Source organism: Erinaceus europaeus, chromosome 3 (genome assembly GCF_950295315.1).
Source record: "Erinaceus europaeus chromosome 3, mEriEur2.1, whole genome shotgun sequence".
In the NCBI taxonomy this organism is placed as follows: domain Eukaryota; kingdom Metazoa; phylum Chordata; class Mammalia; order Eulipotyphla; family Erinaceidae; genus Erinaceus; species Erinaceus europaeus.
Genome location: NC_080164.1, coordinates 167,435,853 through 167,507,941, shown reverse-complemented (window position 1 = coordinate 167,507,941; position 72,089 = coordinate 167,435,853). Strand labels below are relative to the sequence as shown.

Here is a 72,089-nt window from a genome sequence, read left to right as displayed (position 1 = left end):
GTGGTGCTGGAGGTTGAACCTGTGACTACAGAACCTTAGGCATGAAAGCCTTTGGCTTCACTGTTATGCTGTCTCCTCAGCTCTGTTTGCATTTAAGAACAGCCACAGTGATCAAAGCCTGTAGAATGTGCTAGGTATTGCCCCTATCACTTTACTTGTAGCTTCACAAGTGACTCTTAAATCAGCTAGACAAAGTACATACAACTGCTAATCTTCTCGTGCAGGTGAGAAAACAAAAGCCCAGAGAGGGAATTTATCTTCATTGTGGTCACAACTAATGAGACACACAGCTGACATTCAATCCCAAAGTGCCTGGACCCAATGTATACCACCGACCTACCCAATCTTTGGTGCTTCTCTGGACTTATGAACATTCCTTCATGATGTGGTGAAATTGTAAGAGAAGATTTTGTTTTTCTCTACTGTTTTTTTTCCACACCAGATACATCATTGTTTTTAAAGTCCTTTAAGGATTTCTAAGTCCACTGATGGGTTCCCTGTTTACTAAGACTTTAGTCTTAACTCTACCAGTCTCCTGACTCCCCTGCCTCCTGAGATCCTCCCAGCTAGGACTCCTCCCTGCTTCTTCCACTCAGTCCCTCACAGGTCGGGCTGCTGTCTTTTAGTCTTCCGGTGAAAATCGGAAGCCAAGCCAAGTGAAATGTCACCTTGTTGTTGGCCATTTGATGAGTCAGCAGCCCTCTGGGCAGGTGGAAATTCCTGCTGATGAGTGGGGAACTGCAGAGTGGAAAAGATAAATAAATAAATTTTTAAAAAAGACACTCCACTGGTTTCTTGGGTCCCAAGGTCTCTTACCTTTGGGTCTACACTTTCCCTTGCTCAAGAGTACAGGATCATCTGAGAATCTTGGTTTATAGAGAGTTCCAGAATCAGGTGCCAAGTCACAAGCTTCTCCAAGGGCAGAGGAAGGATCCACATTTTGGATTTCTAAGCCAGGTTTGCACTGAGTGGACAGACTCAGAACTTTTTCCTGAATTCAGCTGCTAGCAGTGTCCAGATACCTTCTGCCTACCCACATTGCAATCTCCTTATCTTAGGTGAGAGCTATGGAGACCAAGTCCTGGAATGAATCCTCAGGAGCTAACAGTGATTTCCAAAGACCATAGTTGCTCTTTCTTTGGGGGTGGGGTGGGTCATTTTATTGGGGGGGGGTAATTGCTTACAGTACAGTTGTAGACATAGGTACAGTTTCTCATCTAAAGAAAACAACATCCATCCAAGGAGATGTATGTATCATAGCAGCTCAATTTGTAATAGCCCAAACTTGGAAGAAAACTAGGTGTCCAATGACAGACGAGTGGCTAAGAAAGTTGTGGTAGATACATAAATACACAGTGGAGTACTACTCAGCTGTTAAGAATGATAAAGTCATCTCCTTTGCCTCATCTTGGATGGAACTTGAAAGAATCATGTTAGGTGAGAAAAGCCAAAAAAAAAAAAAAAAAGATGGTTGAGTATCAAAATTCGTAGTCTCTTAATCCTCCAGTGGAGGAGCTGCTTGCCTGGCTAATAATCAGCTCCTTTCCACCTACTATCAACAGCAAGGCCAACACCATCAACACCATTACCAGCACCAACAACACCATCACTACCACCAACACCATCAATATCAACACCAACATCAACCACAACACACCACCAACAACAACAACAACCCTGTAAATATCATCACCACTATCATCATGATCACCTGCAGGGCTGGTGAAATAGCTCACTTGGAGAGTAAGCTGATTTGCACAACCCAGTCTCAAGCCCAGCCCCCACTGCAGTAAAGAAAGTTTAAGTTCTGTCACCTCTTTCATTTTTTTTTCTCTCTCTCTGCCTCTCTGTATCTAAAAATGAATATATTATCATCAGTACCACCAACAACAATAACAGCTATCAAGCCCATCACCACCAACACTAACACTGCCGTCAACATCACCACCAACAGCAGCAACACTATCAAGACCACACTGCCAACATCAACAATAATTTCTTTGACAACATCCTAGAAATCAACACCATGACAACCACCAACCACACCACCACCAATAACAAGTCATCATTACCACAGCCACTACCACCACTACCTTCCCCACAACCTATCAACACCACCACCACTTTAAAAAATTATATTATTAATAGCAGATTCTTTTCTTAAATTTTATTTATTAATGAGAGGGATAGGAGAAGAGAGAGAAAGAACCAGACATCACTCTGGTACATGTGCTGCCAGGGATTGAACTCAGGACCTCATGCTTGAGAGTCCGATGCTTTATCTACTGCAACACCTCCCGGGCCACTAATAGCAGATTCTAAGATTGTAAGATTACACACTGTTGGTATGCTTCTAAAAACCCCTTCTGTTTCATTAGTTTAATCCCCCCTGCTTAACACTATTCTATTTACATAACCACTTCATTCTATTTACATAACCGCTGTTAACAAGTACCACGCTCCCTCCAGGGCATTGGTGGTTCAGTGGTAGAATTCTCACCTGCTCCGCCCCTTGTCACACCCTGATTTTCACCAGTCACGTTTCTCTCCACCCTCTCTGCGTCGCATCCTGTTCCCACCCTACTGGGCTAGTATATTTATAAGGACAAGATTGTAGTTTTTAGTTTTAGCTTAGCTTGGTATAGATTGCGCTGCATCCTGCATGAATAAAGAGATACTGCATACAGCTCAACCATGAGTCCCGGGTCGTCTGTTACCTGCCCGTGAAGCCAGCCCAGCGAAAACAACAACACACCATACCCACCACCACAGTTCTATATCCCCACCCTCCGAAAAATAACCACCAGAGTTCTCACACTGTGGTGAGTTCTTAACAGTGTGGTGGCTTCTGTTTTTATTATTTTTTAACTATTTTATTTGTTATTCACAGCCTGTTACAATATTATAAGATCACAGTGTATAGTTTCACCACACCCACCATCAAAGTCCCATATCCCCACCCTCTCAACTCCCAAAGATAACCACTATAGTTCACACAAGTCTTACAGTTTGCTTGCTTCTTTTTCGTTTGGACTTTTTTTGGCAAGTTTCTATGACTCAGACCTCTAGATTCCACATAGGAGTGAAACCATCTGTAGTTGTCTTTCATCGCTTTACTTATTTCACTAAGCATAATCACCTCTAGTTCCATTCATTTTGTTCCAAATGACACAATAACATCTTTTTTTAAAATTTCTTTATTGGGGAATTAATGTTTTACATTCAGCAGTAAATATAAGAGTTTGTATATGCATAACATTTCTCAGTTTTCCATATAACAAAATAACCCCCACTAGGACCTCTGTCATCCTTCTTGGACCTGTATTCTCGCCCCCCCCTCCATCCCAGAGTCTTTTACTTTGGTGCAATACGCCAATTCCAATTGAGGTTCTACTTGTGTTATCTCTTCTGATCTTGAATAACATCTTTTTTTTATTATAAAGTACTATACCATGGTATATATAGCCTATAACTTCTTTTGTGAGTCAACTGATGGTGGGCACTTAGGCTGCTTCCACTGTTTGGGAATATTGCAAAGAAATAAAAAATATATTGTGAATAATGCAACTATGAACATAAGGGTACATATATCCCTTTCTAATTAGTGTTTGATCCCTGGATAAATGCCCAAGAGTGATATTGCTGGGTCATAAGGTGATTCCATTTTTATTTGTTTAAGGACTGTCCAGACAGTCATCCAAAGGGACTGCTCCAGTTTGCAGTCCCACCAGCAGTGAAGCAGAGTCCCCTTTTCTCCACAACCTCTCCAACACCTGTCATTTCCTGAGTTGTTGATGCAAGATGCTGTCTCAACACCACCACCACGATTAACACCTACACTAACCTTTCTGGAACCTGGGCATGGAGATGACTGAGTTCTTCACCTGCTCAGGAATAATGCAGAGCCTATGCTAAGCACCATGCCTCACACTGGACATCTATCACTTCCCCCGCCCACAGTACTCTGAGGTAGACACTATTGTTCTATGCCTGCTCTAAAGAGAATGAACTGGAGGCCAGAAGGCAGAAGCTCCTTGTGTGAGTCATGTTAGTGGGCCCAATGGGCAGCCTCTTTTCATTTAATTAGACTTTCTGGGGACTGACATCATTAGAAAAAATGAAGTTTAACCTTATGTTAACAAAAAATATTTCTTGTGGGCTTAACTACATTTTCCTGCAACAATGAGATTTTCATTTGTACCAGGTGCAGCAAAAAGGCTAGGGTGTTTGTTTGTTTCAGTTTGTTTGTTTGTTTGTTTTAACAAGACCAGAATCCTCTTATCAGTACATTTGGGAGAACAGACAATTGCCAGCAACTTAGCATCACCAACTCATGATGTCTTCTGTTTACGTAGGTCTAACTATATAACAAATATTATGCCAAGCACTTTGCAGTCCCTGTGTTTTCTCTGTCAGCCCCTGGAGGTGGGTTGCCATTCCTTTTTCCATCTTGTCATTGGCTGAGGACATGGAAGCTTATCTGATAACCTGCTCCTGATTTCACTTAAGAAAATGACAAGACCAGCTCTAAAGAGGGGAAGTCCACAAATCCACAACCTACCCCCCAAATCCAGCCAGACATCTATCTTTGTATGGCCCATGAGCTAAGAATAGTTATTACACTTGTAAATGACTTTTTTTTAACATCACAAGAAAAGGGGTATTTCACAGCTCAGGAATATGATATGAGATTCAAATCTCGGTGTCCATAAATAAAGTGTGACTGGAGCCCATCCATGCCTGTACATTTGCGTAGTGTCCGCAGTGGCTTTTGAGTAGCTGCCACGGGGGCCATATGGCCTTCAAAGCCCAAGATGTTTACTCCTTGATCCAGTGCAGGAAGATCTGTCCACCTCCACTCCAAAGCATAGATTTTTTTTTTCCCACCAAGATTATCTCTGGGGCTCAGTGCCAGCACTATGAATACACTGCTCACAATGGATATATATTAACCTCTTTTCCCTCTTTTATTTTATATGCTAAGACAGAGAGAAATTGAGTGGGGAAGGGAAGATAGAGAGCAAGAAAGAGAAATACCTGTAGACCTGCTTCACCACACATGTGATTGGCCCCCTGCAGGTGAGGAGCCTAGGTCCTTGTGTGTGCTCAGACCAGTGTGCCACCCCCAACACCATCCTCCCCCCAAAGCACAGATTGTTTAACTCTGTCCTGACTTCCCAAGAGCTCAGTCTTGAGCCTAAGATTTTCTAGGCCCTGCCCCTCGGAATGAAGTCAGACCTGTCTTTTAAGTCACCAAACCTCTCTGGGACTTAACCATAAAATAAGGCTCATTATCACGCCCAGAGACTGTCTGAAGATGCAAACAAGAGAAAGAATGTGAGAGCATTTTGTCATCCTGAAAGCCTGCTATAGGATGGGGGAGGATTGGGGTATTATTTGATTCAAAGTGAGGTGGCTGGAACTCGAGAAATAAATCACTGGGGGTGGGAGGTGGCAGAGGAGCTCCACCTTGTTTTTGCAAGATTCGTCAATAAAACATACCTCATCTGCTAGAAATAAGTCTAATCCAAACCCCATGACCCTCGACCTGCCAACTGCTTTTTGTTTTGTTTTGTTTTTTGGTTCTGAAGGCTGGAGGACTGGGGAGAGATGGCATAAAGGTTATGCAAAAACAACAACAACCTGTCATTCTGAGGCCCCAGGTTCAATCCCAGGCACTATCATAAGCCAGAGCTGACCAGTGCTCTAGTCTTTCTCCCTGTGTCTTTCTATATATCATTCTCATAAAAATAAAAGATAAAACAGTAAAAATAAAATAAAGACTGGAACGACCAGGCTGTGGTGCACCCAGTTGAGTGCACATGTTACAATGCACAAGGACCCGGATTCAAGCACCTGATCCCCACCTGCAGGAGGGAAGCTTCCAGAGCGGTAAAGCAGTGCTGCAGGTGTTTCTCCTTGTCTCTTCTCTCTGTATCTTCCTCTCTTACGGTTTCTCTCTGCCTCTAGCAAGTAAATAACTAACACTTAAGAAAAAAAGACTGTAATCACCACTAATGTATTCTAAATTGGGGCCCAGCACTTCCAGATCTGGAAGGTGTTCTTGGGTTTGGCATCTTCTCAAGAGTCTTCTTCCTCCCAGAGCAACTTAGATACAGACTGGGAAGACTTCCCTGCCCTGTTCTCTCTGCTCTGTGATGGGCACAGTTATGCAGAGATTCAGTTCTTTCTGTTAGCGAGCATAAATCAAACCACCATCCACTGTAAGGAAGCAAAGATGTTTATTGACGAATTGCAATCCGGGCCAAGATGGTGACTGGTGTTAGTCTACCAAGCTCGGCCCCGAACAGGGCTCAAACCATACAATTTATAGGAATTCAGACTACACTCAGGGAGGGGGAGCACATCACCTTATCAATCTACATCCAATAACAGGCTATAGCAAACACAAGATCCAATCATTTCAAACTTAGCAAAAGCATGATCCATTCAAAGCAAAGCGCGGGCTAGTTTCAAATATAGTAAGATCACACAACCAATAGAATTCAACCAGGCAGGGTCGCCACATCCCCCTGCCATCTGCTATGACCACCCATCCGGTGGGCTGCATACCACAAAGTCAGTTCAAAGGTCCTGATAAGGCTTATCCCCATGTAGGGTCCTTTGAACTATGGGTGGCCTTCACTGATCAGATCCTGTTTATTCAAGGGGGAAGGGGCAAGGAATTTTACACCTCATACTACAAGCAACTCATACTAAAAGCACTTAACAAACAACTGCATAAAAAGGGAATTTCAAGGCTACTGCCTTTTACATTCCCCACTTGTCTTAGCCGAGAATCAAATCTTTGATTCATCTTCATCTTTTTTTTCTTTTGGGTCAGTGGGATCAGCAACTGTCCTCTTCAAATGAATGTGATGAATCTAGTGGCACTTTCTGGCAACCTTTGCAGCAGTTGGTGTACTCAGGATCACAATATAAGGTCTTTCTCACTGGGTGTGCCTTGTGGAGCAGGCAGCAGGTGACAGGGTCCTTCCCAAAGGCTTGTAGCACAGCATTCTAATTGTCCTGCAATATAGGCTGGATATCTGTAAGAACTTGGTAACAGTTGTGGGATAGATCAGAGACAAGAGCATCACAGATCATGACAGCAGCAGTCTGCCAAAAACCATTTCAAAGGGAGACAGTTTGTTTACAATGGGAAACAGTGTACTCTCAGAAGGGCCTGAGCCAGGAGCGATACCCATTCCCTGCCAGTTTCAAGGGTTAATTTAGTTAAAGTCTCCTTTAAGGTCTAATTTATCTCTCTACCTGCCCAGGGATATGGGACTCGTTAGCATAATGAAATTTCCAATTTATTCCCATTTCTCTGGCCACTAACCGAGACATATCAGCAAGTACTTATACCCAAAAGTCTCTGATTTTACTTCTGTAAAATCTATTTAGTCTCTAGTCCTAATCTCTTGCCCATCTTATTTCTCCTTACTGTATCCAGGGTCCTTTGGAAGCAGGGAGCCTAGTAGAATCAATGTCAAGGCTGGCTCTGCTTGTTGTGTAGCTGCACAAGTGGCTTCATCTGCCCTCTAGTTTCTTTTCTGATGTCCGGAACAATGGGTCACGGCTGCTTCTTGCAGGGTCCATGCGGCCTCCAGTAGGTTCTTTTGCTGGATCATCTTCCCGGTGGGAGTCAGGAATCTTCTCTCCCCACATGCTCCATGCACACGCCATGTAGCAAAGGCATACCTCTTGGCAGTCATGCATTTGTAGGGAGCCTCAGGATCCGTCTCCAACATCAGGGTGGCAGGGTTCAGGCCAGTGGCAGCACTGAATTTCACTCATGGCTGGTCTAGGAACAGAACTTGGTAGCAGGTTAGGTGGGCATTGGACTTGCCCCAGTGATGGCTTGTCTGCTTTCCTTACCAGCTGTGCCACAGGTGCTACTGTCCTCAGGCATTTTGTCCATCCAGCAGCTACAGGGTCCAATATTTGACAAATAGGCAACGGGTCTGTGCCATGGCCCAAGGTTTTGGGTCAGCACTTCCCGGCTTATGCCTTTAAGTTCATCCACCAGCAGTCTAAATGGCTTGTTGATAAAACAGCCTTTCTTCCAGTGTCCTTTTTCTTTGCAGCAACATCACTGATCTTTCTCTTCCCTTAGCCCCAATTTTCTGACTTTCCTTTTCCCTCTGGGCACTGCCCCAACTTTCTCTTTCTTCCTTCCTTCCTTCATTCCTTCCTTCCTTCCTTCCTTTCTAAAGTCTAATGTCAAAACATTTACCAACTTCTTAAAAACCCTCTGAGCAATCTCTCAGCTTTTCTTTAAAATCTTTCTGTCTTCTGTAACTTTTTTCTAACACCTGGGGCAGATTTGAGCAACAAAACGCCAAATTTAGTGTCATTCTATTTACCTTAGAGAAATTTGTGGGCCATTTTACTGCCTCTTGGAGACCCCCTAAGAGAACCTGGCAGTATGATTGAAGGGGTATCACTGCTGTACTTGTACATTTGTAACCAGTAAGACATACACAAAACCAGATTAAGAGCTTACCAAAACTGACAATCTAATGACCAGAATTTGCCTATACATCTCTATGTAATTTTAGAAGGTCTTTTTAACAAACAGATATACCAGTATAGTATATAAAGTCAATATCTAATGTGTTGACATAATAAAATGATCACCATTTTTTAGCATTATTTTAAACTGCTTGGACAATTTAAGCACAATATCAAAACAGTTTTTGTTAAGATCTTTACTCATCACAAAGCTATCATGAATAAGTGTAGATATAAAACTCTTAATAGATTTTACCCCTTAGAACTCTAATATGGCAACTTAAAAGGCTAAAATAAACCTCATAACTTAAATATTCAAAATAATAATTTTGTTAAATCAGGATTTGCCAAAACAAATCTTCTATCAGACCAAAAATACCATTTGTTAAGAATAAATCTCTGACAGTGTCTTAAAACAAACCAGATAATTTCTAAAAGCAGAAAGATATAAAGAGGAAAACCAGAGCAAAAGCTTCAGGCTAGAAAATAATTAATATAACCACTGTGTTATTTTTCACTCACCTAAGCCAGTTCTACTTCTCTAGTTGAGAAGGTATTTTAAAACGTTTACATGTCAATAACCTTCCTGCCATTTTTCACACAAGAGATAGAGACACATCTTCAGCGTGTGATACCTAACTTGAGAGACTGTTTGAATTTTAAAGAGCATACATTTAAAAGTTATTTTTTTAACCTCCTGTAGCAATTTCCATAACCAGGATCTCTAAACCAAATTCAGTTTAACTAAATTTTTCTTTAAACTTTAAACAAACTCTAATTACTTAGAGAGTTAACACATACTAGAGACTTCTCAAAGCATTTTCAATGTCAGACAAATGCCAAATTTGCTGTGGACCAATATCTATAAAATAGATAATTTGCATGTCAATTTGGAGAAGATGAATTGTCACATTAAATACTTAAGACTTTAAATCTTTAGCTGTCTTAGCAAATTAATTTTTACCCTTATATTACCACATAAGAACTGTATTGAAAACTCTTTTTTAAAGAACTTTGATAAGAATGCAGCTTTAAAGTTACTTACACTTTTAACCTTAAGATTAACATTTTTAGGCCACTAAAACAAACCTAAAACACACATATAAACATGTAAGACATCTCATAGCCACCTTTTTATCATTTATATATCTGGGCTGATTGCTTAGGGGAAAAGAGCAGCTTTTAACCAGTACAGACACATCTTAGCAACATACCTGGTCAAACACAAATTTAGATCTGCACTCACACAATTTTTCAAGATGAAACATCTCACATTTATATACTAAGATTTTTTATCCAATAGCTCCTAGGACAACCTTAACTAGTCCTAAAAAAACAAGGAGGAAGAAACAAATTCTTTCAGCTTCTCTCCACGAGGAGCCCAAGAGGACCAAGGACAGTTTTTAGACAGTTCCAGTCAGCTCCGGGGGCATGGGTAAAGCCACACACATGCTAGCACTATCACCCATCTGCACCCATGGGCATGTCCCAGGTCACAGCCACACCGAGGCAGGGCGGGGTGTCGCCCCTGCACTAGAGCTGCTGCCTGGCCCGGCTCCAGGCCCCTGCTGTGACCAGCCAGCCTGACTCCTGTGAGGGCGGGGTGGCACCCTCAGGGTCCTGCCTGGACTAGCCTGAGGACATGATTCTGCTACTCAGGCTTAAAAGAGAGACAAAGACAAGGCAAAATTCAGCTGGCAACTTCAGGCCGGAACCAAATCTGGTCCCGTCGCTCTGAGATGATTTCTTAATGTTGACCAAAAAGACACAGGGACACAAAATAGCACAGAAACACATCTTACATCGAAGGTGAGCCTCTCTGAGGAACAAAAAGTCGTGAGTTTATATTTATGCACTCCTACCCCCAAACTATGAGTAACCAGGTCCAGTGGGGTAGATGCCACCTGGCCCATTCCTGCAAAGTGAAAGTAAGTGAACACGAAACACAGACTGACAAACAGACAAGACACACACAGACAGACAAGTGCGCTTAACAAATGTCCAGACAATACCTAACACCCCAGATTTCACGGGTTCTTTTTATACTTTTCTTACAGCCAGCTGGCACACTGTTTTCTCATTCTCACACAGTTTTTCCCTATCAACCCAAAGGGTGTCCACTTGGGACCTTCTTCCCTTTTTAGGTTGCAAGAAGTTTTTATTAATGGAGACTCCAGTTTTTCTAAATTTTTAACCTTTAACCTCCTGTGGTACCATAACACAAAATAAGGGAAGGAGACAAACGAAGAGACAACCAGCTAAGACTACAAGGCCGACAAGACTGATAGTGGGGAAAATGGAACTGACATCCGAAGGACATCAGACACTCAACTGTGCCCGCCTGGCCGGGCCCCTCGCGGGACCTTAAGGAGTCTTAGCTTTAAGGGTAGCCGTATAATCCCCGGCCCTGGTCTCAACTAAGTTGAGAATCCCCGTTTAGCTGAAACGACTCCACGGACACGCAGGTTAGGGCCCACTCAAGCCCCGTAGCTTTTCAGGCCGTGAGGCACATAACATTCACACACACGCAGCAGACCATGCATTCAGTCAAGATTGGGCAATTACCATTCCGGCCGCTGCTACTAAGGAATGTTGCCAGTTAGGCCTTCAGGAGTCACCGGAGAGTAGCTCCGGCCAGACCCCCTCAGTTGCACTAATAGGCTCAGCCTTTTCGCGAATTGCCAAAGAGAGGAGAGTAAAAGAGACAAACACAGAGTGGCCACGAGAGACAGTTCGGAAGTGGACCCTTTTCCAGATCCTTACGTGGACCCTGTTTCAGGTCCCGGGTGAACCCTGTTTCAGGTTCCGGGGCGAACCCTGTTCCAGATCCTTACCCCAGCAGCCTGGGAGTCGTCACTCCCCAGTGCTGCGGTCTGGGATTTTAACGCGGCGTCCCGCAATCCACAGACCCCCCAGGCCCCGCGGGGACTTACACAAAAATCAAGCTTGACTCACTTATCCTCCGGAGGTGCAGAGCTGGAAAAGAAATGGTACCATGCAAAATTCAGGCCTGACTTACCGGCGCCGGGCAGGACTTCCAAGGCCTCCGAGGGTCCGGACCCAGGATGGGGTGTCCTCAGGAATACCCGTCTGAGGGATCTCGCTGGGGCCTCCAAATGTTAGCGAGCATAAATCAAACCACCATCCACTGTAAGGAAGCAAAGATGTTTATTGACGAATTGCAATCCGGGCCAAGATGGTGACTGGTGTTAGTCTACCAAGCTCGGCCCCGAACAGGGCTCAAACCATACAATTTATAGGAATTCAGACTACACTCAGGGAGGGGGAGCACATCACCTTATCAATCTACATCCAATAACAGGCTATAGCAAACACAAGATCCAATCATTTCAAACTTAGCAAAAGCATGATCCATTCAAAGCAAAGCGCGGGCTAGTTTCAAATATAGTAAGATCACACAACCAATAGAATTCAACCAGGCAGGGTCGCCACATCCCCCTGCCATCTGCTATGACCACCCATCCGGTGGGCTGCATACCACAAAGTCAGTTCAAAGGTCCTGATAAGGCTTATCCCCATGTAGGGTCCTTTGAACTATGGGTGGCCTTCACTGATCAGATCCTGTTTATTCAAGGGGGAAGGGGCAAGGAATTTTACACCTCATACTACAAGCAACTCATACTAAAAGCACTTAACAAACAACTGCATAAAAAGGGAATTTCAAGGCTACTGCCTTTTACACTTTCTTTTTCTTTCTTTCTCTCACTTTTTAAAATATTTATTTATTTATTCCCTTTTGCTGCCCTTGTTTTATTGTTGTAGTTATTATTGTTGTCGTCGTTGTTGGAAATGACAGAGAGAAATGGAGAGAGGAGGGAAAGACAAAGAGGGGAAGAGAAAGATAAGACATCTGCAGACCTGCTTCACCACTTATGAAGCGACTCCCCTGCAGGTGGGGAGCCAGGGGCTTCAACCCGGATCCTTAAGCCGGTCCTTGCGCTTCGCGCCACGTGGGCTTAACCCGCTACGCTACCACCTGACTCCCTCAGTTCTTTCTTTCTCTCTTTCTTTCTTTCTCTTTTTTTTTGGCAAGGTCTCAGGCTTTACTGCTGCGGCTACTTGAGCGGAATGAAGTGGGACGAGTGTGTGGCGCCCATGCCGGGCCGGCCATGCTCCACGGGCTTGTAGGTAATGGGGAACTCGCCCAGGTAGTGGCAGACCATCTCGGGCTTGATCTCCACCTGGTTGAGCCTCTCGCCTTGGTACACGCCCACCGTGCTGCTCACCCACCATCTCTGGCAGGAGGATCATGTCCCGCAGGTGCGTCTTCACCACCCCGGGCTCCTCCATGGGCGGCGCCGCCTTCTTGGCCTTGCGCAGGCGCCAGAGCAGCGAGAGCGGCTTCTGCTGCAGCCCGGGTTCGGCCGCCGCCGCCGCTGCTGCCACGCGCTGTGCAGCTGCATCAGCAGCTGGTCTCTGCCTGCCGCGGTGGGTGAACTTGCGCGACGTGCGATTCTTCTGCTGCTCCACTTCCGCCTGCGGGGCCCGCACACGCGGTGAGCGCAGCCCCGCGCCCGGGAGCCCGCCGCCCCCCTCGGCCGCCCCGCGTCTCCCCGCATCCAGCGCGCCCCGAGGCCGCCGCAGTCCCCAGCCCGGCCCCGGTCTCCCCCGAGCCGGATGGACGCGGCCCTGAGTTCTTTGTTCCAAGTTGGTTAAAAGCAAATTTTTCTAGAATGGATGCGTGTTAAACTGGTTATTTCTCAAGCATGAACAGGTTAGCTGGTCATTTGTTCAAGAGTTATTTGACTAAGGTCCTCCAGCATGTCAAAGAAAAGGAGGGGAAAACGTAGTGAAAACTGAAGAAGGCGAACTGAGGGACACGGTGGTGAGAAGGGGAGAGCCAAGGAAACTGTTGTCACTGTGCTGAACTCACTCTACTTCTCAAGTGAGAAGTGGCAGGAAAGTGGCAGGAGCAGTCCAGGGGATTATGGTTAGGCTTTTGGAATAGATGAGGGCAGCGGGAGAGACACATTTTTTTTAAATACATAAAATGTTTAATTTTAATATTGCCCTCATGCCATTTTCTTACCATTTTAATTTTTTAACATTTGGCCATTTTATATTAATGATTTAATATCGATTTACAAAACTATAAGATAAAGGGGCCAGATGTTGGCACACCTGGTTGAATGCATGTGTTAAAATATGTAAGGTCCCGGGTGCGAGCCCCTGGTCCTCACCAGCAGAGGGAAAGCATTGCGAGTGGTGAAGCAGGGCTGCAGTTACCTCTCTATCACCCCCTGCACTTTCAATATCTGGCTGTTTCTATCCAATAAATAAATAAAGATAATAAAAAAATTTAAAAAAAAAAACCTGTAAGATAACAGGAGTACAATTCCACACCGTTTCCACCACCAGAGTTCCAAGTCACCATTCCCTCTACTGGAAATTCTGGCAGTTCTCCTAAGATCACAGGTATGGGTTGACTATTATTTCTGTAACTATATTTTTATACATTTCCCCATTTTTTCTATGGTCCCCCTTCTCTTCCTTTCTAAGTCACACCTACTGCTACTTTTGAATGCCCTTTCTTTTTTCCTCTTCTCTCTCAGGATCCTGATGGAACTGAGGTTCAGAGCCCTCTGGTCATCTTCCCCTAGCATTTCCCTCCTCAGGGAATATGGACCAAAATCCTTTCTGGGTGCAGAAGGTGGGAGTTCTGGCTTCTGAAATTGCTGGGAAAGCCATTTTTTGACTGCGAAGGGTTATCAGGAGCTGTTCACTTGGATATTTGGGGTGGGGTCCCCACTGCAATGAACCTCTTCCCACTTATTAGAAACTTACTTTTCTGGGAGTCGGGCAGTAGCGCAGCTGGTTAAGCGCACGTGGCGCGAAGTGTAAGGACCAGCATAAGGATTCCCGGTTCAAGCCCCCCCACCCCAGCCTCCCCACCTGCAGGGGAGTCACTTCACAGGCGGTGAAGCAGGTCTGCAGGTGTCTCTCTTTCTCTCCCCCTCTGTCTTCCCCTCCTCTCTCCATTTCTCACTGTCCTATCTAACAAGGACATCACTAACAACAACAACTACAACAATAAAAAAAAAAAAGGGCAACAAAAAGGGAAAATAAATAAGAGAAACTTGTTCTTCTAGTGGTGGTGGTGGTGGTGTGTGTGTGTGGGGGGGGTACTGCCAACACAAAAGCCAGTCTGGAAGCTGCCAGGGACCTTGCCTTCCTGCTGCCATTGCTGGAACCGTTGGATGCCTGATGCTCAGCCCATCTTTTAAAAGTGAGGGGCAAACGAAGCTGCCAGAATGGGATGATTATTTCCACCATCTGCATGGCAGTACAAGTTCGAGTTATAATGGCATCGCTCTACATCAGTATTAGGGAAACATTTAAATGGCCACAGTCCTTTATTGATTATAAACGGGGGGTGGGGGGTTGGCAAGTGGCATGAGGCCACACACCTGCTGCCGAGGAAGCACTGGACTCCATGGAAATGTCGACAGAAAGCAGTTTGGTTAGTTGCAGGTTTTTGTTTGTTTGTTTGTTTGTTTGTTTATTCTTTCCTGGGGAATAGCCTAAACCAAGCTGGCCCCAGAATACACTAAATGCAAATAGATGAGAATCAACAGGAAACAGACAATGATCATAAAGGCAAACAAACAAAGCACAGAATTTCCTGATGTTAAAAGGTCCATTTGCTGATATTAGCAGACAGACAACAAAGAGCATTTGGACTGGCCTCCCAGAAAAGTTAACAAGGTGAAAGGTGCCAATCTCACCCACTGCCACCCTCCTCCCACCCACTCCTACCCTGAGAGGTTTACGTCACCAGGCATGGCAAACGGAATAAACTGGGCACTAGGAGAGCCAGTGCGGGAAACTGAAGGAATGAAAACAAGTCAGTTCCCGTTACAAGGAAACAGAAAAGCACGGGTGTCCAAAAGTTGTTGCCTGTGGCCAATTTCAGCTTTCTAAAAATCGTTTTTATTTATTTATTGGATAGAGAAGGGAAAGGAATCAATAAGGAAGGGGGGAGAGAGGAGAGAGACACCTGCGGCACTGCCTCACCATTCATGAGGTTTCCCCTCTTGCAGGTGGGGACTGTGGACTTGAACCCAGGTCCTTGCACGTTGGAATGTTTGCTCTACCAGATGTGCCACTGCCTGACCCTTTAATTTCAATTTTCTCTCTATAGTAAAAAATTCCAAGGGAGGGGGTCAGGTGGTAGCACAGCGGGTTAAGTGCACGTGGCGCAAAGCACAAGGACCAGCTTAAGGATCCAGGTTTGAGGCCCCCAGCTCCCCACCTGCAGGGGAGTCGCCTCACAGGCAGTGAAGCAGGTCTGCAGGTGTCTTTTTGTCCCCCTCTGTCTTCCCCTCCTCTCTCCATTTCTCTTTGTCCTATCCAACAACAAACAATGTCAACAATAACAATAATAACCACAACAAGGCTACAACAAGGGCAACAAAAGGGGGGGGGGGCAAATGGCCTCCAGGAGCAATGGATTCATGGTGCAGGCACTGAGCCCCAGAAATCACCCTCGAGGCAAAAAAAAGAAAAGAAAAATTCCAAGGGCTTCCTAAAAGTCTCTTTGTTCTCTTTACTAATGGGACTGATCAACAAGCCAAGTTAGGCTTTTCTCACTGAAGCATCACACAGAGCACCTCTGATCTATTCCCGAGGGAGGGAGGGACAGACATTTGCTACCTACCCTCACCCCTCAAACATCAGACTTGGGAAGGTGCTCTGCGCTTCACTGCTCACCATGCTTGGCTGAACCCCAGTGTAATCACTGGATTCGCCTTCATTCACTGACTTAGAATAAGGGTTACCTCTGTAGTGGAACCATTACCCCCACTGCCTCATAGGCCTAGTTCTGATTCTCAGCCTTATATTAAGAAAGTTGCTGCTGAACTAGAATTTGATACAGGATTGTGGGCGCAGATGCCTTTCTCATGATGCCCAGTGAAATCTGGAGCAGGTCGAGTTGGAATTTGTCCAGCACCTGGGAAGGTCTTTAAGAGCCCCTGAAGACTATGAATCTCTGCCATAAATCCTGTAATCTTTTAACTCCTGGAAGGTTGTTGAAAATATACCTCAGCCGAATTGGCTCAGTGGTAGAAAGCAGGACTTCCCTGCATCAGGACCCAGGTTCAGTCCCTGGCACTGCACAGGCTAAAACAATGTTCTGGTCCTATCATAAATAAATATTTTTCATTTCTCTATAAATAAATATTTTTAAAGAAAGAAAAAGCACCACTGCAAATATTTATTTTTTTAAGGAGTGAGCATCTCATCAGGAGATCAACTTCCTTTTTAGTTTTCCTTATTCACTTTTTGGATAGAGACAGAGAGAAACTGAGAGGGAAGTCTAGATGGGAGAGAGAGACCTGCAGACCTGCTTCACCACTCATGAGGCTTTCCCCTGCAAGTGGGGACTGGGTTGTTTGAACCTGCACATGGTAACCTATCCACTTCACCAAGTGCGTCAACACCCAGCCCCTCGCTGCAAGTAATTCTAATCTCCTTTTCTTATACTTTAACTTCCATTGGTCCCTCTTCTTCCTCTTGAGTAAAATCTATTCTTAGGGAATCTTATTTGGATTCTGGCTCAAATGCAAAGAGAAAAGCAGAGAAATGTGAACACTAACATATCTGATATCACTATTAATTTTTAAGTGTTATAATTGTACTTAAAAACAAAAACAATAAATGAGTCCTATACTTTGGAGATACACATTGACATGTGAGCCACACCTTGAAATGGTGTGAGATTTTCTTTAAAATAATAAAGAGGAAAAGACATGACTGGTAGTGTTGGTGAAAGAACATTGGACTTCAATTGATGTGTCAAATTTGAGTGATGGGCACTGAGTTTCATGGCTTCCTCTACTTGAAATGTTCTGTAACAACAATGTGCTTTTTAAAAATCTCACTTGTAAACATCTGATCAACTTACAGAAGCTGTCACAAGCTGAGAGAAATAAATAGCAATTCTCTATTTCCTGTTGCTGCTACATTTTAACCAAGAAATAAAAATAAATAAATAAAAAGAACTTATAAAGAAAGAAATTCAACAATGGCAAGTTGGGCAGGAGCCAAATGAACATGACATTTTGCATAAACAGTCTATACTTTCAGATTTCATCTGTGGCAGTGACTTGGTAAAAATAATACAATGCAGTCAATGGTTAATACAATGTGGTCAATGGTTAAATAAAGATTTGTTTCAAGTAATAAATTATACAACTCAATTTATTTTTTCTAAACAGTCTACATCTAAAAATGTTTTTTTTTTTGTAAACATCTTTTTATTTTTGGTAAATATATAGGTCTGCAGGCTGGCATCAGCAAAAATCGTAAGTTAAGCAGAGCTTTCCCTCATTTGTGTCCAAGCTGACGATGAAACCACCGGATAAACACAAAGACAGTTGAAGTGTTCCCAGACTTTGCCCAGGGCTTTAGGTGCAAGTGCAAAATCTAAGGTGAGAAACTCTCAATTTACATTTGTTAGCTTTCAGTTCACCACCGTATGTACGTACATACCACAAGGACCAAGAGGAGCCTGAAAACATAGGGAAAGGCTCAAAAGGATGCAGTGGGTCTTTGACGTGTGTCTTAAGAAGTAGATGAGACATATTACAAATGGCCACTAAGAGATATGTTAATCCACATAATGTGCCATCCAAAAGGAGATCAAACTTCTGTAGATGAGAACAGGACTTTTTTTTTTTTAAGTTATAAAACAAGATCAGACTCACGAATGTAAAAATGACAAAACCAGTTGAGAACATGGTAGATCAATATACAGAAAGTGCAAAAACACCAAATGCCGATCTGTTCAAAATGTTTTTCTGAATGCCTTAAGAGACACATCAGGGTTTGCCGTTGTTAACTACTAGCCATTTTCTCTGTGAAATGACCCAGGAATTCAACACTGATTTAAAGAATTACTGATATTTTCTTTAAATTTTACTCTCCCCTATTATGGGTGTGTAGTCTTCTAAGATTAAATGCGCTTTCTGTAGCTTAGGCCTCACAGATAGTTCTTATTATGGGATGGCTTAAGAAACAAATTACAATAGAGTCATATACTGGGACAAAATGTTATTTAAAAAAAAAAAGCTTAATTTATTTTTAAATATATCATTCTGTGTATCAAGTGCCTATTGGCTTAACAGATGTTTACTTAATGATTCATGGTCTATAATTTTGTTCAACTAATGCAAAAAACATCAACAGAAAGATTTAGAGCTGAACACTGTGTTCCTAAGGCCAGTATCACGGATCATCCCAAGAGTGAGAATTTATCTGCAGAGGACGTGAGAGCCAAAATGGAGAGTTGGAGTAAAAATGCCATTCCCTGCTGTGTGTCTAACACACCGTGTGGTGACCTAAAGACTATTTTGTATTACTCAGTTTTCTTCTCTGGGCAGACTACTAGACCCAATGACTTTGAAACCCAAACTCACAAAGTCTACCTGGTGACCCAACTAAAGGTTGTCAGAACAACAGAGGAGAGCATCTTAGTCACGGGAACGGCATTACCCTTGGCCCTTCTACCACAGCTCAGAGGAAAGTGAGGCTTATCAATTAACAGTAGCAAGCTAAAACGAATTAATTGTAAGTAGGTGGCCATTTTAACTTATACACGAAATAGGAAATAGGCAAAAAAAAAAAAAAAGACACTAAGGTTGGGGACAAAGGAAGCCCTGATTATATAGAACCTGTATCTCTTCCAAGATTCATAAATTCTATGAGGTCAAGGTCAAGTCTAAAGCAGCAGGAAGAGATAGAGCTGGAATTCCAAAACCTCTGGAAAGAGGCGACAATAAAAGCTATAGCTAGCCGACTGACGTACCAGGAATGGTATGTCACAATATACTTAGATCACTTGCATGTGAATTCATGTGATGAATCTTCAGTTAGAATTATTCATCTATTCAGCAGCTGAAGCCAAAGAATTCCTGCTTTACTGCAGATAAGAAAAACATCTGCTGGTCTCTTGGCTCTGGTCTTTCTTAAGCAAAATGATGATCACACAATATAAATGTGTCTGATAAAGCAGTTTGGGCTTCAAGTTGCCTGGCTCACATTTACATTTGCAACGACCCTGCACTCCTTTTCATACAACTCGTGGTTTGCTGCAAGCTTTAGGCATTATTAGTTTGACAACTCTGCCCAGAGTTCACACACACATACACACACACACACTCACTCACTCACTCACTCACTCATACCATTTTAATCCAGGGTTTACTCCTTTAAAATGAATTGCCATGGATGGGAGTATGGGGGAACCATTTAAAAAAGATAAAATAAAATGAATTTCCATAGCTATTTTTAATTTGAGCTATTTAACACCCCCCCCCCAAAAAAAAAAACCTATGTAATTTTAAAATGAACTTTTAAAACATTTAGAATGAAGTTCTTTAGCTCAACACAATCTTCACCTGCAAGATGGTGGAGCCTCTGTTTACTGTAAACTTAGCACTTACATTAATGGGAGTGAGATCTGTCTGAGCTCATGTTTGGCATGTTTGTTTGTTTGTTTGTTTGAACACAGCCCAAACAGCAGAGACAAACACAAACCATTCTCCACAGTGTTTTCAAAAGTATATTCAAAAGCATGTCAGCAAGTATTTAGTTTTAAAAGCGAATTTCATCTTTGAAGAGGACATACTCAAACGTTTTTGAAGAGACTCTTAGAGCCTAGAATATGCTAGCGGGCAGGTTCTGCAAATTCCCTCAAGTACTTGTCCACAGAACCCTTTCTTCCCCTGAGTATCGCTTGTGAATGGTGCCCCACTGAGCAGGTCCTGAGGAACACATCTTTGACATTTCTGGGGTATATTTAGAAGCTTCACTAGTTCCTCGGGTTATAAGACATCAGTCTGTTTCTCAAAGTTAGCAAGAAAACTAAGTGTTAGAGACAAGATGTCTAGCATTTCAGACTCAGAAAGCAAAGCATGTGGGCAGGGCAGATGGAATACACCTGTTCTCACACTGCCCCATTCTTACCTCCCTAGAACAAATGTGTTAAAAAAAAATATCCATGTGAAGTGCTCCTGACAGTGGCTGTGCACAGAACATGAACAAACTAACGGCTGAAAGCCAAAACAGTGGAACGAAGTTTTCACTTGCCCAAACGGGAAAACACAAGGGACATATGAGACACTTGATAATTGTCATGTTTAGAACCAGTGAGTCACGTTACCAAGTGAGTCTCTGTTACGGACAGGTTGATAACATTTATAGAACTATCTTATCTTTGAAGCATTTCTGCATAATTAGCGTTGCTATGGAAAACTTCTCTTTACCTGAGGTGTTTGTTGCTTTTAGAGCTTTTCTCTAAAGTGAACTCAGCACTGCCTTAAGTTTGAGGCTGGATAACTAACTGTGTTTTGGAAAGCTCATTCGTCCACTGTAGGGTGAACAGCAACACTGGCTCCCACCCACCACCCAGAGCGTGTCCCCCCAGCTCTGAAAACCAAAGGTGCCCTCAGTTATAAGGACAGTCATGCCCTGTTGAGAGGCACCGCTGCTGAGGGAGTGAACGTTCGTTCACGCCTTCCCTTTGTGCCCGATTGGAGCGTTCTGTGGTGCAGGCACATCAAGAAGCATTTGGTAGTTGGTAGCTCTAGAGATACTTCTCCATCTGGGGCTACCAGCTTTTACCTCATAGAGAAATGCTTCTAACAGCTTCTTTACTAAAGTCTGTGCCTGACAATTTCCGCATCTGGGTTATCTGGTTCTCTCAGCACTGGTATCTATAGGTCATCATTTATTTCCCTACAGAATAGGCCTGATTTTCCTGGTCCTTTATGTAGAGAATAAATTTGCATTATATCCTAGGACATTTTGAATAGTTTGTTTTGAGACTCTAGGCCATGTTTAAAAATTCTCTAATTTGGGGGGGTCGGGTGGTAGCACAGTGGGTTGGGCGCACATGGCGCAAAGCGCAAGGACCGGCGTTACAACCCCGGTCCGAGCCCCCGGCTCCCCACTGGCAAGGGGAGTCACTTCACAGGCAGTGAAGCAAGTCTGCAGGTGTCTCTCTTTCTCTCCCTCTCTCTGTCTTACCCTCCTCTCTCCATTTCTCTCTGTCCTATCCAACAATGAACAACATCAACAATAACAACAATAACCACAACAAGGCTACAACAAGGGAAACAAAAGGGGAAAAAAATGGCCTCCAGGAGCAATAGATTCATGGTGCAGGCACTTAGCCCCAGCAATAACCCTGGAGGCAAAAAAAAAAAAAGTTCTCTAATTCGGATTCTTCATGAAACAAAAAAATTAAGTAAATTCTGTGTGATCAGACACATGAGCAGTGTGTGAAAGGTAAAGAATTCTTAGCAGGAAGCAGCCTACACATTCCAAAAAGAATTCCAGGTAATCTCGCTGTCATTATGTTGGCAAAGACTGTCTGAATCACAATGCTTTAACTGGCAAATACTCTAACAATAGGAAGCATGCTAACTGTGTTATCATCTGATCAGGATGAAGGCAGTCTCAGAGTAAAAGACATTATCAGCCAACAAGTTCAGTTCAGACGATGCTCTTTTCTCTGATCAAATATGGTCGCCCAAATTCACAACCCAGCACTTTATGTCTTCCCTTTAAACTGCTTGCTCATGTACCGTGCCCTCGTTTCCCCCAAACTAGCAACAAGAAAGCCCTCCCAGGTTATGAAGAAGAATCCTGGTTTGTGTTTGTACCCAGAAGTGCATTATCTAGTTGCAAAGCCATTTCGGTTACATCCGCATCTTCGGTTTTCTCACTGTCCACCCCAGACTCATCATTCTCTCTCTTTTGTTCTCTCCTGATTGTCTTTAAACACTTGTCAAGTCTCTTTATGAACAAGTCCACGTCCTGTGTCTTCATTCCGATGGCTGACGCAGCGTTGAGGTAAGCACAAGGGTAACTGTCAGTATGCGACATAAAGCCTCTGAAAGTGTGGCCGCTCAGAGTCTGCACAGACCCAAGAGGCACGACCCTGGAAGAGACAGATTGAGTGACTGAATATGCCTATCCGTGTTAGTAGGATGACACCCATAAACAAAAGAGATCTATGTCAGTAAGCCTTATAGCTATTGATAGTCATGAAATTCAGAAATAGCTTGAAATCATCTCTGTAAACAGACCACAACAGCTTTAAAAGACAATTACACGACAAACTGCTATGTCGGGCAGCAAAGTACTGCCGGATGGTTCAGTTGCCATTTAGAAAATGGTGTGCATTGCCATTTACTTTTTTAATTGGCACTGTTTCCAATTTATTTCTTTGCCAATCATTTGTTTTTAAGCTTTGTTGTGGTTTAACAATATGTTAATGATATGTAACATTATATTGTTTTCAGGTGTTCAAATGCTGACTTGATATTTGTGTGTTCACACTGTGAATGATCAGCACGATAAGTCTGATTACCTTCTACTAGCTTACAAAGCTATCCCCTAGATTTTATTGTTTTGACAACTTTCATGAGAGCTCTACAATACCACTGACTGCAGATGAGGGCCACACTGCACGTGCTCGCCCCATAATGCATCTATTTTATCACTAATTTTTCCCCCTCTGCCCACTTTGCCTACCACCATACTTATCTTCCATGAAGGTGGTGTAAGCTCTGGGAATTACAAATACCTTCACATCTTCAAAGTGGAGGGGGTCATTTCTGTTTTTTCTTAATGGATTTACTTATCAAAATGAGAGAAAAGAGAGGATGAACCAGAGCATCATTCTGGCATGTGATACTGGAGACAGAACTCAGGATCTTAAGAACAAGAGTTTGGCAACTATGTCATTTCCCTGGCAGCAAAAATAAATAAATAAATAAATCTCTATTTCTGCACTAGTATAGAGTTTGACCACACACACGCACACACACACACACACACATTTAATCAGATACTGAAATGTTGTAAATCAAGTGCTGTAATTGGTTATCCTGTGTCATCTCAAGTGACCAGCAAACTGCAATGCCACCCATCCGACCAGTACTGGGCAGTAGAGAATTTACTGTAAGGACCCAGAAGAAGTTATGTAATTGCTGACAATGGGCTGTGGTCAGTAATATTCAGCAATGCTATGTAAATTTCTGAACTTGATTTCAATGGTATGTTTTATGTAAGCAAATTTCTAACTGTTTCTTAAAAATAAGTCAGTTACATTAGCAAAGGACTGGGAAAGGAGGAGGAGGGAGAGGTGGAGAGAACCTCGAGGACCTGTTGGCAGGATGCACAGAGAGATGAAGAATTGTATCCATGTGTCAATAGCTGCACTTTAAACCATTATCCTAGGCCAGGTGGTGGCACACTTGGTTAAGTGCACACATTACAGTGTGCAAGGACCTGGGTTCAAGCCCCTGGTCCCCCACTTGCAGGGGAAAAGCTTCGCAAGTGCTGAAGCAGAGCTGCAGGTGTCTCTCGGTCTCTTTTCATCTCTATCTTCCTCTCCCTTCTCAATTTCTCTCTGTCTCTGTCCAATAACAAGCAAATAAAAATTTAAAAAGAAACTCTTCTTAAATAAAAGTTCTTAAAAAAATTATTCTCCCCCAATAAAAAGTATCTTAATAAAAAAACATTAAAATAATTTTTTTAAAGGGGTAGTAGGTGGTAAAGCACCGGGTAAAGCACACATAATGCAAAACCAAGGATCCTGGTTCGAGCCCTCGGCTCCCCACCTGCAGGGGAGTCACTTCACAAGTGGTGAAGCAGATCTGCAGGTATCTTTCTCTCCCCCTCTCTGTCTTTCCTTCCTCTCTCCATTTCTCTCTATCCTATCGAGCAACAACAGCAAAAATAATAACAGGAACAACAATGGTAAAAAGATGGCTGCCAGGAGCAGTAGATTCATAGTGTAGGCACTTAGCCCCAGCCATAACCCTGGAGGCAAAAAATAAATAAAAATAACAGGGAGTCGGGCAGTAGCACAGCGGGTTAAGCACAGGTGGCGCAAAGCACAAGGACCAGCTTAAGGATCCCGGTTCGAGGCCCCAGTTCCCCACCTGCAGGAGAGTCACTTCACAGGCAGTGAAGCAGGTCTGCAGGTGTCTATCTTCCTTTCTCCCCTCTCTGTCTTCCCCTCCTCTCTCCATTTCTTCTGTCCTATCCAACAACAACTACAACAATAAAACAACAAGGGCAACAAAAGGGAATAAATATTTTTTAAAACTTTGAAAAATAATAAAATAATATATTTAAAAAAGAAGTCAATTGGGAGTCGGGCAGTAGTGCAGTGGGTTAAGCACACGTGGCGCAAAGCACAAGGACTGGTGTAGGGATCCCGGTTCAAGCCCCCGGGTCCCCACCTGCAGGGAAGTCACTTCACAGGCGGTGAAGCAGGTCTGTAGGTGTCTATCTTTCTCTCCCCTTATCTGTCTTCCCCTCCTCTCTCCATTTCTCTCTGTCCTATCCAACAACGACGACATCAACAACAATAACTACAACAATAAAAAAACAACAAGGTCAACAAAAGGTAATTAATAAATAAATAAATATTTTTAAAAAGAAGTCAATTAAGATCAAACTAAATAGAAAGATAAATAGTGGCCACACTAGGAACAAAGTCAATGAAATACTTTTGGGAAAAGTCTAGATTATACTGTATACAGCTGTAGTTGATGATAAAAAGCAGAACTAATCTAAAGATTATTTCAAAGTTGTCTTTTGATGTAAAATCTCTGGCCTCTAGTAGGCATTCCTTTGTTAGGAAGATGTAAAAAGAGTACTTAGAACTCGTAGGTATCATTCACACACACCTGGGGACTATTGGGAAGGAACTATTCACTATCATGAAGGCACCTGATTAGCGTTAAGTTTGAAAAGCCTAGTAAATCCAAGCCTTTTGAAAACACACTTACCTGGCTCCAGAAACCTGTCTGGTAAAAAGCATTGAGCCAAGTTCAGTGACAGCTTTGTCACTGTGTTCATCTAGCATCTGAAGTGTCACAGCTACAAAAGAAAAATAGTATTGCATTCAGCCTTGATTGACCAGCACAAAAATCACTGTAAAACAATAGTAAGTGATGAAGAGAATACTTTTTAATTCTGTGTGAAAGCCTAAGCAACATCAGTTTGTCATCTTCAGCGTTTTTCAATGTATTGTACAGTGGGATTAAGAACATTTACACTGGGAGCAATCACCACCACCATCCATAGACTCCCTTAACTCTTTTCATCAACAATCACTTCCCGGCCTCTCCTCCTCCAGTTCCTGTCAAACACCATTACCATTTCTGTCTCTGTGAGTCTGACTACACTAAGTTCTTGTGTAAGTGGGACCATACAGCATTCGTCCTTTCACAACAGTCTTATTTTACAAATATGGAGAAACTAGCTCCTATTTGTTGTCAAGTGACATGATTTCATGTTAATCTACTTAGTTATAAGGAAAGATTTGTTTTGCCTATCAGACAAAAATGTTCATATAAATTTGTCATTCAGGATTGAAACAGAATGTCCGTACTGCCCTACCACAGGGTGAATTTTCCAGTTAAACAGACAGAACAATGTCATGAACAAATTCAACTAAGTTTTAAGAACTTATAAAATAAAAATTAAAACATACACAGCATATTTCAGCATATGCATAACATGAAGTAAGGTCAACTTCTGCATATGGAAGCAGAAATTATCCTTTTGAGGTTATGTGGGGGGAGCTATATTTTATTTATGCCACCACAACTAGCTACTATTTACTGAGAGTGATTTACCGTGTGGATTGCTTTACAAACATAACCCCAATCGTTATTTAACAAGTTTACCTGTGAGAGGTCAATATTTCTATTTTATAGACAGAGGAGAGGAGGCTAGTATATGGCAGAACTGGAATTCAAGCCATACCACCTTTTATAACATCTACACGTACCAGCCAGAGATTGCCTGGGATGAGTTTTATTACACATGCTGTTGGCTAAATGGTTTCTCACGGAAGTTCATTACTGAAAATGGCTACAAACTGTCATTTGCTTTTTTCCCCAGATAAATAAATACTACATATTTCACAAATTCAAAGAGACAGTCGTGTATCTTAAAAGGTAGTAAAATCCATAAAAATCAAGGGTCATATTCTGTGTAACAGGTTCAATGACATGACAACACATTCACAGACCAATATTCATAAATACAGGTTTCCTTACCAGAGAGTCTCAAGCAAGAAAATGATATTCGCAGTAAAAGCGATATAAAAAAGAGCTTTAGTCTCCACTATACAGTATTTTATTAACTGGTAGAGATTTCTAAAACATTGAGTTCTTTTTACTAGTGACCACAGTATTCTGGCTTGAAGCTGAACTATATTTAAAAAAAAAAAAACTCAATACTGTTTTGGATTCTTTCAAAAAATGTGTTTTATCTTAGATATAACAAAGCATTTCAAAAGGTCAACTAAACTTTCTGAATTTACAAATTAGTACTATAATGAATTGAAGAAGTAGCACTGTAACCAGAGAGAATACTCTAGAATACCAGTTTCTTCTTGGTGATGGTTCAGAGGTAATGATAAGGAGGAAGGAAGGAAGGAAGGAAGGAAGGAAGGGAGGGAGGGAGGGAGGGAGGGAGGGAGGAAGGAAGGAAGGAAGGAAGGAAGGAAGGAAGGAAGGAGGGAGGGAGGGAGGGAGGAGGGAGGAGCACAATTACCTAAAGATATGGGGTTGTGAGGTGTATGCAACAGTCTTTCGTTGTAGGCTTCTGACAGCTGCTTTAGTTGGCTGGACAAGTATGAGAACATTTCCTGCAACAACAAAATGGTACACTTGAAGAAAAGCAAATACTGCAACTTGCTAAGTTTGAAATGAGACAAAAATATATATATATGCCTGAAATGAAGCCTGTGCTGTGAATGAACTCAGCCATGTGTCTAAGGAACAAAAATTCTCTCCTTTGCCACAATATAGTGAGATCCAAAGTTGCCACGGAGGTCAGAAACCAGAGGATTTAAGTGGGAAAAAAAAAAGAAGAAGAACCAGCAGCACGTTTCTGGCTTGGGGGCTACACTGCGTATTTCACAAACCCATTCTCTTCACAGAATAGTTCAAGGAGACATGACCTCATTCCTGAACCACATCAGGAGATACTAAATCACATCCCTGCCTACTCTTTTGCCCCCTACACTGTTTTACACACAGCAGTTAGTGGGGTCTTGTAAAAGTATAAATCTGATCCTGTTCCTGTGCCACTGTCTTCTTCATGTAAGCATAAAGACAGCCCGACTCTTCATCCATGCAGACCCGCATGATCTAGGCCAGCCTGCACACCGCTCAGTAACTCTCATTACCGCTGTTTGTGGCATGCCACCCAGATCAGACTTTTTTCTAACTGTTAAACATACTATGTTAAATTCCAGTCTAAGAAGCTATGTATTTGGGCCAGGAGATATCTCAGCCTGCTAGAGCACCAACTTATATGTATCTCTGTCTGTGTGTGCATACTTTTTTTTGTTTGTTTTTTGCCTCCAGGGTTATTGTTGCATCTTGGTGCCTGCACTATGAATCCACTGCTCCTGGAGGTCATTTTTTCCATTTTGTTGCCCTTGTTTATCATTGCTGTTGTTGTTATTACTGTTGTTGTAATTGCTATCATTGTTGTTAGATAGGACAGAGAGAAACTGAGAGAAGAGGGGTTAGGCAGAAAGGGGGAGAGAAAGATACCTGCAGACCTACTTCACCACTTGTGAGACGATGCCCCTGCAGGTGGGGAGCTGGGGCCTCCTTTTGCCGGTCCTGGCGCTTCGCACCATGTGCACTTAGCCTGCTACGCTACCGCCCGGCCCCCTGTATACACATATTTTTTAATTATTCATTTATTTATTGTTGAGCAAGGATCTGAAATTCAAGCCTCTGGTCCCCACCTACAAGGGGAAATTTTTCAAGCAATGAAGCAGTGCTGTAGGTACTTCTCTCTCCCCTATCTACTTTTGTCTCCATCAAAAAAAAAAAAAAAGACCAAAATAAAAACTGGCCACCATTTCTTTTGTTATTTAAAAAAAAGTCTAGGAAATAGTTAGGGAGGTCAATATTGTCACCATTTGCAGAAGGTGAGAATTGTACACATCTTTTCTTACACATATAAATAATATATCTGGGGCCCATTCCTTCTTAAATTAATATCCTGATGATAATTTCAGAAGAGTAATCAATAAGCCTGCAAAAGGAATAAAGACATTAAGAGCCTTTACAAGTAGCTGGCCCAGTGATATATACCACCATGCCGGTATTAGTGAAGAATCAAGTTCTTGGGTTTCATTTCTGTCTTTTCATCTCCCATAAGGTTCTATCAAGATCATCTGCTATAAGGTAACCTGGTCACTAATATAAATTCTCTGTATTGCTTAAGGCCAGCAAAATAGCTCACTTGGATAGTACACTGTTTTGCCTGGCACATAGCCCAGGTTCAAGCCTGACTCCCCCACTGCACTAAAGGAAGTTTTAGTGCTGTGTTCTCTTTCACTCTCTATCTCTGTCTAAAAAAAAAAGGAAAGGAAAGGACAAGGAGAATTTATATTGTTTCAAAGAAAAGAGTTGGCACATTTTAATTCAAATACTAATCACAGCTTTTTCTTCATCTATATTGTACACTAAAATCTTGACCTCACTTGTGTGTCTCATTCTGTCTTGCTCTCAACACATCCTGTGCAAAATAAATCTCATAGTCAGAAAATGCCTTCATGTCCTACATGTCTCCTACATGTCCTCTAGACAGTACAAACAACACATTTATCTCAATCATGAGGAACAAATCAAAGCATTATTCTATCTAGTATAGCTGCCACAATAATCACCAATGCCACAATTCTAGAAAAGAGAAAACTGAAAAGTAATTAACTGAGAAACTTCTGGGGGGGGGGGGGGGGAAGACAGTTGTTTCCTTAGTAATACCCTAGAGGTTACTTTTAAACTTACTTAACCATAGATAGCTATTTAAAAATTGACATTTAGGGCAGGGTAGAGTAACATGATGGTTATGCAAAGAGACTGTCATGCCTGAGGCTCCAAAATCCCAGGTTCAATCCCCCACACCACCATAAACCAGAGCCGAGCAGTGCTCTGGTAAATAAATAAATAAATAAATAAATAAATTCGACATTTACTCAATGTTCAATTTCTTTTTTAACATTTTTTTTTTATTTTAATGAGGGAGCGGGGGCACCAAAGCTCTGAATTCTGATGGTGCTGGGGATTGAACTTAGGACCTTAGAGGCTCGGGCATGAAAGTTTTTTGCATAACCATTATGCTGTCTCCCCAGTCTCAATACTCAATTTCTATCTAGTACAGTAACAAATTAGCTTTAGTTCGTCCTGTAGAATTCACTTTTTAACTGCAGGTCACATTAGAATCAAAGTCTCTATAGGCCATAAGCAAACAGGGGCAACTACATCTTGCCTGTCGCTAGTGTAGGAATAATTGGATTAAAAAAATACTTGTGAGTTGAGTGCACATCTATCTACATTTATTTAATATCTCTATGTAAAATGTAACAGAAGGTAATCCAATAAGCAGAGAAACTTTAACTGTCTAAAGGCACAATATACTAAATCCTCCAACATTAATACATTATGGTCCTAAATGTTCCCCCATTAATATCAGCTACATTTTAAAAATGTTATTTAGGAGACTGTACCACTATTTCCTACATCAATACTTAGCTAAGCAGTTTTTCATATATTTTTTTTACCTCATATATTAAAGGTACTAAAGAACCTGCACTATTTTTTGCTACAGTTAAATCCATATCTGACATTTATTATAAAACACTCTGTAAAGGGAGAAATTTATAAGCACCCCAAGCAAATGTATATGGAAAGATCTTACTTAAAGGAAATGAAATAATATTGATTTTCGATGTCTTTTGTGTTGTATTTAACTTAATTTTAAGACTTCTCACTAGAGAGAAACTGAACTACATACCTGAATGCTAAAGTCAGCTGTATTTCTAGACTGAAAATACAAAGCTTTATATCACAGCTCATGATGTGAACAGAAGCTGAATTACGTGAAGCCTCTTTGCACACTGCCCTTTGCAAACTGATTTGCAGTAGTGAAACCTAAAACCCACTCTACCCCTCCTGGTAATCCAAAGACGTGCATAATTCATTAAAATTTAAAGGGGAAAAAAAGAGCCCTATGAAATTATGTCTTTGAAACAGACTGTTATATTTAGGCTAAGATTAAAGCAGAACTTTCCCTAAGCCTCGTGAGCTTGGTATTAAGTCAAAAGAGAAATATAACAAGGGTCTACTATTTCAAGGACAACGTGAAAGGAGGGATGGACAGTAGGCTCGAAGTACATATCCGTGGGCAGAGATGTCTGCTTTGACGATCAGGCACACAGTGCAGTATACTATTGCATTGTGGTCAGCAGAAAGGGTCCAGGCATATGTGCCAGTTCTTGTATCAGAGGACAGAGACTGGATCCTTTATCCGGGCCTAAAATACGGCACTTGGTTGAGATTCTACTACATCCTTTTCGGACTACGGATCTACAGCCTGCAAACGTGGCTTTGTTCCAGGAAAGCATCTGACTGAAGTTATCTGTCCCGTGTCCTTTCAGAACTCAGTGTGTCCTCCAAGCTTCATCTCATGAATTCCAGCCACTGAAGCAACCATTCCATTATCATTTCTCGTCTGCACTTGTCCAGCTCAGCAGATTATTTGCAACAGTGACTGACTGTTTCGCAGGCCGCACTGTTCAGTAATCAAGTAGAGCTATGCAGATGCAGGGTCGCCTCCAGAAGCAAAGCAGAAGTGCAGATCAACTCCTAAGACTTATCCTTCTCCTTTTGCATAGAGAAACAAAGAAATGGTCTCTTCAGTTTTAACCCCTCTGCCTCGAGGTCTCCTCAGCTACAGTCATAGTCCTTTCTCTCCTCCAGAAAGCAGATGTGCTGATCGCTCGTGGCTAAGAAGTTCCATCCCCTGAGAGTTCCATCTTTCTGACTCTCCTACCTTTCAAAACAGAAGGCTAGAGAAGGAATGGCTTCGAGCTGAATTCTTGGTCTGTCTTTACTGTGAAAACGATGCAGCTTTTTCTGCAGAGACAGAGCTAGACGAAATAACCTCTAAAAATATCACTGCAGTGAGTAAGAATCCTAGGCTTTCTTTTAACGCTGCTTTTCTACTATGCGATGACACCAATAATACAGAAGGCGTTCTCAGCGATAGAAACAGCTCCGGCTGGAGCGGAAGAGTTCCACCTGAGCTTCTCCGGAGCTGAGCTGGTAAACTAGCCTGGTTAGAGTGTCACAGCTCAAAGCAAGTCTACTTAAACACAAGAGGCCCTTGCTCCAGAGACAAAACCCGATAGAAAACAGTACTGTTGCCCACATCTATGCAACTGTGGTTTATGAAGGAAACCCACATTTTTTCAACAGAAAAACTTGCCTGTTGAATGAAGCTGTTAAAAAGCAGACCCACTCATTTATAACAACAAGAGTTCTAAATGAGCATTTTATTTTAGTACGTCAGAGATTAGTACTATATACTCTCTGTTAGAGGTGAACTCTGTGGAAAGAATTCTCAAGGTTAATAAAATACTTGAACACACTAGAGCCCTCCTTCTAGAAGAGGAGAAGATCTCATGATCATCCTTTCTATGGCTCAAGGTCTAGTGCAGAGTGGGTCACCCACCGCTCCCTGAACGAGCAGCAGCAGCAAAGAGGAGACTAGAAAGACTAAGTGCATATCTAACTGGACCCAGAGACTGGAATGTCTCTTGGGAACTTCCCCATGTATATTCATTCCCTAGTCTCAAGAAGCCTTCTTTGGCACAGTCAGAATATGGTAGCTGGGAGTCAAAGATTTTGTGTTTAGTTTGCTACCTGAAAAGTAACGGATTCTCTGTCTCTAATGGCTCTATCAAGTCTGCTGGGAGGACTCTATCTCGACATGGATGCCTGGGAAGAACAGATCACATGCCACCCCTGCGAGACAGGAAGAAGAGACACCCTGACAAACAGTCTCACCACGGCCCCAGGAAGCCAGGCAGGGGCAGTTCTCAGACAAGTGATTCTGCACAAGCACGCAGAACACATCCTTTCTGAAAGATAACTGAACTTTGAGGGGCCACAGCAGCTAAAATTACTCACTGCTTTTGACTCCTTGGATATTGGTAGACTTAGGTCTTCAGGATTATAGCTGCAGAAGATAACAAGACAGGAGCTGCTTAGGTTATTTAATTATATAAGAAAGCACTCCAGGTTGAGATTCAGAGGGTCAGAGGTCCAACTGCCTACATTCAAATCTTTGCACTGCAGTTTACTTCATACATGTCACTTCCCATGAAAATAAGCATACCAGGAATAATAACTTCACGAGGTGCTGTGAAAATTAAATCAACATATAAAAATGTACTTAGAAGAGAGCCGTACTAGGCACTACTAGCTCCTACATACGTTAAGTGTGTATATACATATGTGCTGTTTACATAAATAGCGTTAAGTCTTACATTCGAAGACTGTACTGGGAATAATTTCAGATGAAACTTTTTCTAACCAGTGGTCAGATCTTGGTGCTCATGCTGCCTGACTGATCACCAGCACTGGGTGATCATTCTCTCTTCCTTTGGACATTTCTTTTACTTGGCTTCTAGGACTCCATGATCTTGGATTTCCTCATCTGAATCATTTCATCATTCCTTACCTGTCTCCTCTGCTGGTTTCTTTCTTCTCCCAGGACTACTAAGGCTGAAATGTCCCAAAACTCTGTTCTTGTACTTTTTCTTTTTCCAGTTAATATTCAATCTCTTGTAATTCTCATCTAGTCTCAACTATCTCCAGTCCAGCCCATGTGTACTCCGCCGCCCCCCAGCCCCCCTCAATACTATGCTCATACCGCACTCTACCTGACACCTCTATCTATATGTCAGTGAGCATCCTGAATTCAAGTTTATTTGTAACTGAACTCTTGCTTTTCCTCCAAAATCCCCATCTCAGCTAATAGCTCCTCCATTATTCCAAATGTCCAGGTCAAAAAAAAAAAATCTCAAAATTATTCTAGACTGAACTTGCTCTCACAGGCTTCAGGGACTCCTAATGACTTGAATCTTTAAAACTGACCCAGACTTCAACCACTGCTCATCACATCCAATGTCACCATCTAGACCAAGTCAATGTCACTTCTTGATACTGTAAAAGCCACTTATAGGTGTCCCAGCTTCTACACTGACTCCACTTAACCATGCCCCCCACTTACTCTCCACATACAAATCCAGATACCCTTCAAAAGTCACAGCATGTGACCTAATACAATAAATATTACATTATTTATTGGTGATCTCTCCAAGCTTAAAGGAAATTTCATGGAAACATGTAAAACACAGATATTTGTGTTTTACTGACTGTTCATATTGAAGTGACCAGCGTAAGGATCCCAGTTCAAGCTCCTGGCTCCCCACCTGCAAGGGGGTTACTTCACAGGTGGTGATGCAAGTCTGCAGGTGTCTGTCTTTCTCTCCTCCCTCTGGCTTCCCCTCCTCTGTCCATTTCTCTCTGTCCTATCTAACAACGATGACATCAGTTACAACAACAATAAAAAACAACAAGGGCAACAAAAGGGAAAATAAAATATTTTTTAAAAAGGACCAAAGTCCTAGATCCTTTTGAAAGTTAGAAGTTGTCTGACTTATAAATTATCAGTGTGCCTTGTGCTAGGTGACTATATTACAGCTCAATTCCTGTGATTACAATGCCCTAAAGCCAGGAAGTTAACACTTTCATTTTAAGGAATAGTCTACATTCTCTAAATTCTAGAAATAGCCTGAGACAGCATCTGTTTCTTTCAAAAGTGAAGAAATACAATCTGTAGATTCGAGTGCCTTTTCCACTCTGAGACAACTATTTAGAGAACTAAGGCCCACTAGCATTCTGTACAATTAAATCTTACACAGGAAGATGATGACAGGTTCTCCTCATTTATAAAAGAAAGTTCCTTGAAAGGTTTGCTAAAGTTCTTATCTTGGATACAATAACCCAAGGCCATGACGGTTACTTTTTGGAATGCCTCAGTTGGAGAGTTATGTCACTGCTCATTCAAGGTTGACTTACAAACGTTAACATTTTGGGTGCAACTTTTCAGACCTCTACTTCTATAACTTTTGCCAAACATACACAGTCATAAACTCATTCCCACTATCGAGATTTATAAAAATTCACCACCCCAACAATGCCCTCCCCCAATTCAAGTCTCTGGCACCTACTAGTTTTTACTCTGTTCAGAATGGCCTATAAATGAAACCATACAATACAACCCAGGCTTTGGAACCTGGATCTTTCATTTAGCATAATGTGCCCAATAGCCATTGTGTTGTTTATGTTGGTACTTTATTCCTTTTCATTACCATGAATGTCTGTACCAGCTTGTCTGTACACTAGGTGGTTGGCTTTTGATTTTCTGGCAATTAATTATAAAATCATTATGAACATTCATATGCATGCACCTGTAAGTTGTAATAGGCATAGGTGTGGCTTAGAAAAGAAGTGATGGTGGGACCTTAGAACTAAATAAAAAAGGCAGAAGACCCCACCAACGTGTCCTGGAGCCCCACCTCCCCAGAGCCCCGCCCCACTAGGGAAAGAGAGAGGCAGGCTGGAAGTGTGGATCCACCTGCCAACACACACGTTCAGCAGAGAAGCAATTACAGAAGCCAGACCTTCCACCTTCTGCATCCCACAATGACCTTGGGTCCATACTCCCAGAGGGTTAAAGAATAGGAAAGCTATCAGGGGAGGGGAAGGGATACAGAGTTCTGGTGGTGGGAATTGTGTGGAGTTGTACCCCTCTTATCTGATGGTCTTGTCAATATTTCCATTTTATAAATAAAAAAAAAAATTTTTAAAAGAAGTAAATAAAAAGGCACCTGCCTGCACATGGAGTCAAGCCATCTTTGCCCAAATGGCCCACGTGCTTCTCTCGTGTGCTTCTGCGTGTTTATGACTAAAAGTTTAAACTATCATAAAAAACAAATAAGCAAACAAAACCCTATGAGGAATACTTTAACAATGGAAATAAAATCACTCATTTGAGTCTTATAAATACAAAAGAAACAAAGTAGTAGTTATGGGACATTTATTCAGCGGAGTTCTACAAAAGGGACAAAACTGGTGGTGATTATGCTAAGTTAGGAAGTGAAGGACAGCTAGGAGACTGTTACATTCATATGTGAAACACAGAGAATTAAAACACATGAACTTGAATATATATTCAACTCGTGTCTATGACCTTGGGAGAACTATGGTGGTTACCGCTGGAGGGGGTGGAGGCAGAGATCTTTGGTGATGGGTGTGGTGTAGAATTATACTCCTATTATCATATAATCTTGTAAATCACTATTAAATCATAATAAAACATTATAAATAGAAAATAACAAAAAAATAAAATGAAATATTCCTGTGTACATTTCCGTACAAATACAAATTTTAACTCCACTTCAGTAATAGCAAGGGGGTGAAAGACTCCGTTTCTATGGCAAGTCTATACTTAACTTTATAATACCTGCCCAAATGTTTCTCAAACTTGCTGTAACATTCTGAATTCTGACCAGCAATGTTTGAGAATACAACTTGCTTGGCATCTTTAAATATTCAGACTAGACAGCATCTAGTACCATCAAGCTTTTTACGAAGTATCTGCCCTTCCGATCAGTGTTAGAGGTGCACCTTATGGTTTCCATTTGCATTTACCAAATGATGGTGTTGAGCGCCTTCCCCTATAGCCTGTAAATTTTAACAAGTGTCTTCACAATCAAAAGTAGACAATCGCTTTCTTTTGGGCCAAGTTAGTGGAAAGAGGAGAATGTAGGTAAAACAAAGCACAAAAGCCTTCAAACTGCTGTTACACATTCATAAGGTCAGGTGACCCATTAGATAATATGTAAATATTTTACATTTCATATAGTATTTTAAATATGTAAAGTACTAATGTAATGGTATGTAAAGTACTTGCAAATCTGAGGGATTATAGTTGCTATGAAGTGTTAGATTATAAGATTCAAAAACTGTACCAGAAGCTTCTAAGTTCTCCCAGTTGGGAGAAGAACAAAGCACTTTAGTCTGACCAGGTCTGCCAGCACCACCTCTGTCAACAATTTCAGAGCTGTTCTAAATTGAGGTGTTTTTCAGTACTGGAGACCAAGTCCAGTTATCAAACACAAATGTTACTTTTTTTATAGTCAATGTAGCCAGCCTTCCACTCTCCCCGTTGTTGGGTCGACTTATGCTTTGATCTTGCCCAGTGCCTGACCTTCTCTACCTAAACAAGCCTTCAGACATCCAACAACTGAAAAGGCCTTCCCATTTGTCTTTCAAGATCCTTAATGACACACAAGATAAATTTTACTGAACTAGTAAGGATCACTGATACAGAAGTTTCTCCAAAATAGAAAAGCATATAATGGCCCTCCACGATCCCTAAGAACTTCTCTGGACAAACAAAATGACAGCAATTCAGTAGGGCAGGTGCAAACAATGAAAGGTCACTATACTAGATGGCTACACTGTCAAAGCTATACATCAACAGGCAAAAACACCAATGATTTGGATTACCATTCCAGTGAAGAGTTTTCTTTTACACCTGAAGGGAAAGCTTACCTTTCTTTCCTTTAGCAGATCCTTATAACCGTTTGATCCTAATGACAGTAAAGTCATAAGGACATCTAAAGACGGGGAAGCAGACGCTCTCCCTAAAATAAAGATGGACACATTATATTCTGGAGGGGAACAAAGTTTTTAAAAAATTAAGTCTTACTGCAGTTGCTTATGTACAAATGTTGTTGTCTGTTACTTTCTCAGAAGAGCCACTGATTTATTTTACCTGGATACATTTTGCTGATTTCTTGAATGAAGGCGTCGTTAAAGCCAGCAATTATGGCGCCACCTACTGGAACCAGAAAATTTTTATCCAGGCTCTGAACGAAAGCATCTATTCTACCAACACGAGCTCCCTGGAATGAAAGAAAATGGCAGTATAACATACGAGTTTCTAAAAGAACAGAGAATAATTGCCACTAACGAAGCAATTACAGAAGCCAGACTTTCCACCTTCTGCACTCCATAACAATCCTGGATCCATGCTCCCAAAGAGATAAAGAATAGGAAAGCTTCCAACAGAGGGGACGGGATATGGAACTCTGGTGGTAGGAATTATATAAACTTGTACCCCTCTTGCCCTATGGTCTTGTCAATCATTATTAAAAAATAATAATAAAATATGTAAATAGAAAATATTAAACAAACAATTACCATTAAAATAACTCATAGGAATAAGATCACATCAAAGATTTTTATTTTTTGTAACAATGCCAGTCAGTAAAAATATTGTTCGCTTAGGGCCCTAATCGGGGAGTCCTGAGATTCCCAAACAGACATGATGGGCCTAACTTCGAATAAATCCCTCTATCCATTGTTACCAGTCATTTCTATCAGGAACAACACAACAGACCCGTTTGTGGGCCCCCATAGGACCTTGCCCTCAACTTGGATCAACAATGGTAGAGAATGTTCCATCCTCCGAAGGAAGGATGGACAACAAACTCTATGCTACACCTGAGGAAGATGGGTCCTGAAATTGGGGCAGCTTGGAACGTTCCTACTCATGACCACAGAATGTGAGCTCAGATCTATAGCGATGCAGAGGTCACATAGGCTCCTAAGCTGAATATGGACCTCAGATCACATCAAAGTGATGGGGTTTACAGACAACAATATGTATACACCTTTCCCATATTAGGGAGCTACTCTCTTCCCTGATCCAGCATTCTGGTCCTTTTTCCAGCTATGACATCATCTCCCCAGACAATAACTTGGAGCCATCGGCATATCAGACTTCAGGCTCAGCGGAAAAAAGAAAAAGAAAAAACAAAAAGAAAAAAAAAACCAGTACAGCCACAGGCCCTTTGGAATATAACTAAAATATGCCTACTAGCTATCTACAAAATGGAGGGACCCCCAACTCTTCATCTGCACTATTCCAGCCTTTAGGTTCATGATTGGTCAACAATTTGTTTGGCTTTGTATGTTAACTGTCTTTTCAACCACCAGGTTCCAGATGCTAGCATGATGCCAACCAGACTTCCCTGGACAGACAACCCTACCAATGTGTCCTGGAGCCCCACCTCCCTAGAGCCCTTCCCCACTAAGGAAAGAGAGAGACAGGCTGGGAGTATGGACCGACCTGCTGACCCCATGTTCAACAGGGAAGCAATTACGGAAGCCAGACCTCCCTTTTGCATCCCACAATAACCTTGAGTCCATACTCCCATAGGGATAAAGAATAAGAAAGCTATCAGGGGAGAGGATGGGATACAGAGTTCTGGTGGTGGGAACTGTGTGGAGTTGTACCCCTCTTATCCTATGGTTTAATCAATGTTTCCTTTTTATAAATAAAAATTTTTAATTAAAAAAAAAATATATATATATATATTGTTCCTTAAATATGGGAGCTTTAAATCTTGTTTCTTACTTGTGGAAGAGCATTTTATAAATTACAACCTGCTTTTACACCTAAATCATTTAATCCTCATGGCAATGCTGTGAGGAAGGCAGGGAGGGTTCCAGTATCAGTTCAGGAAAGAACAATTTTGAAATAAAAGCTTTTCACCTTAAAATTGGATAAGAGTGGATTTCTCCTATGCCTCTCATCTGTGCTCTTTTATTTGACAACAAATGTCAACAGCTGGTTCTACGACTATTAAGTAATTATAAACACCCTCAGTGAATTAAAGAGTGGCCACCGCAACCTAATGGACTCGTGACCCAAGCCACCCGTCATATATATTTAAGAGTCTCTCTTTGCTGCCTGGATAATTTGCTAGCTACACAACCACTTAACAGTCACCAGTTCTACTCCTACCCCATTCCAATAGCAAAAGTGAATTTTTTTTTTATTTTTAATATCAACTAATGGAAAAATCGCATCTACTCTTGGCAATATTTCTACATATAAGTCATGCTTCCTAATGTTGTAATTTCAGATGATCTCACTCCGCTGCAAATGAACTTCCCATGAAAATCTAATATTCTGGTGAAAACCTGAATACTTACTTAGAAATGGAAAGCTGAGTCCCTGTCCCCATCTAACAACACAGTCCATGCCCTTCTGTCGGATGTGCTTCAATCTTCTCTTCCTGAAGCAGAGTTACTATCTAAATTTCAGCTTATGATCATTTTTCCCTGTATCTGTAGCCACAGATTTTTAACCTGTAGTCACATTCTATATTCCTATTAACATTATAACTGCACTTGACCTTCATATTCACACTTCCTCTTCGCCTATGTCTCTCAGAACAGAAGGAGCAGAGAGCTGGCCTAATCTTCGCGACCAGGTCCCGGCAACAGGTAGAAGCAGCAAAAGCAGAGAAGGGAAGCAGACTCCTCTAGCTACTGCATTCCTGTCTAAACCTTACCCTTCCCACCACTAGCCTTTCCCCTATCCTTATAAAACTATGACCAGAGAATATCTCAATGTATAACAACAGAGAGGCACATTAGACTGACAGAATAAATAACTGGGAAAAAATGTACACAATAGCTCCCCCTAAAAATCAAGTATACCAATTAAGGTTACCTTTTATTGACATTGAAGTAATGTTTGTGAGAGCTGGGGAGACAGCATAATGGCTATGTAAAGAGCCTTTTGTGGGAAGCGAAGCTGGAAAACACCAGAGGAAGCCAGCAAGGTTGCCCTCATCTGAGAGAGAAGAGGGAAAAAGGAAAGACACTTGGGAGCAGAAATAGGTGTAGGGGTGACTTAGAAAGGAAGTGAAGGACCTTAGAAAAAATGGGGGAAATATATCTGTATCTACATAGACATAATTATAAAATCAACCCATATCAGTGGCCTTGGGAGAACTACTGCAGTTTCCAATGGAGGGGATGGGAACTATATGGAATTATACCTCTGTTTTCTTATTAATTCTGTAAATCAGTATTAAATCACTAATAATTTTTTTTAATAAAGCCTTTCGTGCCTGAGACACCAAATGCCCCAGGTTGAATGCCCAGCGTCATCATAAGCCAGAGGTAAGTAGTGCTCTAGAAAAATAAACAGTGGTTGTGGGAATGGTGTGGATTCAAACCCCTGCTGATATGTAATTCTGTAATATAAAAATAAAGAAAAAGAAATAAAGAGTATCCATAAGTTGAGGGAAAACATAGGCCTTAAAAGTGCACAATAGTCTACAGTGACTCAACAGCTGCAGCTAGAGGGTAGAAAAACACACAAAAAAAGACGCCATAAAGTACTTAATCAAATAGTTTCTACTTAGACCTCGATACCCTCTCCTCACCTACTTCCTATTGCACTTCCCCTAACTACCCTGAAGCTGACCTTGTCAGATAGAATACGGGCTACAAAAGCTGGATAAGGGCAAGAGACTGGCACACTCTAATGATGGCCCCTTTTGGTCACTACCAGGCCACCCCATCATTCGGAGCCCTAGTCAGGGAATCCTGGGATTCCCACAGAGATATAATAGGCCTAGACCTCTAACAGATCCCTCTCTCCACCATCACTGGTCATCTCCATCATCAGGAACAACATCATAAACCCTCCTGTGGGCCTCTAGAGGACACTACTGTCCATGTCGAGCAACAGTGATAAGAAATTACCCCACTCTCCGAAGGGAGGCTGGGTCAACACACACTGCCATTAGAGGAAAACGGGTCCTGAAATGAGTGCAGCCTAGCATGCTGCGAGCTCAGGCTGACAGGGGTGCAGAGGTTACACCGGCTCCTGTGCTAAATAGGAATAGACATGGGTCCTAGGTCAGATCGATGAATACAGTGAACAGTATTTATATACTTTCCCCATATCTGGAAGCTTCTCTCTGCCCTGATCCAGCTTTCTAGTCCTATTCTTAATTCTGACACCATCTTCCTAAACAATACTCTGTATGTTAGCTGTCAGGCCCAGGCAAAAATTAGTAGTCATAGGCCCCATGGAATATACCTAAAATAGACATCCTAACTTCTTCCAACATGAAGACCCCAAATTCTACCTGCTATACTCTTACCTTCAGGTTCCTGATTATTAAACATATATATATATATTATATATTATATATTTTTCTTTTTGCTTTACATCTTAATGCTTTTCAGCCACTAAGTTCCAGATGCTACCATGATGCCAATCTGACTTCCCTGGGCAAATGACCTCGCCAGTGTGTCCTGAAACTCCATCTCCACAGAACCCTGCCCCACAAGGGAAAGACAGAAACAGGCTAGGGGTATGGATCCACTTGCCAACTCCCATATCCAGCAGAGAAACAACTATAGAAGCTAGAACTCCCATCTTCTGCACCCCATAAAGATCTTTGGTCCATTCTCCCAGAGGGATAAACAATAGGGAAGCTTCCAGTGAATGGGGAGGGGATATGGAAGTCTGGTGGTGGGAACTGAATCGTACGGAATTGTACTACTCTTATCCCACAATATTGACAATCATTATTAAATCATTAATAAAATAAACAAATACTGCCCATGGCTCTTGAAGTGAAACACGAACCTAAATTGGAAACAGGAATGAGAGGAGACAATCAGTGCACCAGACTTTGCTCGAACCCCTTCATTATTAAACACAGCAAGAATCCAATGGGCAACGCTCGGTGGCACGACGACAAATAAGGGGGACTCCATCTCGAGGGGGGCACTGCCCTGACTCCTCGAAGGACTGAGGCTACTCAGTGACAAGAGGAGAAACACCAGAAGGAGAGAAGGATGAAACAGAATAGGAAGCTTCTGAGCTTGTTCTAGCAAGTGCTGGCCTTTATCAGTTCTCTCCTGCATGCTTCCCTTCACAGAAGATACAGGTGAACATTTATCATGGTCCAGACCTGTTCCCAGTTCTGGTAGTGGCAGTAGAGAGTAAAACAGGTTACAGTTCATGTAACGATTACTGATGAAATTTACTGAGAGTCTGATTGGGAAGACAGCATAGTACTTATGCAAGATGATTTTCATGGCTGAGATAGCCAGAGCTAAACAGTGCTCTGGTCAAAAAAAAAAAAAAAAATCTACTGAGTGTTTACTAAGTGCCAGGCACTAATATTTTTATTAGTATTAGTGATTTAACTATGAGATAAGAGGGATATAATTCCACACTGTTCCCATCACCAGCATTCTGTGTTCCCATTCCCTCCATTGGAAATTATAGTTCTCCCAAGGTCACAGATATGGGTTGATAGGTTGACTGTTACTTCTGTAACTATTTATAATTATTCATACATATGTACATATATATATATGTCTTTTTTTTTTCAACAGTCCTACCTTCTTTTCCCTTCTTCTTCTAGCGTTTGCCCTTCTTCCGTAGCCAGTCAACAGCGTCAGGTTGAGCCTGATGTAAAGTTTCGAGACCTCCTTTGAATCTGGAGAGGTGGCAGTCGTTGACTATGTGGGTCATAGTCTGTCTGGAGCCGCAGGGGCAGTTCGAGTCGTCTCTGGCTCCCCAGCGATGGAACATAGCAGCACACCGGCCATGGCCTGTTCGATAGCGATTGAGGAGGGCCCAATCATAATGTGCTAGGTCAAAGCCGGGTTGACGCTTGCAGGGGTCTGTGATGAGGTGTTTGTTCTTTACCTCAGCTGACTGCCAGCTCTGTTTCCAAGAGACTGGAACAGAGAAGTTCAGTGTAGGCGTAGGGGACCAGATTGGGTGACGAGACGTCAAGCGTTGGACAGGGTGGGCGAAGATACCCGAGTATATTGGCAGGTCCGGTCGAGCGTAGACGTGGGAAATGAACTTAGATGATGCCGCATCCCGACAAATATCTGGCGGGGCGATGTTGCTAAGAACTGGCAGCCATGGAACCGGGGTGGAACGGATGGTTCCAGAAATTATCCTCATGGAGGAATGTAATTTGGAATCGACCAAGTGGACATGGGGGCTACGGAACCATACTGGGCACAGTATTCTGCAGTGGAATAGCATAATGCCAGAGATGATGATCGTAGTGTGGAAGCGCTCGCGCCCCATGAGGAGCTGGCCAGTCTTGCAATGATGTGATTCCTCGCGCCCACCTTTGCTGCAGTTTTTATGAGATGTTTGTGAAATGACAGAGTGCGATCGAGAGTAATGCCAAGATAGACTGGCTGGGCTTCATGCCGGATTCTCGTATCGCCAAGCTGCACATTAAGCTCACGCGAGGCCGAGGCATGGTGTAGATGGAAAACAGATGATACCGTTTTTGCAGTGCTAGGGATTAGTCACCATTTTTTACAGTAATCAGATATCAGAGACATGTCTTTCGTGAGTGTTTCCTCAAGGATGTCGAACTTCGATGCCTGAGTTGCACAGCAGATGTCATCAGCGTAGATGAACTTCCTTGAAGAAGTTTCTGGGAGGTCACTGATGTAAATATTAAATATTTTCCCAAGTCACACCTACACCTGTTGCTCCTTCTGAATGTCCCTCCTTTTTTCCTCTTCTTTCTCCAGGTCCTGATGGAATTGGAACTCAGAACCCTCTGGTCATCTTCCCTTAACACATCCCCCTGCACCCCTACAGCCCCAGGAGTATAGACCAAAATTCTTTATGGGGTGCAGACGGTGGAAGGTCTGGCTTCTGTAATTGCTTCTCCACTGGACATGGACATTAGCAGGTGGATCCACACCCCCAGCCCATTTCTCTTTCCCTGGTGAGGTTCTTAAACTCATTTAACACCCACAAGAACCACTTGAGGTATGTGCCACCCCACTAACTATTTTGCAGATAGGAAGAGTTACGGCACAAAGAAATTAATGTGGTTTACCCAAGATTAGGAAAAGCATTGATAGAACAGCTGGGACTCAAACATGGGCAATTAAAGCACAACAGTGACAGTCACCCAGACAGCCAAAGGCACATCAGGGACTAAAAACCTAGGTGATCTTGATGGAGAGCCAGCCATGGACAAAGAGGAAATATTATTCCCACCGTGGTTCCATTTTGTCAGCTAGCTACTCAGGTCGGAATGAGAATCCCTGCATTCTCACATCCTTATAGCGTTCACCTCTACATTCCATAATAGATACACTCAAAAATAATTCTAAATGCAACCTTTTTTCCCCACCATTCCTTTCACATTTACTCTCCTGGTCCAAGCCACCAACATACTTCACTTGGGCAATTCAATAGTCTTCCGTTGGTTTGCCGTCCTATAAAATGGAGATGGAACAGAGTGCTGCCAATATTTTCCTCTAAGTAGCTCATAGCTTCTGGTCAACATCCAAGTCCTTGATCCATTTGGAATTTACTTTTGTGTCTGGTGTAGTGGAGTAATTCAGTTTCATTCTTCTGCATGTTTCAACCCAATTTTCCAACACCATTTGTTGAAGAAGCCCTCCTTTCTCCATTTAAGAGTTTGCCCCCCCTCCCCCATCAAAATTAAGATGACCATAAGTTTGTTTGCCTTGCTAGTCTACTCCTCACGTAGCAGCCAGCAGGGTGGTCTGAAAATCTAAATCACATGTCACTTCCCTGCAGTGGCTGACAGTCATACCAAGAGTAAAAGCCCGACTCTCCTTCCTACTACAGTGTTGGCTTTGTTTGCTCTACTCCAGTGACGCATTCCAAGCGCACTCCTGCCTCCATCTTGGCACTTGTTACCATCTGTCTGGAGTCTTTCTGGAGACCTACACAGCTCTCTGCTTCACATCACTCAAGGCTTCTCTCAAGTGTTACTTTTTGGAGAAGCCTACCCAGGTCACTCCATCTAGTCTGACGCCCTTCCCCGAGTATCAGAGTGTTCATCCAGATCTGTCATTCTGCTCTAGGAAGGTAAGGATTTTGTGGTTCTCAGTATCACATTCCCAGTGCCAATCAGGGGCACATTAGTGGGAACCTTGTAAACATTTGGTGCATGATTTGGCAATTAGGCCTGTGGATAAGAAATATAACTGACTTCTCTCAAATTCAACGGCACTTGTCGTCACCAGGGCTTCACCACTCAGGGATGATGATGAGGAGTAGGAGGAGGGGGAGGAAGGAGGAGGAGGGGGAGGGAGGAGGAGGAGGAGGAGGAGGATGACTGACTGACTGCCACCAGGGTTACCACTGGGGCTTGGATCCATCACTCTGAATCACTATGAATCCATCACTCTGAATCACTATGAATCCATCACTCTGAATCACTATGAATCCATCACTCTGAATCACTATGAATCCATCACTCTGAATCACTATGAATCCATCACTCTGAATCACTATGAATCCATCACTCCTATTTAATAGTCACTATATAAGTGACTATTTTCCTTCTTTTTTTTTCCTCCTCCCCCTATTTTTTATTAGATAGGACAGAAATCGAGAGGGGAGGGGAAAATAAAGTGTGAGATAGGTAGACACCTGAAGACCTGCTTTTCCACTCGTGAAGCATTCCCCCCGCAGATGGTAAGCGGGGTTTGAACCCAGGTCCTTGAGCATGGTAAGTGTGCGATTAACTTGGTGCACCACTTCCCAGCCCCCTGGGTGTTGTTGCTGTTGTTGTTTTGTTTTGTTCTTATTTTTTTCCCTTTTGTTGTCCTTGTTTTTTATTGTTGTTTTAGTTGTTATTGTTGTTATTGATGTCATCGTTGTTGGATAGGACAGAGAGAAATGGAGAGAGGAGGGGAAGACAGAGGGGGAGAGAAAGACAGACACCTGCGGACCTGCTTCACCGCCTGTGAAGTGACACCCCTGCAGGTGGGGAGCCGGGGGCTCGAATGGGGATCCTTACACCTGTCCTTGTGCTTTGCACTGTGTGCGCTTAACCAGCTGCACTACCACCCGACTCCCTTTTACTTTTCTTTATTGGGGGAATTAATGCTTTATAGTCAACAGTAAAATACAGTGGTTTGTTTGTATATGTGTAACATTTCTCAGTTTTCTATGTAACAATTCAGACCCCTCTAGGTCCTCCTCTGCTATCACGTTCCAGGACCTGAACCCTGTCTCCCCCCCAACCCCCACCACCACGTCTTACTCTGGTGCAATACACCAAACCTCTGGGTTGATGTTTTTCAAAGAGAGAAACAAGGAGAGACAGGGAAAGACACCAAAGCACGCAAGTATCTCCTGATACTACAGTACTGCCGTGGGCTGCACTCGGGGGCTCAAGCAGCAGGGTCTCATTCTGGTGAAGCATGCACCCTCCCAGCTGAGCTATGTTGTCTGCCCTCTCAAACTCTTCATGAACAAAGTGACAACTTCACATAATCTGGAACTTCCCAAGTCATTCTCACCCTCAAGTCATAATGCTATGTGTTTGTGTGACTACTGCATCCGTCTCCACTGATCTGTCCTAATATCCACATTCTGTGGGCCTATCAAGTTAGTCGATTTACTATAAACAAAAGGAGAAACTCTTCACAGTCAACTTCTGGGGTCTACATACGCATTCTAGAATGTGTTCTGTGCTTCACATTCATAGTTCCTGTGACATCACTCTTAAAATAATCTGGAACATTTTAGTGAAAATTATCTTTTATGTGTCTATTATTAAGAGACAGAAAGACCGCAGCACCCCTCAACTGTGGCATCAGGTGGTGCCAAGGATTGAGTCTAGGGTCTGTGGGGCCATGGGCATGCAAGTCCCGTGCTCCAAGGTTGAGTGATCTCCTTTACTCCAGTTTTTACCCTTCTTCATTGGTTGTTCAGCTGGAATTTCAGTGTCTTGGTTTCTAACAGAAAGTTGAGCTTTGGAATCACAATGAAATAGACCATTTTACAGCTATAGATCTTGGGCAAGTCACTTAACCTCCTGGGTTTATCTCTTTATTTGTAGGAACAATAAAAAGTACACCTCAGGGGTCGGGCTGTAGCACAGCGGGTTAAGCGCACATGGCATGAAACTCAAGGACTGGTGTAAGGATCCCAGTTCTAGCCCCTGGCTCCCCACCTGCAGGGGGGGTCGCTTCACAAGCGGTGAAGCAGGTGTGCAGGTGTCTATCTTTCTCTCCTCTCTGTCTTCCCCTCCTCTCTCCATTTCTCTCTGTCCTATCTGTAACAACGACATCAGTAATAGCAATAATAATAGCAACAATGATAAAAACAACAAAGGCAACAAAAAGGAAATAAATAAATAAAATATTTTTTAAAAATCTTTAAAAAAAAAAAAGTCCAGTCCAAGTTTCCCAGTCAGGGAAAAAAAAAAAAGTACACCTTATATTGCTAGAAATGAGCTAATAGATTTTATAAATCTAGCAGGATACAGACACGTGGTGTCAGCAAATGAAATATAAACACAAGCTATGAGATGAATTAAAGCTAGTTTTGTTTTTTGTCCTCGTCAGGACTTCACTGGCCCAGGCAGATTTTTATTTTCCATATAGAAGAGGAGAGACAGGGACAGAGGGAGACACCACAAGGAAGCTTCCCCCAGCGCTGTGAGGGCTGAGCTAGAACCTGGGCTGTGCTCACGACAAAGCAGGTGCGACCAGGGAGCCATCTTGCTGGTCCTTTTTCACGAAGTTTTTAAAACCCAAGGTAAATGTACACAATTATCACAACTATGCAAAAATCAACACTGCACGTAAGAAAAGAAAAAAGTAGCTATATTCTTAAGGATATTTGTGCTTTTTAAATTTTTTTTTTAATCTTTATTTATCAGATAGAGACAGCCAGAAATGGAGAGGGAAGGGGGTGACAGAGAGGGAGAGAGACAGAGAGAGACCTGCAGCCCTGCTTCACCACTTGTGAAGCTTTCCCCCTGTGGGTGGGGACCGGGGGCTCGAACTTGGGTCCTTGCCCACTGCAACATGTACGCTCAACCAGGTGTGCCACCACCCAGCCCCCTTAAGGATATTTGTAAGCACAATAAATGACTGAAAATTATTTACTTCACCCTTACTTTTCTAAGTCTACTGTATTGATTTTTAAAAGAATCAAGGCTAGTGAAAGCAAAGAGGTAGAGAAGAGGAAAGAGAGGAGAGGTGCAAAAAAATACATCACTAGAGAAGTCAGCCGGTTCTGGCTGGATAGAACCGTAAGCCTAATTATTATCAAGAACTGAACTAGTACATCGTACCAAATAGTGATAAGTGCTGCCAAAAGAGTTAGAGGACATCAATGTTAAGAAGCGAAGCTTCTTAAGTTTACATACCTGTAGGTAGAAAAAAAAAACCACTGTGGATCCATCTGAAAAAAAAAAATACTGCTAGGTGTAAAAAAAAAACAACAACAATTCAGCAGTGTGATAATATGGAGGTTTTGCATCTTAAAAGCAATGAATACGGTAGAGCTGGAGAAAGGAAATAGAAAATGACAGAGAGGAAGGGGGAGGTGTGATTTTGGACAGTGCATCTGAGGCAGTCTCACTGACCTGAAGAAAGTGAGGAGAGAAGTCACGCAATTGTCTAGAAGAGCAATTCAGTGAGAGGCACAAACCAGCCAGAGCCGGCATCCAGCACTGTGCACCAGGTGGCGCAAGGCAGAAACAGAAAAAGGCATGTGTAAGCAGAGACGGGGCGGGAGGCAGCAGCAGTGAAGTCAGACTGGGGGGAGACAGGTCCTGGTTGAGCAAAAGACTTCCATGCCTGAGGCTCCAACATCCCAGGTTCAACCAACGCTATAAGCCAGAGCTGAGCAGTGCTTCTCTCTCTCTCTCTCTCCCCTCTCCCCATCTGTCTCTCTCTCTCTCTCTCTCTCTCTGCATTTTCTTCTCTGTATTTCTCTCTCTCACACACACTAAAAGTAAAATAAATTAACCAAAAAGAGAGAAAAGAGTCAGAACAGCTGCAGAGGCTTGAACACACAAAGCCTTATAAGGTTCATGACAATGACACACATTCTCAATAGGATGGGAAGGTGTATTTCAAAATTAGAATATTGTCAAAACTGGGCACTGAAGCAGATGACCTGGATATAGCTGGTGTTTATAAAGACTAACCAAAAACTGTAAAGCCTGGCAACTCCATAGTGATGTGTTTGGATATTTATAAATGAAGTAATTTCCAGTGAAAGATGTAATGGGATTTAAAATATTAAATGCAAAACAAAATCATAAATGCCCAGTACTATCTTCGATTAATGTCATGTAAAGAACATGTAAGTGCCTAGTTTCAAGACATATATATATATTTTTTTTTTTTTCTTCCTTCAAGTCAGCAGTTTCCAAGAATCCCACATTAGTGAGGATTTATTGTAACTTCAAAAACACTACAATCAAGTATAGTATAAAAATGAGAGCTCTGATGATAAGGACTGTTTTAAGTTAAAAAATAAAACTACTGAAACATTTCTAAGGTTATTCAAACCAAAGTCTGATCATCATCATATACAGTGCCTTCACTGAGAGGATGTTGGGTGCAAATTCCCAATGTTCCATCCGCAGAAGGGGCAGAGTATCTGCCTATACTAAGTGATAATAAGAAGAAAGTAATAATACTACAGAGGATGTCAAAAATCCTTTCTCTCATGGCATGTGCTTTTAAATTCTCTTACCTGCTGAATAAGGTGCATACACTTCGAAGACTGCACTCCATACGCATTGTTGACTATATGTGGGATATTGTAATTAGCACAAATCACAGCCAATTCTTCTACTCTGCAAACATAAATATTCAGGAGAGAGACATATTTTACACTGTACTGTATAAGTTGCAGTGTGAATTTTTTTTATTATTAATGTAATAGTCATCCTTAACCTACAATGGAAGGGGAAGACAGAAGTGAAACTTCTACTGCAATATCTTAGCATATGATTTGGCAGCCTGAAAATACACAGCAGACACTTTTAATCCTAAAAAAAAAGAGCTTTTAAATTAATGCTGCCGACAAATGATAAAGTGTGCTTTGATCAAATATCTCTATGGATGGCAGCTTTTAATATACTTTAAACTTTCCTATATAAAAAGTAAGAAACTGATTATTTATAATGACCCTGATTATTTATCACAACCCCTTAGGAGGAGGCCCACTCATTTTTAAGTGTTTTGGGTTGCCTATCAAACTAGAGCTAATATCTGCTAGATAATTAGCATGCCATGAAATCTCCAGAAATCTCACATTAAGCATCTCATAAAGCAAAAAAAAAAAACATTTCAAATTGACTTTAATGTATTAAAAAATACAGAACATTAAAATGTCTCTATACCAAAATAACATTATCCAACAACTTGGATACTAAAAAATCTTTTTTAAATAGTTGCTGATTTGAATTCACTCTTACTTCTTCATTTGACACCTCTATTAAGGCAAATTGAGAGTCTAACTTTATGCAAAATAAGGCGATAAATTTCAGTTAGATAAATGTTCCTTCACAAAACTAAATATTACTTGTCACTGAGGTTATCTCTACTAGAAATGTCTTCACCCTAAGTAGCTAACACTAAACCCTACTATTCAATAAATTAATTTTTCACTATTTAAAGGTGTTAGTAGCAAGGTGTTTTATACAATAGAAGTTGTTTTTCAATGGGGAGAAACATGCATAGACCTATGGACTGTATTAAAAAGCTCTTTTCCAGAAGGACCTTTTTCTGTACACTATTACCCAGCTGTGCATAACACATCTCTTAGTAGATGCATATTAATGTTTTTTAAAATTACAAAGAGGAATGACACTAATCTGTTCATCTGTTATAAGTTTTTAATTTGCTTCCTAAAGTTTTATGAATTGAATTCATTTTTGTCATTCATTTCCATAAGCCTCACAATTACACACACACACACAAACCCTTTGTTACTTAAACTAAGCAGATGTTGTTTTTAACAAAACAGACCTTCTGTTTGGTTATAAAAGGAACTTCTATCAGTTTATTCTAATGAAAGTCTCTTTCGTAACAACCTCTGTAGGAATACTATTTAAAAAAAAAAAATTTCTTAGTCACTCAAAAGTAAGTTTTATTTATTAATTTATTTATTGCCACCATGGTTATCACAGGGGCTCAGTGCCTGCATGACTCCACTGGTCCTAACAGCCAGATTTGTCTTTCCTCTGGACAGAGGGTTAGAGAGAAGGAGGGGAGGAGGGAGGAAGGGAGGGAGAGACAAAGGGAAAGACTGAGCATGAGAAGTGTTACACACGTACAAACTATTGCATTTTCTGTTACTATTGACTATAAGTCATTAATTCCCCCAATAAAGAAATTAAAAAAAAAAAAAAAAGACAAAGAAAGAAGGCAAGATACCGAAGCATCCAGGAAGCTTCCCCCTGCAGGCGCACTCATGTGGTGACCAGGACTTGAACCCACATCCTCACACCTAGCAGAATATGTGCACTCCTACTGGGTGACCCAGCCATCAGCCCCATGAGTAGTTTGAACTAAAATTAACTGACGAAATCAAGGTGTAGAAAGTTATGCAAGGAAAAGCAGAAAAATATGCCATGTGAATCAGATTATATTCTAACTTAGAAGCCAATTTAAGGTATTTATCAGCTGAGGACCTAGTGGGGGTTGTATTGTCATGTGGAAAACTGAGAAATGTTATGCATGTACAAACTATTATATTTACTATCAAATGTAAAACATTAATCCCCAATAAAGAAATTAAAAAAAAAAAAAGACTTTTAGGAAGAATGCAGAGTAATAAATGGTTTTTTCAAACATCACCTATATAATGTATTAGAAGAGACGAGAACTACACAAGGAACTATGTGGTTTTCAAGCAGAACTTAAGAGAAATACTTTCAGGGGGCTGGGCGGTAGCGCAGTGGGTTAAGTGCACATGGCACAAAGTGCACAGACCGGCATAAAGATCCCGGTTAGAGCCCCAGCTCCCCACCTGCAGGGGGGTCGCTTCACAAGCGGTGAAGCAGGTCTGCAGGTGAATCTGTCTTTCTCTCCTCCTCTCTGTCTTCCCCTTCTATCAGTTTCTCTCTGTCTTATCCAACAACAACAACAACAGCTTTAACAACAATAACAACTACAACAAGAGCAACAAAAGAAAAAAGGTATTTCTCAGTTAAGAGAAATGATATACTTTTTAAAAAATATTTCTCTTGATTCTATGTTTAATGAACTAATAAAGACAATATATAAACTAATAAAGGCTTATTATGTCTGTGTATACACACATATATGTCCATTCAAATTAAGATAATTAACATTAATATAAAGAAATCAATATAAATTGTAATAGATGCCCAGCCATATCACTAATAATTTATATCATCACTCTCTTAAAGCTCACTCATGAAAAACATTCATTACATAGTATCACTAAAAAGTGACAAATGAATTTGGCTGACTGACAAGAAGTCCTACATGCCCTACACATTTTACATGTGTCTTCAGATACATGTAAAATCCTTAACTCTCCAACAGGTATACTGTAAACATTCAAGAAAAAGGTATTCAAAATTGAACAAAACCAAAACTAGCTTCAATGATAAATAACAAAACCAATACAGAATACTTGACTTGCAAAATGCAATTTACTTCTATCCCATTAACATTTTTTAAGACATCAAAACCACCAATGAAGATAAAGAGGAGTGTTTATTTAATATTGCAATGCAAATTTCAAATCTGATTGGTAAGTAATAAACACCTAAAGCATATGCAATACAATCTTAAAATTAAACTCATCAACAAAACAAGGTAAATTTTTAAGAGCATCATTTTAAAATTGTCTCTTAAAGCCTGTCTATAATAAAAGCTCACATGCATTAATTATTGCCAAGTTCTGTGATTCCATTAATTAAAACTTAAGTATCACTCGATGCTACAAGAAACCCAAAGTTAAGATAGTTTTTAAAAGTTGGAAGCACCGAGCACATCTGTTCAAAGCACTGAAATGAAATAAAGAAGTCACTACTTCTGTATAAGGTTGATCTATTTTCTTAAGCAGATCATTCACCAACTTATTTTCAAACATTATTTTTTTTCTCATTTTCAAACATTATTTAAAGGCTGCCAACATAGCTCACCTGGCTAGTGCTCCTAGTTTGTCATGTGTATGACCCAGATCCAAGCAGAGACCTCACTGTACTGGGGAGCTCTGATGCTGTCATGTCTTTCCCTTTCTCTGCCTGTCTCTGTTTCTGTCTCTCCATACCCACACGCGCGCGCACACACACATATACGAAAAAGTCCAGAGCTCTATGGTCCCAATAATGATGAGCAAAAAACAAATAAAAACATTATTTAAGCAGATTTGAAAAATGGTATATCTCTATTTTGTTTAATGATGAGTCAACAACACCTAAAGGCAATAGTCACAAATTACTTACCTATCAGGCACCCTTGGAGCAAAACAGGAAGTGGTAGAATGAACACAGAGAATGGAGTCGGGTCCAAGTTCCTGGACTTTAGCCTCCACTGCTCTCAGGTCTGTACGCAGCTCGTCTCCTTCCAGAACATTCTCTATGACCACAGGCTCAAAACCTAACCAAGGCAAGCAGAAATCAAAATGTTAGTGTGAACCAAAGGCCACGCTGCAAAAGAACTTGGAATGACTACTTTGGTTGATGAACCCTTCAACAGGAATAAAGACTGGCTCCATATATATGTAAGTCAAAAGCAGGTGACAATCATGTGAAGGACAGTTAGGTCGCAGTGGGACCCCGAGTCTACTTGAATACTCCACAGCAACGAAAAAGACTAACAATAAAGAAAACAAAAGTTAGATAGATACCTGGCAAGTGACAATAAACAGGATTACTTAAGTTCCATTTCAGGTCACAGAAAAGTATATCTACGTACTCTTAGAGGGCAACATTTAAACTTTGTTTTGAAGCTGACTTTATTTGTAACACAAGCAAAAAGAATCTAATCAGGGCAGCACTGAAATGAATCACAAACATCAGCTTAATGTTTTACCTCTAAAGAAGAATGTAATGAATTTCAGTTCCCTGAAGATCACTGGCCCACTGCATAACCTTCAATAATGTAAGTATATCAATTGCTTTAAAAATATCAAATTATTAAACTTAGCTAACACATGACCAAAGTTCCACCTACATAACTACAGTGTAGCCTTGGACAAACTGGAAGTGTTGTAAATGCAATGCATACACTGAATGTACAACAGCACTTACAGAATTAAGTGCCTTGTGACACTAGCAAATTCTCTGAGATGACAGTACAATCTCCGTGTCCGGTCTTAGACATCAGACAAGAAAACTCGGGAAGTATTTGTTGCTCATAACATTACGTGGCTGCATCTAATCTTCATTCTCAAATACCAAATCTAGCAGCTGGTTGGATTCACGGATTTGAAAGATACAGGGGATTCGGAAACCATCAGCTCAGCTCCCTCATTTCAAAGATAAGGGAGTGAAAGTTGAGGAAGATTAAGAGGCTTCCCCAAGGTCAGACAGGAAGTTAAATAAAGTGAAGAAGGAGTCCTTTACACTTGTGCTCTGGATCCCATAGCAAGCTGTCTGCACTCTCTCTTCAGAAATAAAAAGGTACCAAGCACCATCAAATCACTAATACAAATATATTTGTTGAGAAGTATGCGCGTATTATATCTATATATGTGCGTCTATGGGAACAATGTTTGAAATCCCTAAAGACAGCTAGTTTTCTATTACTTTGTAAATATCTAGACCCAGCACTGTCTGCTTTCAAACACATAAAGGCAAACACACCATCCTGCTTCTCTACGGATACACACTATTAGCAACAAAGGAAGGATGGAAAAATATAAATAATATAAACTATAGATCATGGCATAGTTTTGAAAAGTTTCCAGTTTTTCAATATGGCAATCTTTTCCATGAGTTTATGATTTACAGTTACTTGGTTAATAGGATTTAATTTAAGAGACTTATGCCACGGGGGCCGGGCGGTAGCTCAGCGGATTAAGCGCTTATGGAGCAAAGTGCACGAACCCGCATACAGATCCCGGTTCCCCACCTGCAGGGGGGTCACTTCACAAGCAGTGAAGCAGGTCTGCAGGTGTCTGTCTTTCTCTCCCCTCTCTGTCTTCCCATCCTCTCTCGACTTCTCTCTGTCCTATCCAACAACAATGGCACCAATAACAACAAAGATAACAAGGACGACAAAAGGGAAAAAACAGCCTCTAAGAGCAGTGGATTCGTAGTACATGCACCGAGCCCCAGCAATAACCCTGGAGGCAAAAAAAGAAAAAAGAAAACTTATACCACAAAAAATAAAATTTATGTCACTTAGTATAAACCAGTTTATCTTCAAAAGTCCATCATTTTCTGTTACATGTTGAAAATATGAATCCCTTTACATGAGTTTCTCTAGTATTACTTATGCAATTTAATTATAGTCCAATAGTCTTTATTTCAAAAGACCACTCAAAAAGTACCTTAAATCCTCAGATTTGTCTTGAACTAAGCAAGTCAAATAATAAAATGCCAATTTAAGGTTTTGGATTCAGCTGTACTTCATGATGACAGCATCCCTGCCTTGACTTTGTCTCACGGCGAGAATTTCTGTGTTCTCCATTAGTGTGTGTTGTTTTCGCCGGGCTGGCTTCAAGGGCCAGTAACAGACGACCCAGGACTCATGGCTGGGTTGTATGCAGTATCTCTTTATTCATGCAGGACACAGCGCAATCTATACCAAGCTAAGCTAAACTAAAAACAACAATCTTGTCCTTATAAATATACTAGCCCAGTAGGGTGGGAACAGGATGCGATGCAGAGAGGGTGGAGAGAAAAGTGACTGGTGCAAATCAGGGTGTGACAAGGAGAGGGGGCGGAGCAGGTGAGAATTCTATCACTGAACCACCAATGCCCTGGAGGGAGGGTGGCGCTTGTTAACAGCGGTTATGTAAATAGAATGAAGTGGTTATGTAAATAGAATAGTGTTAAGCAGGGGGGATTAAACTAATGAAACAGAGGGGTTTTTAGAAGCATACCAACAAATGTGCAGTCAGCAGACACTCCTGAAATATCTTTTATGCTCCAGAACTTGGTGTTGGGCATTTTCAGACACTATACCATTTAATTCTCAAAACAACCTGGTAGGGCAGACAGTCGTGACCTCATTTAAAGAATGGGTATGTATACTCAGCAGTGCCATTTATGAGGACATGTTAAAAGTCTTAAAGCAGGGATTCTTACAGGCATCAGGACAGCCATGTTCACGGCAGTATTTTAACAATGCCCAAAGGTAGAAGCAACCCAAGAGCCCACTGGTGAAAGGAAGAACACATAAAATGTGGGATGCAGACACAAAGGATTATTATTCCGTCTTTTAAAAAGCACGAATTTTGACACATGCACTAACACAGGTGGACCTTAAGATCCACAGATGCTGGGAGTCGGGCGGTAGCCCAGCAGGCTAAGCGCACATGGCGCAAATCACAAGGACCGGTGGAAGGATCCCTTTTCGAGCCCCCTGCTCCCTACCTGCAGGGGAGTCGCTTCACAGGTGGTGAAGCAGGTCTGCAGGTGTCTGTCTTTCTCTCCCCCTCTCTGTCTTCCCCTCCTCTCTCCATTTCTCTCTGTCCTATCCAACAACATCAACATCAATAACAACAATAATAACTACAACAATGAAAAACAAGGGGAACAAAAGGGAAAATAGTTTTTAAAAAATTTTAAAAAAAAAGATACACAGATGCTAACTGAAATAAGCCAGTCACAAAAAGATAAAACTCTGATTCTACTTATATGAAGAACTTGAGTTGTCAAATTCAGAGACACAGAAAATAAACTGGTAGTTACCAATGACTGGAGTATTCAAAAGAATAAATTGTTTTTTAATAGTATGAGGTTCAATTTGGAAGGATCAAAGTATTCTGGAGATGGCTAGTCATAGTGGTCACACGACAATGTAAATGTGTGTACGCTTAAAAATAATTAAGATGGTAAACTGCAGGGGCAGGGTGGTGGTATAGCTGGTTGAGGGCACATGTTACAATGCACGTGGACCCAGGTTTGAAGCCCAAGTCCCCACCTGCAGGGGGAAAGTTTTTTGAGTGGTGAAGCAGTGATGCAGGTGTCGCTCTCCGTATCACCCCCTTCCCTCTGAATTTCTGGCTGTCTCTGTCCAATAAATAAATATATTTTTAAAAAATTTTTAAGATGGCAAACTGCATGTGGTGTGCCAATTTTTTTTTTTTTTAAAGTGGAGTTACGCTGTGGCACATCTTGTTAAACGCATGTACAACCATGAACAAGAACCTGGGTTCAAGCCCCTGGTCCCCACCTTCAAGGGAAAGCTTCAAGAGTGGTAAAGCAGGGCTGCAGGTGTTTCTCTGTCTGTCTCCCTCTCTCCCTGTTTCAACTTCTCTCTCAAATAATTTCTTTCTCAAGTAAAATAGATAAGTAAAGTTAAAAATAATAAAAAAGGGAGTTGGGTGGTAGCGCAGTGGGTTAAGCACACGTGGCGCAAAAAGCAAGGACCGACTTAAGGATCCCGGTTCAAGCCCCCGGTTCCCCACTTGCAAGGAAGTCGCTTCATAGGCGGTGAAGCAGGTCTGCAGGTGTCTATCTTCCTCTCCCTCTGTCTTCCCCTCCTCTCTCCATTTCTCTCTGTCCTATCCAACAACAACAACATCAATAACAATAACAATAATAACTACAACAACAATATAAAGACAACAAGGGGAACAAAAGGGAAAATAAAAACAAAAATAAATAAATAAGAATAGAAACAGGTTCCACTTTCTTTTTTTAATTACCCATCTCTACATTAAAAAGTCTGATTAACGGGAGTCGGGTGGTAGTGCAGCGGTTTAAGCGCACGTGGAGCAAAGCACAGGAGTGGCTTAAGGATCCTAGTTCAAGCCCCCAGCTCCCCACCTGCAAGGGAGTTGCTTCACAAGCGGTGAAGCAGGTCTGCAGGTGTCTGTCTTTCTCTCCCCCTCTGTCTTCCCCTCCTCTCTCCATTTCTCTCTGTCCTATCCAACAACAATGACATCATCAACAACAATAACTACAACAACAAGGGCAACGAAAAGGGAAAATAAATAATAATAAAAAATAAAATATAAAAAAAAAACTCTGATTATCCTATGATAATGAAAACATTATATACACTGCATCTCTTCATTTACCTGCAGTGATCATAGACTTAAAGCAGGACTTCTGGTCTATTCGCGGCCATATAATATACTTGGCCTTTGGTCTTTTGTGCCGCAGCGTTAAGAAACACAGAGTTAAACTCATACCAGTTGCCATAGGAACTACGAAGCAGTTGGACACTGAGTGCACACCTAGGGATGAGAAGAAAATAGAAATTCATTATCCCACAGAAAAACCGCCATCCTTCTTGCAGAAACTATACTCTTGATAAAATAATAAGAGCTGTCACCCTAGTGCAGCTTCCTCTAGACTTGTTCTCACAAAGTTCCCCGTCAAAATAGATGCTGCAGGCTATGGCTCTATGAAAAAGCTCAAGGCTACTACCTGACTCTAAAGGTTTTTACACAAAAACATGTTTTTTTGGTTTTTTTCTTCAAAATCCATTAATATCCTTTTTTTTTTTCACTGCCACCAGGGTGCCAGCACTATGAATCCACCACTCCCAAAGACCACTTTTTCCTTTTTTTTTTTTTTTTTTCTATTGTATTTGCTAGGACAGAGAGAAATTGAGAGGAGAGGAGGAGACAGAGAGGGACATAGAGGGTTTGGGCAGTAATGCACTGGGTTAAGCGCACACAGTACAAAGCACAAGGACCCATGAAAGGATCCAGTTCAAACCCCTGGCTCCCCACCTGTGGGGGGTTGCTTCACAATCAGTGAAGCAGGTCTGTAGGTGTCTCTTTCTCTCCCTCTCTATTCCCCCCCCCCAATTCTTTCCATTTCTCTCTGTCCTATCCAGTAAAAATGGAAAAAAAAAAAAAAAAGTGGCCACCAGAAGCAGTGGATTCATAGTACAGGCACAGAGCCCCAGCAATAACCCTGGAGGCAAAAACAGAAAAACAGAAAGACAGACACTTGCAGACCTGCTGAGCCACTTGTGCAGAGTCCTCCAAGCAGGTGGGGAGCGAGGGCTCAAACCTGGGATCCTCGTGCACAGTAATATGTGCACTCAACCAGGTGTGCCACCACCTGCCCTCCCTCCCCATTTATATCTATTTTAAAAAAGTTGTTAAAAAAAAAAGGAAGTTAGGAAAAGGTCTATATGGGGGTGGGAGGGGTAGGGAACAGACCAGAATATTACGATTACCAAAGCACATACCAGCTAGCTTGATGATGTCCAGGACCAAAGAATTGGTGATTTTGTTCAAAAGGCTGGAACCTGCAGCTTTGGGTTGCACAGCAGAAATATCACCTGAGCGTCCGATTCCATGAATGAACCTAAGCAAAAAATGGGCCAAAAACTAGACAAAAACACTCAGTGTTCTAAGGCAACCACTGTACGGCTTACACAGAAATCACCAGAAGCAGTGCTTGACTATTTCAGACGTGCCTTCCAGACTCTTAATAGTGTGAAAATATCCTGGTGATATCGTAACAGATCCATCAGCGAGGCTGTGGTGGTCTGTCTCCAAAAATGGTCACCACGTCGATCCTTTCTGCCACACCAAAAGATGGAAGTCGAATTCCTCTCCACTTGAATCTGAGGTAGCCGTAGTGACTGGTTTAGCCAGAATTAATCTAGCCTAAATGATGACCAGAAACTTCCAAGTTAGGTCAAAAGAAGCCTACTGGCCTCTAGAAGGGCTTGTTAGAGAATGAGTGGGCGGTGCGGGTGGAGGGTCGCTCTTACAGTTCGGCTACCTTGTTGGGAGAAGGCCTGGCCACAGGAGACACTACCCGTGAAACAAGTGATCAAAATGAGTTAAATTGTCTCTGTGCCCACCTATGAACCTGCAGATGAGCAAACTTTTGAGGAATATCTAACGACAACTGCACGACAGACCCAAAGCAATCATCCTGGCTCTGCTTTAATGCTTACCTACAGAACCATGAGAGATAATAAATGTTACTACCATTTGGGTGGTTTGTTAGGCAGGAAGAGAAAGCCAGAAGATATGCAACATTAATATTCTTCTTTCCTAGATCCCTAACAAGAGCTGTGGACTCAGTTCCAACGAGAAAAAAACAAAACAAAACAAAACAAAACTGGTGTTTCAAATATTACCTAAACTTAAAAGAATGATCTGTTTCTTGAAAATTAGTATGCAAATTTACTCATTTTAAATTAAATGTTATATGCTATTTAACAGTAGCCCTGGATACTCTTCAAAAAAAAATGTGCATATAATTTATGGCTAGACTCAAAGTTCTGCACCCTGGGATTATCACAGAACACTGGTGTCACACTTCATTACCACTGAAACTTCACAGACAAAACGTTTTTTTTCATATATTATCAACCATGTTAGCAGCCCATTGCTAACTGTGGAATTTTTCACCCAAGTTACACATTCATCATGATTAGTTTTGACTGAAATAAAATTCTACTATCCCTAGAAGAATTTATCATGATTCAAAATCATGGAGGGCAGGAGTCTACCCATATTTTAGAGAACTATCAGAGAACAGAGATGTGATTGTATTCAAATCACTACTGTTTAAATTGTTACCAGAACTGTGAAAGGCTTTCTGAAATGGTAAAAAGAACTTCAAAAAAACTAATCTAAATGAAATGCTCTAATACTGTAATAATACAACTCTCCTATTGCAACAAAGCAAGGCGTTTAAAATAGGGTTCAGTTTGGACGAAGATGAGTAATGTTTTCAAGCTCTACCCAGGGGTCAGGCAGTGACGCATTAGTTGAGTGCACATGTCGCCATGTGCGAGGACGAGGGTGTTATAATTAACATCAAAACACTCTGCTGAGGTGCAAGTGGACTTGGCTATGGCACGGCTGGGAGCAGGTTTAAACCATCAAAGCTTTATTATGGCGGCACAGTAGTGCAGGACGTAGTATATTAAGTACCATGAAATAAGAAATTATAGGAAGGGTTAATTAAGCCAGGCTCATAAGCCCATGAATGAAGTTACCAAAAGTTCAGCCCCACGAGATAAACAAACACCAGTGAGGTATATATAGGCTACTCATCTGGCTGTAGCGAAGTCTTCGAGTTTCCCACGTGTTCAGTTCCCAGGAGAGGCCGCCACAGCAGGTACCTCAAGCAGCCCCAGCCCGGATCCATTTGAGCAGGAGAAACACAGGCCAAAAAGGCCAGACTTCCAGCTGCCTGTGTTGAAGTCCACTTGACCCACCCACAATCCACTGTACCTCTGCGCAGATTATAGTTTGCCCTGTCGCCAGGCTGACGTCAGGGGAGTGCTGTGTCCAGCTTCCTGTGGTCAGCCGGTATACTGTGTCACAGCACTAGGGTGCAAGCCCCCGGCCCCTCACCTGCAGGGGGAAAGCTTCACCAGTGGTGAAGCAGGGCTGCAGGTGTCTCTCTGTCTCTCCTTCTCTATTTCCCCCTTCCCTCTCAACTTTGCTCTGTCTTTGATAATAAACTGATGAACTATAAAAAAAAAAAAAAAACCTCTTCTAAAATAAAGTCTTACCCATACATCAGTCTCAAAAGCAGAGCAAAGCAACATAAAACAAGTTAAAAGGAAAAAAAAAAAAAAAACTCTCAATGTTAGGGGAAAAAAAACAAGGAAAACTAAAAACAGCCTTAATATATTTTAAATACTCACAACCAAATAGGTGTGTTGGGTTACATTAGACAGACCTCAGATCCTGTACTGCAGCCACCCACAGCCTGACAGGGTGACCACTACATGCTAGCAATTTTTATCCTTGAAAAGCACCTGGTCAGATTGTTCCTACCCACCCCTTGCATCTGATTTACAAGACCATCTGAAGACGGAAGATGTGTGTTACAGGTAAGACGTTCTGTCATTTTTAAAAGATTTGGTTTGGGAGGGAGGGAGGAGGACAGAAGACTTGTTTCCACACCCTACTTTAAAAAAAAACATCAGACCTGTAATGACGTCGAGCAACTAATGAAGATGCCACTCTGCCTTCCCTCTCTCCCACGCCACAGTTGCCCAGGAAATTGTTGCTGTCCATGATGGCAAGTTCATGCAGGAAGAGTTCCAGTGTACTTTCATCCCAACCATCCTCCGGACACTTTCCCTTAAAAAAAAAAAAAAAAAAAAAAGGCATACCGGTTACATGTAGGGAGACCACTGTTGGAATGCTACTCAGCTTTTAAAAATGATGAATTCACCTTCATCACCTCATCTTGGATGGAGCTTAAAGGTAAGTCAGAAAGCAAAGAATGAATATGGGATGACCCCACTCAGACAGCAGATGAGAAATAAGAACAGCAGGGGAAACACAAAGCAGAAGTTGGACTGGGTTTGGTGTATTGCACCAAAGTAAAGGATTGGGAGCAGGGGGGTCTTTCAGGTTCTGGGGCCTGATCTTGGAAAAGGATGGGGGGGGTGTTACAGTGTTTTAGAGAAAACAGAAATTTTACACATGTGCCAACAACAGTATTTACTGTTGATTGTAAACCATTAAGTGCCCCAATTAAAAAAAAAAAAAAGAAATCGGGAGTAGGGCGTTGCTCAGTGGGTTAAGCACAGGTGGCGCAAAGCGCCAAGGACCTGTGTAAGGATCCCAGTTCGAGCCCCTGGCTCCGCACCTACAGAGAGTTGCTTCACAAGTGGTGAAGCAGGTCTGCAGGTGTCTGTCTTTCTCTCTCCCCTCTGTCTTCCCCTCCTCTCTCCATTTCTCTCTGTCCTTTCCAACAACGATGACATCAATAACGACAATAACCACAACAATAAAACAAGGGCAACAAAAGGGAATAAATATTTTTTAAAAAATAGACCATTGTTCCCTAGACCTAAGTTTTAATGATTTTTAAAACTTAAAAAAATAAGTTAATTTTATGAGAGAGAGACCACATCATCATGCATCTTTGGCCCTGGGTGGTACCGGGGCTTGAACCTGGGATCTCTAAAGCCCCAGGCATGCAAATCCTACGCTCTACATTTAACAAGTAGTCTGCCATGCTCCTTGCTTTCTACACTTCAGACCTAAACTTGGCTCCATAAGGGTACAGGTGGGGAAGACTCTGAGCACCGCTAAACCTACACTTGAAACTTCCGGTCATGTTGTCGTGAAAAGTACCTGTTGAGATTGCTGCCCTCTCCCTGCCACCTCTGCTGCTGGCGGGCAAGTCCCTGTGAGCAGGGGCGATGTGGGTGACACTGGATAGCTGGGCAGGACTGCCCCCAGCACCTGCTCTGGCTTACTGAACAGTGAGCGACACTTGTGAGAAATGCTGACAAAGAACCCTCCGACCTGTTCAATGGCAGCGTCTAGCAGCTTTATGTAAACCTCTTCCACTTGGGTTGGGGGTGTCAGAACTGGGGACTTGTCAGATTTCAAAGAGCTGAAAAATTCTGCAGGAAGCCAGGCAGTAGGTGAGGTTAGGTGGAAGCGCTTTGAAAAGTTATTGGTCTGGGGGGACTGCACCGTGGTTCTGCAAAAAGCTTTGCATGCCTAAGGCACCGTAAGTCCCAGGTTTGATCCCCAGCACCTCCATAACCCAGTGGTTCTTAGATAGACTGACAGGTAGATAAAGCTTTAAAGAGTAATAAAAGAATAGGTTTGGGAGGCAGTTGGTTTCTTTTTATGCCGACATGCCTCGTTGCCTCACTTTTGAGGCAGATGGTTCCTTGTTACTATCCGCCCATCTCATCTCTTGGAACTATTTTCTTGTTTATTCTAATAAACTTTTTATCGGTTAAAAAAAAGGGGGATGGCCCGTGGATGATGCACTGGTCGAACACACGTTACAGTGCACAAGGACCTGAGTTCAAGCCCCCAGTTCCCACATGCAGGGAGGAAATGCTCTGTGAATGGTGAAGCAGGGCTGCAGGTGTCTCTCTCCCTTTCTGTTACTACTCCCTACCCTCTCGACTTTTGGCTGTGAATATCCAACGGGTAAATAAAAGATTTTTTAAAAGTTTAAGGGGAAAAAAAAAATCTAAAAAAAAAAAAAGGTAACAGATCATGGTTTGCAACTGTGTCCCCTGGGACTGTAAACTTTGCCCTTTCTGCAAACACAAACGCAGATGGACTGGAGCGCCCCTGCCGGCTGGGCTTGAAATCGCGAGACCGCGCGCCCGCGAGGGTCTCTCGCGGGGTTTGCAGGTTCTGAGCTCTGCCCGTCAGCACTGCGCATGCGAGCGGCGCCGGGCTGCGGGCTGGTCCCGGGGTCGCGCACGCGGCCGGGGAGGCAGGACACGGCGCGGAGGGAGCCTGGGAAACCTGGGTAGGGGGGCGCGGCGGCTGCGGAGGGGCCCGACAGCTCGGTACCTTCTCCAGAAGCAGCCGTATGAGGTGCTCGTGCGAGCGGCGGGCCTCACTGCCTTGCCGCACGTAAGCCGGCGACACGAGCCGCTCGCCCGCCGTGAAGCTTTCGCGGTTCATGTCGGCGGTGGTGGCTGTGGCGAGGGACAAACGGTCCCCACCGGCGGTTTCCCACGACGGAACCAGAATGCCCCTCACCGCCTGGACGGTACGGCAAGGCCCAGGGACAAAAATCTGTCTTCTCGCTGTCGCACATGCGCAACTGTCTTATAGGGAGAGCAGGTGGCGTCTGGGCTCTGAGCATGCGCGTTGGAAGCCGAGCGGCTTAGCCCCGCCTGGTCGCTTCTGATTGGTCCAGACAAACCCGGGCGCTCCAGAAAAAGGCCTGCGGGTGCCCAGAGAAGCAAAGAGGAAAGGGCAACCTCTTGGCCTTGTCTGCGAACAGTGGCCTGAGTTACCGAGTGTTCTGGTCTTGTAGGATCATAAGCTCTTGCAGAGAATGTGCTGCAGTTTCTCAGAGCGTGCTTCTCAGGTTCCAGAACTTCTCCCCACTCGCACATTGTTAACCATTTACTACTGCCCGACAACCCCTGATGCAATAATAATGCCGGTTATATTTTTTACCCTTTGCACTACAGACTTTTTAGGGGTGACACTTAGCATCCGCTTGATAGAAAGTTTTTGTTAGCTCGTTTTACACTCAACCCAGGATAGAAACTCTACAGGGAAGGGGTGGGAGTGTAGTAGCATAATGCTTTGCAAAGAGACTCAGGCCTGAGGCTCCAAAGTCCCAAGTTCAGTGGCCCACAGCACCGAAAGCCAGAGCTCAGCAGTGCTCTAGAGAAAGAAAGAAAGGAAGGAAGCAAGCATTTTCGGTTTTTTGTTTTTGTTTTTGCTACTCCCAACCCCCCCCCACACACACACACACACCAACACCTTAAACAGTGTTCAGGGTATAGAGTGACTAATAGTAAACCAACAGACTTTTTAATTAATGATTAACAAGATTGTAAGATAACGGTACAATTCATACAGTTTCCACCACCAGAGTTCCATATCCCATCCCCTCCATTGGAAGCTTCCCTATTCTTTATCCCTCTGGAACCATGGATAAAAATTATTTACGGGGTGCCGAAAGTGGGAGGCCTGGCTTCTGTAACCGCTTTTCTGCTAGACATGAACGTTGGCAGGTCGATCCAAATAGACTTTTTAAGTTACTGATTTGATGAATTATTTGGCCACTAAGCAACCCAGCACAAGGAGTCAGATAAGAGAAAAATAAAAGGTTGGATTGCAGCCTCCAGTTTCCTTACAGCCTTCACCTCAGCAGAATCTACTTGTCTTCCCTGGCTTGCTCAAGTGAGATGGAATTGTTCAGTGTTTAGTAATTTTGTGAGCTGGTTTTTAAATACAGCTGCTCTTTTAAAATAAAACGTGTTTACTTGCGATTAGGTCCATTGTAGTTGAGCAAAAGTAATAAATACTTACACTTCCTAATTACTACATTTTATTATTTTCTATACACTTGAGATTATATCTATTATGTCTGTGTGGTGGCAATAGGATATAATGTAATATTTACCTCTCAATTTCCTTTGTAGTGACAACATGTTGGTAGTTTGGAATGAGCCAGGATGCGAATGTTTAAATACATAAAAACCAACAAATACTCTAAATCAGGCTTTTACCTTCCCCCTCCCCATCCCATGCCCTTTTGGAATTAGCTGTGTGGCGTGCACTAACTTATCACTGTTCTTAGCACACCACCTAATAAAGCACACCGCACCATCTATCAGCCATAATACTTGCCAAATTGCTTTTCAGTAATTGTCTGTCTTACTCAACATCAATGTGAGCTCCTGGTTGGCAAGATATTTGCTGTCTGTGTTCAAGCCACAAGCCAGAACACATAGTAGCTACTCACAGATACTTGTTGAATGACAAAGACCATAGGAGAATTCTATAAGACCACACAGATGGGGCTGGGTGGTGGCACACCCGGGTGAGTGCACACATTACTGTACATGAATACCTGGGTTCAAGACCCCTGTCCCCACATGTGAGGAAAAGTCTCACAAGTGGTGAAACAGTGCAGCAGGTGTCTTTCCCTCTCTCTGTCTCTCCCTTCCCTCTCAATTTCTGTCTCTATCCAAAATAAATAAATATTTTTAAAAATAAAACTTCAAAGAAAGACAAATCACAAAAAAAGTGAGAGTTTAGCTTGCCTTTTTACATGAGCATTAAATTCAGTCTTTTAGAAAGAATTTTAGTCTTAAAATGCACTTATTTTAGGATCATTTTTAGGAAGTCTTCAATCCCATGTAAAATGTACAAAAATCCTGCCATTCATCTCATCATGGAAGGAACACACAAAGTGTTGGAATCAGCTGATTCTCTCACATTCTTCATTGGTCTTCATTTAGAAGAAAAAAAAAGTTTCCAAAAACTAAAGTCATCATCAATATTTTCCTTCACTGAAGATATTTGAAATGGGGGCCGGGTGGTGGCGCGCCTGGTTGAGCGCACATGTTACAATGTGCAAGGACCCAGGTTTGAGCCCCTGGTCTCCACCTGCAGGGGGAAAGCTTTGCAAGTGGTGAAGCAGGGCTGCTGGTGTCTCTCTAACTCCCTGTACCCTCTAGATTTCTGAATGTTTCTATCTAATAAATAAAGATTTAAAAAAATTTTAAGCATTTGAAACATGCAGGCTGTGGAGCCAATCTTAAAATAGGTACTCCAAAGCTGTTCTCATCTAGTCACTTACCTAATAAATATTTACTGGGCTCCTAGTGGTTTTTTTTTTTTTTAACAGAAAGGGTAATATCCAAATAATTTCATGTCCATTAGAAGATCATAATTTTTGTTTTGTTTTATTTTTAAATTGATTGAATAATGAATGATCAACAAGACTGTAGGATAAGATGGGTACAATTCCACACAATTACCACCACCAGAGTTCCATATCCCATCCCCTCCATTGGAAGCTTTCCTGTTCTTTATCCCCCTGGGAGCATGGACCCGGGATCATTATGGGGTGCAGAAGGCGAAAGGTCTGGTTTCTGTAATTGCTCCTCCGCTGGACATGGGTGCTGGCAGGTCAATCCATACTCCCAGCCTGTTTCTGTCTTTCCCTAGTGGGGCAGGTCTCTGGAGAGGTGGATTTCCAAGGCACATCAGTGAAGTTATCCATTCAAGGAAGTCAGGTTGGCATCATAGTAGCATCTGGAACCTAGTGGCTGAAAAAGCATTAAGATACAAGGCAGAACAAATCGTTTAATAATCAGGAACCTAAATTAGGTAGGACTATAGCCGATGAGATTTGGGGTCTCCATTTTGGAAAAAAGCACGACTATTTTAGGTATATTATAAGGGGCCCATGACTTTACTAACTTGCCTGAGCCTGACAACTAACATGCAGGTGGGCTAAAGGTATTGTCTGGGGAGATGGTGTCAGAGCTGGAAGTAGGACTAGAAAACTGTATCAGGTCAGAAGAGAAAAACACAAGTAGAACCTCAACTGGAATTGGCATATTGCACCAATGTAAAAGACTTCGGGGGGGGGGGGGGGGGAGGGGAATACAGGTCCAAGAAGGATGGCAGAGGTTTTAGTGGGGGTTGTATTGTTATATGGGAAACTTAGAAATGGTATGCATGTACAAACTTTTGTATTTACTGTTGAATGTAAAACATTAATTCCCCAATAAAGAAATTAAAATTAAAAAAAAAGAAAAGAAAAGAAAACTGTATCAGGGACGAAAGTAGCTCCCAGATATTGGAAAGGTATACAAATATTGTCAGTTGAAAACCCATCGATTTGGTCTGGGGCCCATAATCAGCACAGGGACCCATGCAACCTCCACATCACTGCAAGTCTGAGCTCATATTCTGTGGTCATAGCTAGGAACAATCCAGGCTGCACAAATTGCAGGACCCATCCTCCTGGAGTGGCAGGGTGTGTCGACCCAAACAGCGACGGTGGGAGAGGAGTCTGCTAGAGATCTAGGCCCATCATGTCTACGTGGAAGAATATCGTAATTTTAAAATAGGCCCAGCATGCATAAGTACCAGTTTTGCTTGTGTCACTAGTCGTGTGATCTCGGACACACTACTCATAGTCCTTGAGCTTTGTTTTTCTTCAACATAAAATAAAGGAATAGGGGGGTCGGGCGGTGGCGCAGTGGGTTAAGCGCATGTGGTGCAAAGCGCAGGAACTGGCGTAAGGATCCCGGTTCGAGCCCCCGGCTCCCCACCTGCAGGGGAGTCGCTTCACAGGTGGTGAAGCAGGTCTGCAGGTGTCTATCTTTCTCTCCCCTTCTCTGTCTTCCCCTCATCTCTCCATTTCTCTCTGTCCTATCCAACAACGAATTGCGTCAACAAGGGCAATAATAATAACCACAACGAAGCTACAACAAGGGCAACAAAAGGGGGAAAAAAAATGGCCTCCAGGAGCGGTGGATTCATGGTACAGGCACCGAGCCCAGCAATAACCCTGGAGGAGGAAAAAATAAAAAATAAAAAAATAAAATAAAATAAAGGAATGGAAGAAACTGTGATGATTCAATAAAATGTACTTGCTAAATGACACCTTTCCTTGGAGAGGCTGATTATGCAAATAGGCAATGATGAGGTCATGAATAACAAAAGAATTCTAGCCCGCTGCCTCTGTAACCATGCCAGAAAACCCCACCAAACCCGTGACCACTGTTCTAGAACAGTATTCAGCAAATGCCTGACAGCTTCCCAATGTCCTTTTTTTTTCTCTCTCTCTGACTAATAGCTCAGGACCATACACAGAACACCTGAACCAGTGGCATAAATGCCCCTTTTCTAGTTTGCCCTCCTCCAGCCTACCCTAGCCCAATGGCTTCCAATCCCCAACCTCAGCACTTTCCTGTTCATTTCATTGTAAATTTTTCCCACTTCCCTGCTGTGTTGAGTCTGCTGGCAGGTTGTGAGCTCTAGCAAGCTCTGGATAAATGGTTTCTATTTGCTCATTCAGATGATCTTCCTTTGTTGCCACAGATTTCCTGGAGACTTACTGAAACAGTGTCTGCAGTGTCCTCACTGGACCCCAATCTTAACCAGAGGTAGGACCCTGAGAGTCCCTCATACCTTCCCACGTGTGACCTGTGCATTCATCTCTGCCCACCTGGTAAGTGACTGTGGGGCCTGAACTCTGCTATCTTTGCATTGAGTTTATTTATTCTAAGTTTGCTGCCCAAATCTGTTACAGGGCTGTGTTTATTTGGCATTCATGGAATCAGGTCATTCCTTTTACCTGTTGTGCCTCTTTTGTACTTCCGTTTTGTATTATGCTGTATAAAAGTATCATTTGTTATACGCAAGGTCTTGCACAAGGACCCGGGTTCAAACCCCTTGCTCTCTACCCACAGCAGGGATGCTTCCAAGCTATGAAGCAGGTCTGCAGGTGTCTATATTTCACTGTCCCTCTTTATCTTCCCCTCCCCTCTCAAGTTCTCTCTGTCCTTTTTCTTTAAGAATTTATTTATTTATGAATGAGAAAGATAGGAGGAGAGAGAAAGAACCAGACATCACACTGGTACATGTGCTGCTGGGGATTGAACTCGGGACCTCATGCTTGAGAATCCATTGCTTTATCCACTACGCCACCTCCTGGACCACGTGTTCTCTCTGTCCTATAGAATAAAAAATGAAAAAGGAGGACCTAGTGGGGGTTGTATTGTTATGGGGAAATGTCATACATGTACAAACTATTATATTTTACTGTTGACTGTGAACCATTAATCCCCCAATAAATAAATAAATAATTTAAAACAAAATTTAATCTAGTCTAAATTCAGGCGGTAGTGCACTAGGTTAAGCGCACATAGTACTAAGCACAAGGATCCACACAAGGATCCTGGTTTGAGGCCCCAGCTCCCCACCTGAAGGGGGGGGTCACTTCATAAGCTCTTTAGCAGGTCTGCAGGTGTCTATCATTCTCCCTCCTCACCCTATCTTCCCCTCCTGTCTCAGTCTCTGTCCTATCCAATAATAATAAAAAAATTTTTTAATCTTATTGCTTTCTTTTTATTATTGAGGTAGTGTTGGTTTATGAGAGAGAGATACAGAGAGAGAAAGAGACTTCAAATAATTTACTGGGGAAGTAATGGTTTCTAGGACAATTGTTGATACATGAGTATAGTTTCTTATCTCCCTGTGATAGGTGTCTGCACACCACTCCCACCACCAACCCAAGTCTCTGTGCCCAGGACTATGTGTATTTTAGAGGTGCAGAGTCAACTCTCTTCAAATTAAGTTATCACACACCACCCGTCAGCCAGGTACCCATACCACAGTCCACCATCATTGTAAGCCCTTAGGAGGGTGAATGAAGCAGGAGGTGACTTCGCTGACAGATGCAGACGGACAAACAGTGACTCTGGCATGCCTTGCTAGTCCATCCGCATGTGTTGGAAAACGTCTGGGGTAGAGGAAATGACAGTTTTTAAAGAGGCACACCAGGATCTGGCTGTCATCAACCTCATTAATCAAGCCTCTTAAGCAATTTGCAGCAAAATAACTTCCACACCAATGCCAAGCTTCAAAGAGCAGTTGGAAAGAGGAAGTGAGGGAGTAGTAGAATCAGTAACTAGGCTGCTCAGAGAAGTCTCCTGTGATTAGAAATAGAGAGGGGAAGAAATGTAGTAATTACATTTTGCTGAGACTCAGAACTCGGGAAGCACAGCCTGGCCTTCATCTGCTCTATTTCATTTGGAGAGAGATGAAAGGGAAGCAGAGGTGGACGGAGCAGAAGGTAATTAAAGGCCTTCCCTGGGATGAGTAGAACAGTCCTCTCTCCAGAGGGAGGAGAGGGAGGGAGAGAAGGCCTCCTCCAAGCAGGAAAGCTGTGGAACTAGACTACAATCCCTTACAAAAGCAGGAGGAAAGTGGCTGGAAACTTGTCAGGAGTCTGTGAACAGAGCTGGAGCCAGAGGCATGCTGACATCTGAGAGAGTGTGAGGGAAGAGGTTGCCAGTGCTTTGACTGGGAGTGGCAGAGCTCAAATTAAGGGCAAGCAAGTGGTCAAATAGTGCTTGGGGATTGTGGGCTCCAGGACCAGGCAGACAGAGTTTCATCCTGCCTTCTTTTTCCTTTAGTTTAATTTGTGTGGTAACACAGTCTCTGCTGTCTGTGAAAAGGGCATAAGGATTCCAAGAGAAAAGCAATGAGCAAGCATTTGAAGAAGGTGAGACCAGGCTCTGCTATCAGAGCTGTTGGTGACCACGTCCCTGAGGAAACTACTTGAGCAGCGTGGAGAGTGGGGGCTTGCTCACTCAGCCTCCTTCCCGTGGGACCAGTACAGCTGACGTGCTGCAGACTCCTTCCCAGTTGGCATTCTAGAAGTAAATGAAGTATGGGCAACTGGATGAATCTGACAGGTGAAGGGCACTCCCCAATCACTTGTTTTGAATTAACAAGCAAGGCAGTAGAAGCACAAGCGTGGGGGGGAGGGGGGGCTCTCAGACTGTTCTCCAACCTCCTGGGTGCCCAACGGCAGTGTGACTTCCTGATACCAT

The 72,089-nt window shown here is 42.3% G+C and overlaps 1 protein-coding gene and 1 pseudogene across 2 annotated transcripts; both read right to left on the bottom strand.

Annotated features, from left to right (window-relative positions):
- Nucleotides 1-12,356: 12,356 nt before the first annotated feature.
- Nucleotides 12,357-14,817, bottom strand: LOC132537599 (small ribosomal subunit protein uS19-like; annotated as a pseudogene).
- Nucleotides 14,818-18,599: 3,782 nt separating this feature from the next.
- SEPSECS (Sep (O-phosphoserine) tRNA:Sec (selenocysteine) tRNA synthase) lies at nucleotides 18,600-64,804 on the bottom strand. 2 transcript variants are annotated; one of them, XM_060188263.1, is made up of 11 exons: nucleotides 64,747-64,804; nucleotides 62,201-62,355; nucleotides 59,484-59,602; nucleotides 58,357-58,515; nucleotides 53,606-53,759; nucleotides 49,873-49,975; nucleotides 37,291-37,420; nucleotides 37,068-37,159; nucleotides 27,127-27,220; nucleotides 25,350-25,440; nucleotides 18,600-22,483 (listed from the first exon to the last, which is right to left on the bottom strand). In XM_060188263.1, the coding sequence occupies exons 2-11, from the start codon at nucleotides 62,287-62,289 to the stop codon at nucleotides 22,174-22,176; spliced, it is 1,341 nt and encodes a 446-aa protein (XP_060044246.1). In that variant the 5' UTR covers nucleotides 62,290-62,355; nucleotides 64,747-64,804; the 3' UTR covers nucleotides 18,600-22,173. The 2 variants fall into 2 exon arrangements, with proteins under 2 accessions (XP_060044246.1, XP_007535174.1); XM_007535112.3 differs by having other exon boundaries at nucleotides 64,555-64,779.
- Nucleotides 64,805-72,089: the final 7,285 nt, after the last annotated feature.

What these genes read in the sequence shown, in the direction of transcription:
- SEPSECS (XM_007535112.3), bottom strand. Translation starts at nt 64,668, where the DNA reads ATGAACCGCGAAAGCTTCACGGCGGGCGAGCGGCTCGTGTCGCCGGCT. An exon ending in ATCTGCTAAAGGAAAGAAAG is followed by an intron (nt 27,221 to 37,067) that starts GTAAGCTTTCCC and finishes TTGTTGTTGCAG; the next exon opens with GAAATGTTCTCATACTTGTC. An exon ending in AGACAGGTTTCTGGAGCCAG is followed by an intron (nt 22,484 to 25,349) that starts GTAAGTGTGTTT and finishes TGTCTCTTCCAG; the next exon opens with GGTCGTGCCTCTTGGGTCTG.